Consider the following 62,392-nt stretch of genomic DNA (forward strand, 5'->3'; position numbering starts at 1 on the left):
AATAAAAGCAAAATAATTCAAAAACCACAAATAACAAAAAATGAAAACCAATAGCAAATTGTCTCAGAATATCACTCTCTACTTCAAACTAAAAGTTAATTTAAAGGTGAACAACCCCTTTAAGGGGCATCTCTCATAGGATTGCAGTGATAAATACCTATACAATCCCTGTTCTGCACATTTGCTTACAAATAGTTCAGAAGAATAATCCGGACAACACTCACTATGCAGCATGCTTCTGGATTCATTACTGATTAATTGAACAGTATGTGGATTTTATAGATTCTTGGCTTTCAAAGAATGATATGGGTATCATATACACCAACATTCACCATGTCTGCCATCTGTTCCTTCCACTTGTTTTGCTACAATATCCCTTTAAAATCAAATGCCTACATTAGCCATATGTTTCAGGATTCATGAATAAAGCCTATGTGTGTACATATATTTGTATGTATACAGTGTTACATATGCAGGAACACTTAGAAAACCACCGTAACAGAGACTTCAACTAACCGACTTATATTATTAAGGTGACAGTAACCCTGACCTGGATTTTTTAAAACCTAATACCTTCACACTTAATGGTAACATGAGATAAAGTCTTAAAAATGCCTTGGAGTGGATATCTATCACCCACGGGGTTAGTTGAGGTCTCTGTAAGATCTGCAGTGAAATATCTGCAGCCTTACATTTAGGTGTACTGATTCTTACATTGTGCACACAGGACCCTGCATTAGTTGCTGGCTATGCTATATACAGTCAGTAAAAAAATTCTTACAGCAGCCGCTACATTTTGGAGGCATTACATTTTGTTTAACACTAGTTATCTTCTGTACTGTCTCTTTAAGTGGGTTGTACCCCTGGCCAGGGGAGGCAGAGGCACAGGTGTGATGCTTTAGGTGCCATATTTAGTGAGGTAGGATGAGAGGTTTGTGTTTACTGTTTTGTTTGGGGGAACAGCCTGGACTGGTAGGTGTAACGCAGTTTATTTAAACCTTCCCGTTAAAACACATTCCACTTGAAACTTTCTGGTGATGTGGCCCACCATGATTTATCAACACCTGAATAGTGGGCTGCTTTAGTGTGAAACTGCTTGATTGTGTACTTTCTATATGGTTCAGTGCTGAGACTGGGAATCTGCATTACAGGTAGGGGTTTATCAGTGCTAAAGTAGTTTTATATTAATAGTTTACAATATTTTAGATTTTCCTTAATCCTTTGAAGAGTCAGTGTCTCCTTAATTGCTGGGGCAGGTGTGTGTGGTTGTTGCACATGCTAGTGTGTAGCATGGATTTTACTTGAATGTTTGATACTAGTTTTAATTTAGTTTAACCACGCAACTACAACAGTTCCTGGGAGCACAGAAGCAGTGGCTTACCTTCCCATTGTTCCCCAGAAAGCTTCCAAATAACAATCTTGCTATGATGCCCAGCATGTATTTGTTTATAAGGCAGCATTTTTCTTACTTTTACACATAAAGATGGTGGTGGTCATATTGACTGTATCAGTGTTCTATTGTGTTAAAGTAATGGAGAGCATAACGGCAATGCTGGTGCAGTGCTTTTCATGGACTTGTCATAATACTGCAGTTCAAAAGACCGTACAGTTAGAGAATTCTCGATTTTCTTACTGTTCTCCCTAATTCCAAACTGGTATATGATCAGTAGGCATGCACCAAATCCAGGATTTGGTTCGGGATTGAGGCTTTTGCAGCAGGATTCAGCTGAATCCTTCTTCCTGGCTGAACCGGATCCTATTTTGCATATGCAAATTAGGGGTGGGAGGGAAATAACGTGACTCACAAAACAAGGAAGTAAAAAAAAATTGCATATGCAAATAAGGATTTGGTTCGGTATTCGGCCGAATCTTTCACGAAGGATTCAGGGGTTCGGCCGAATCCAAAATAGTGGATTCGGTGCATCCCTAATGATCAGTTATAACTGCTGGGAGAACCACTGGATTATTTGTAGTGACTCGGGTGTATCACTTGTCACTGTGGGACCTTTTTTCTTAAATAAGTTAAAGCATTGACCTAGCGGCATTTACTGCAGTCTCTATTAAAGGAGTTGTTTATCTTTGAATTAACTTTTAGCATGATGTAGAGAGTGCTGTTCTGACACAATTAATACAATTATAGACTTGCATAGGAATAGTTTTGGCTGATGAGGTCAGTGACCCCCAGTTGAAAGCTGGAAAAAGTCCAGAAGAGGAAGGCAAAGGATTCCAAATTCTGATTTTACGTATATACACCACATAATTTATGCTGTGCCTGCTCTATGATAGTTTTAGTATGGCCAAAAACTTGCCTATAGGCTCTTACCTTCTGGAGTTTGCCATTACACTGATCTTGAAAACCACCAACGCAGGTGCTGGGTTGGTTAACTATAGGAAATCTACAGTACAACAGTAATGATATAATTGATCTGTACCAGGCTCTTCATTTTATGCATTCAGCATCTCTTTATTTTGTTCTATTTGCAGGTGACATTGCTCAAGCACTACTCGCAAACATGAATCTCGGCTCCGAACAAATTGTAGGTGTTACAAATTTATATTGTAGGTTTAAGGAAATATGCTAAGGAGACCAGAATAGAAGATGGAAAGGGCATAGCCATAGGTGGGAGGAATAAACAAAGGGCAAGAAACTAAGAGCCAAAGTGATGAAAGGAATAAAGAATACTGATGATGGCAATGAATATGTTGAGAAGGCAGAAGTTGCTAAATGTGAAGTATAGCGCAGATGTGTTGGTATTTAATAGGGGGGGGACTTTAAGGGAACTGTTAATACATAATCATTGCACTAATATGCAGGACCCCTAGTCAAAGATTACTTGTTGAGGAAGTGGCTCACCTAGTCCAGTGGTGTACAAAAGATAATTTACTTTAAACCTGTAGGGTAGCCGTCTGAATATACTAGGTTATTATCAACATAATCTTTTGCACAAAATGGGCTTTAATACTATATCCTTAACTGAATGTTCGTTTGCCTAACCTTTGATTTAATTCTTCCATACAAAGTTGCCAGAAGATTTTTACCTGGCAGAAGAGGGAGCCTTGCTAGAGGAAATGGCTGAAGAAGACGAAGAGATTGATCTGTACAATGAGGTGACTTTTGGCTTAGGTAGGAGATTTTGGGACCGCATTATTGCTATGTATAGATATTTATCATTTTTTAATTATGCTTGTTGTGTAGTGTGAGGACTTGATACTAAATTACTAAGAAAGTGATCAATTGCTTCAAATCTTATCATTTGAACATTTCCATGTTAAATCAAACACCATTTTTAAAAAAATCCACTACAAAGTGTTAAAGCATAGATTATTGATATCGCACAGAACATCCTGCAACAGGATGCATAAGGGTTTGGGAAAATGCGCTCTTTGTACTTTTACCTGCAGTAGAATTAAGAAAACAACATGAACATTTCTGCTTTGGGGGGTCCCAGTGTCTAGGGTAAGAATGTTGTGTAAAGGTGGCCATAGACGTAACAATTATGATCTTTCTTGGAAAAGATTTTTCCAAGAAAGGTCGTTTGTTTCCTTACATGAGTGTAGAACTGAATTGTCAGATATACAGCTAGAAACAATAGAATTCTACCTGTATCTGGCGATTCAGCACTAACAATCGCCGATGTTTGGGTGCCTTCAAAGGCACCCAATCAAAATTTCCCATCCAGCCCGATCGACAAGCCAACCGATAGCCAGGTCTTCTGCCAATATCGGTCGGCCCTTTTCCCACCATACACGCACCAAATATGGTACGAAAATTAGTTTTGTACGATATTATCTGTGCATCTATGGCCACCTTTAGGATAGAATATATATTGTGGTATATCTGTTCTTCCTCCTCTTAACTCTGTTATTACTCCACCCTAAATCTACAGAGTAGCAATCTGGAGTGAGATGTGGGAAGAATCAAACAAAGTTCCTTCATTAAATGGATTTACTTTGTCATGCATCTGGATTGTTTTTAAGATGTCAGGGTTGCAGAGCTCAAGTTCAGTTTTGTTCTCATGCTGATTACCTTGGCATTTTCCATAGGGGAAAGTTGGTGAGTTTGGGCCTGCATTCATCAATAATTAATTGTGCTTCATGCTTGCTTTACCAGCACTGTGGTTCAGCTTGCTGAATGAACATGATCTTGGTATTTACATACTATGTGTATCATGTATATCAGTGAAGGCTATACATTTTTATTTTATTTTTTTTTTTTTAAAGACCAAGAGTCTGATGAAGAACCTGTCAAACTTGAAGATGACCATACAAAGCCTATTCAAATGCCTGAAGCACCAAAGGAAGAAGAGCCTGAAGCACTACAACCTGTAAAGGAAGCAAAAGGCTCAGAAAAGGCACCACTGCATGAAGTAAAGATTGTGGTGGAACCTCATGAAGATCATGTGGATCTATCCATTGATTCTGGAGGTCATACGATGAATTCAACCATGGATGATTCAGAGCTTGGAGACCCTGCAGTAATGAAGGCGTTTCATGGAAAACCAACACTGGAGGTATTTAGATGGCATAATGCATTGGGGTTATTATCTTTTGTGGGGGTGGTAGGAATAATAAAATTGCCAGAAACATTTTTTAAGGCAATGGCAAGGTAGGTTTTTGCAATGTAATTATCCTACCGCACACCTGTACTTCACCAATCCTGCAAGCTGGTGGTGCATTCCTTCCGTTGACCCGGCCGGGTCCCTTAGCAACCAATGTGTAAAAGAAACGGATCCGCACACACACCGATTAGTGCAGTTGGGGATTATCCCCTTTTATTCAGCCACCAAACATGGATAATCCACAACTGCACTAATCGGTGTTTGTGCGGATCCGTTTCTTTTACACAAAGGTAGGTTTTTGGTCACAAACCAAGTTTTTTCTCTCTAAAATGTCATCTTCATCTGCCTTAAACCAAGTGAAATCTTAACTTTTTATATATGTAGAGTTTGGACAGTGCAGTTGTTGACAGTGGAATTGGATCAACATGGAGTGAACTGGACACAGACTATGATCAAGTAAGTGTACTATTTTAGTTGGCTGACTGGCTTTTACAAAATTGGGTTTATTAATAATTTTTCCTTTCTCTCCATAGAGTGGAATGGATTCTGGCCTTTGGGAGGCATCTCCAAAGGTTTCCACGTATGCAACTGGGCAAATATTGGAGGGGAGTACCTAGACTTAAGTAGACAAAATAATATATTAAAAATTTATTATTTGAGGTTTTATGGAATTGGGCAAATATAAACTCATGTCCCACAGGCAGAATAGGGCACATGCAGGTAGGCTGAGTATGACACACATAAGTAGCAATATGGAAAGCAGAATAGAGCAGGAATTAGGGAAACCTATTAAGACCACTCTTGAGATGGCACAATTCATACTGTGCTACATACAGTGACACAATGCTGGTGCCCCTTCAGCAGTTTGTATGAGGTGTGAACAATGTGGGCACTTTAATTCTGGGTCTGAGGTGTGAACAGCAGAGTGTTTTAGGGGTGAGAACAATAGTCATCACAAGTGTGAACAATGCAGTTTGAATTTGAGGTGTGATCAATGCTGGGGCCAGTTAATCTGGTACTGATACCTTTTAAATTTTACACAAGGTAAACAGTCACAGCAGGCAGACTTTTCTTGTGGGGGGCCATAAAACCACCAGTTGGACAGCATAGTCTTGGACAATAAGTTATGAGCAAACAAAGCATATTCTGTGCACTCAGGCTGTATCTGCAAGGAATTGAAAAAAAAAAAAACATTTTAAATCTGTTGATTTTGGTACAAAAGTGGACACTGCCAAAAGCAGCATAGGTCTAAAGAATGCATGCTTTAAAGGTGGCAATTTGTTTTGTTGTAGAATCATGGCCAGTAAAGGTACTTCTGGTTGCTAAAACACGTGAGGCAGTATTTTTTTTTTTTTTACATTGAGACTGTCTAAATAACATGAAGTTATAAATCAATTTTTCCACCTCAGGATAAAGCAATTCTGCGCATAATGGAAAGGGCACCTTACCTGCCACCTACAAATTTAGAGTTTCTGGGGTCTCCTCTGCAGAGAGGATTTATGCCTTCACAAAGGCTCCAAGGACCAGAAATGGGTGCTATGTCTCCCAAGCCTTACAGACCAAGGTTCATGAGGCAGGTAAGAATGTCTGAACATGATCTTATTGCATGTTAAAAAAAAATGTTTGTTTTGTAGTAAAATAGAAGTGAAAGTATGGTTTTTATTAATTTGTCAAATGCAATACATTAAATCTTGATATCTCTAATGCAGCAATCACCTCTTGTACCACGCTCAATGCGTCCATCATACCCCTTCACGCCACCAAGGAGAGGTCCATCAGTCTTCGCCCCAAATCAGGTATTGAGTGATGAGGCTTTATAGGATACTAACTGGGACCTGACTGGACAATTATTGTTTGCATTAAAAGAAAACTCTTTTCTAATCTTGTCTGTTCACCTAGGCTATAAGTAAAAATATTAAGCTGTAACGGTAAACTTGCCAAACGGGTGTACCACCATTCTTTAAAGGGTCTATAAAGCCAAACAATGGATAGAAGTTTGTTGAAGGGTGAAGATGCTTAACTTTGTTTTCCAAATTCATATATAGGGAATTTAGTCATTCTAAAAGCATTCCTGTCTTATTTGTTTTTATCTCATAGTTGTATAACTAGTGGTGACATGATTAGAATATGTATTGCCTCTTAGAATTGTTCAGTAGATGATGTCTCAAGTCGCTGTGAAACACCAAGTTGCGGTAGATTCAGTATAAAAGACCTATAACCACTGCTTCCATCCAATTAAGCCTAATATCCAGCATGAAAAGTTGTGGTTAATAATGGGTCCAATAGGCAGAACTTTGCTGCACAATTCAAGTGCCTTATTGTGTCACGACACGTTTCGAGCAGAGCTCCGCTCGAAACATGTCGGGACACAAAGCACTTGAATTTTCATGTTGAATGTCTCAAGTCTTCTCTTCTCCTCCCTTCAGTCTCCAGGTTTTGTGTCTCAGACTCCCTTTAGGCCAATGTCACCCAACGTCAGCACCCCAACCCGACCAATGACTCCTAAAATGGTGAGGATGCACTTTGGCCCAATGTCTCCCAGCCCAAGCTTCTCCCCATTCTTCAGCCCCATGGGTAATGCACTGCAAAGGTTTAAGTAAGTTCCTTTATCTTTTTTTATTTACCTTTTTGTTTTTTTATACTTTAAGATGGCCACATATGGCTGACAAGTGAAAAGATAATTCAGCTGTATTTGTGACCAAAATTACAAATTCACTGATATTTGATTAGAGCACTTGTAAAATCCCAAGTACCTTGTCCAGTCATAGATTTGCCAGGGCTGCGCAAATTCATGAAGATCCAAAGTTGTGCACAAGTTACCGATCATTTGCGATGTTACGATCATCGGTTCGAAGTTATGCTAGCGAAGGCAAATTTGCATACGGCGTGCAGTTAAAAGTACAATGGCCGTGTATGCAGTAGCAAACGCATTACACTACACAAGGCCAGGGAACCTTAAATGTATTCAAATGCCCTACACGTGTATAGTTTAGGTGCCATATGTTCTAAAATGTAGGGGGGAAGGAGGGTACCCTAAAAAAAAAATTTAGATTTGATTTTTTTTTCAGTCTATCACCATATAAAGTAAGACACCAGCGTTTTGTTGGGACTTAGAAAAAATTTCAACTTTTTTTGGACCATTCCTATCTACTCTATTGCACTTCGCCTGGTCTGAGGTGACGAAGTAAAGTCTGGTGCAAGAGGTTCACGAAAATCCGCAAGTTAGTGAATTAGCATAGTTACGTCCCTTCGCTATAGTGCAACATCGCCTGGCGTAAGGGTGCGAAGTAGCGCTAGAGTAGGTAAAATGACGCCACGCTGACGCTAGCGTTGGCCACTTTTCCCTTTGGTAAATTTGCCACATAGATGTGGTCCTCTCTGATAGGTCTGTGCAGGACATCTTACAAATCTACTGTGGGCTCTGGGCCAAACCATACAGATCAACTTGGTTTGCCTTGGAACTCAAAAAATTAGCCCATCTTTTTGCGTATGGCTAGCTTGACTGTTCTTAAAGGAGAACCAAACCCTTAAAATGAATATTGCTAAAAATACCGTATTTTATATAATGACCTTATTGCATCAGCCTAAAGTTTCAGCTTCTAAATAGCAGCAATGATTCAGGATTTCAAACTTGTTATAGGGGGTCACCATTTTGGAAAGTTTCTGCGATGCTCAGTGGGCTCTAAGCAGCTGTTGAGAAGCTAAGCTTAGGGGTCGTCGCAAATTATCAAGCAGAAAATGAGGTTTGCCTGTAATATAAGCTGATGCTGCAGGGCTGATCTTTGGAGACACAGATCTTTACTGCTAAAGGGCTGTGGTTGCCTTGGGCTGGTACAGAAGCCCAAAACATAGCCATGTACAACATTTCTAGCTACTTCTTTAGTTCTCTATTCTGGTCTTTAAAATAAAACAATTTTATGGGTTCTAATGAACCAAAGTCCTCTTAAAGCTCGTTTTCAACCGTAATTTTTCCTCCCTAAAATACTGTAGGGTTCCAGGTCATGTCACACAGCTGCACCCACAGCATAGAAGGATACTCAGTCAACGTCAGAGGCCGCAGAGGTAAAGAATAATTTACTGTTTAACTTACTTGTAATGTGTTAAAGCTCCATCGGCTTGTTTAAAATACTCTCATCTGTCTTCAGTTCGAGTCGGAGGCAGTGGGAGAGTAGACCAGACCCTTACGCGAGCTTAATGTCTCAAAAGGAAAAGGAGTGGGTAATAAAACTGCAAATGATACAGTTACAAAGTGAAAATCCACATTTGGATGACTACTATTATCAGGTAGGAAAGATGGTTCTCTGACCAAGTATTCGCCAAAGCCCAAATACAAGTGTGATTTTGTGTTTAAAGATTGTATCCTGATTTAACTTTATAATCGGTTTGGGCTATTTTCTTTTAGGCTTACTATGAAAACTTAGAACGTAAATTATCGGAGGAAGAATTTTTGGGAGAACGCAAAAAACGAGAGCCTACAAAACTGGTTACACCATACATTCAAAAGGCAGAGACCTATGAGTCAGGTAGAGTAACAAATATTAATTGTAACTGATTTTTATGTTCTTCTAGGATATTGGTACCGTATACTGGCACATGATGTTCTAGTAGGTAGCAGGAGCTGCAAATCTAAAATAAGGGCGACGTCTAATAGGTATGCGAAATGCCCAGCAGAATAACATTTCCAGGCGCCCCTCCAGCATCATGTCCAAGCTCCTGTGTTACTCTTGATGAGCAGATATAGCAAGTAATGATCCCAAGTCAACCAGCAAATCATTGTCAATAATGTTCCCTGGATCCCCAGGGTCTCGGTGTCATTAACGAAAGATGTATCAATACTAGATTTGCCTTTGAGATAACAAATATTGTCTATTCACAAGAACAGTCTTCACTCGTTATTTCCTAACTTACTGTTGGTCCCTTTCCTTACTACTGAAGTGTTTAAGGGGTGGTTTGCTTCTAAGTTTACTTTCAGCATTCTTAAAGAAAATAATGTAGGTCTCCTGTAATTAACATGACCCTGAATACCACTTTGAATTTCCCTGGGTTGAGACTGCTGTCCCCCCCCCCCCGATCTTATTTAATCTGTTACAGTGGACTGACCTTGTGACTCCAGCTGAAAATATTAGTAAGAATACAGTCTTCAGTATAAAACCTTACCCTTTATTTTTACATTAAAGAACCTCCCACCCTAAAATTAAAGTGGTATGGAGGAGGAAGGGCCCTTTCACCAATATAAGACAGGGTGGAGGAGAGCGAACTTCTACATTATGTCAGTGGTAACGTGCAGAAAAAGATAGAGATACAAATAACTTTTTTTATTTTAAAACCACTGCAAAAAAAATTGCGTTTTTTTTTTTTTCCCCTCCCAAGTTAACTTTTTCTTTTTGTTTTTATATTAGTGGTTCACATCGAGGGTTCCCTTGGACAAGTGGCTGTTTCTACCTGCTACAGCCCAAGGAGAGCAATAGATGCTGTTTCCTATGCCATGCCAGATGAGGTAAGTAATGTTGTGTTGAATTTTATGGGTAACAATGAATTATCTAGGTATAGAATTGTTTACCAAATTGGCTTTGTCTACCCTGTAGTTTTTTGGGGAGTTGTTGGAATAGTCTAAAGAAGATTTTATTCTATATGATACTTCTTGATGGGAAGGTTGACATATTAATATGCAGCTTATTATATACAAGTTATCCTAAGACTTGCGCTGCAATACAGTCTAGGGTCAAGAACTCATGGATGTAAAAACTCTGTCACAAAGGAGAAGGTTACCCAAGGATCTCTGTGTTCATAACAAGCCATCTCTCTGCACCCTTGGGGACTCTCCTTCTGTGGCTTGACATGACCAAATTACTCCTTTCCCTAACCCTCCTCTCTGTCAGACATTAGTTTGTGTACTTCCATACTGCATATGAGCAACACAGAGCAAACCGTCAACTGCAGTGGCTGGAGAGACAAAAGTTGTGTTGAGAAGAAACAAGGTGGGGCTTTAGTAGTTGGGAGAAGAGTTAGTACCATGGTTCATTTGGGACAATAATTGGGGTATTAAAGCGATTTTTGTGATATTCCTTCATAGAGTAAAACCTCTTGATTTGTGTGGTCCAAAACAACTGCTTTACAAAACTAAGAGCAGAAACTTTGTGCTTCTACCTTACAGGCTATTAAAGCACTTGGGTACCAAAGATTAAGAGTTCTTAAACATGCTGAGAAGGTGAGTATTTGCACATGGTAACCTCGCTTATCCTTTTGTCCAGTTATAGTACCCAGGGTCGGACTGGGGGGCCCGGGACTGCTGGTCCAGGGCCCCCCTACTGTGACGCGCCGAACTCGGTGCGACTGTGAATGCACCGCTCGAACGCTGCCATGCACGAGCTGCGCTTATCGGTGCGCGAGCGGCGATGCGCATCACCGAAAACGGTTTTTTTTTTTTTCAACATTTTTATATTGGTAGAGGGGGACACCGGGCCAGTCCGACACTGATAGTACCTTAATTTGCTCACCTGAGCTATATAAGAAACGGTGTACTACAAGAAGGCTTATCAGCAGGGTGGTACACCTTTTAGGGCAGAAATGCATGCTGCAATTTCGGGAGATTAGTCGCCCAGCAACTAATCTTCCTGAACTGCCTTCCCGCTGGCTAGAATGAAAATCGCCGGGGGATGGCACTTGGAATGCTTTGTTTTACGGTGTCGCCCAAACTTCGGGCGACTTCAGAAAGCCGAAACAATCCCAGTGCCACCCCCCCGTTGATTTAGATTCTAGCCAGCAGAAAGGCTTTTCGGGGAGATTTAGTCGCCCGTAGAAGAAGCGACTTGTCACTGGGTGACTAATCTCCCGAAATATCAGCTTGTGTCTCTGCTCTTAAGTGAACTTTTAGTATGTTATAGAAGGTTTCATAGTCTGATGTTTTCTGCATTAATGCTTTGCTTCTGGCTTATCCAGATCATTTGTACTGTCCCATCACAAGAATGGCTCCTCCTATTGTGCAGTCCACATCAATCACATCCATGTTTACTTATTTTCAGGTGTTCCTCATGTTCTTGGAAGTTGAAGAGCTGGCAAGGAAGATGTCCCATATTCCTGAAGAAGAGCATGTACACTTCCAGCACAAGCAGAACTATAAAGTGCAAAGGATATATGATGTCTTAAAGATTGCACCCTGCCATAATGAAGAGTATGTACCTGTTATAGTGATGTAATTAAAGGCAAGAATTTATATGTGGGGGTAGAGGGCAATTGGTAACAGCTGACTAATATATTGGCCCAGCATACCTTCTGTATGTATCATTGCTGCCTTGATGTATTGCTGTAAAATGATTGGGTGCAAAGGGGAAAATGATACAGCTTTTCTTGAATTATATTGCTTTATTTTTATGTACAGGTATGGGGTCCATTATCTAGAAAGTTTAGTATTCCTGAAAGGTAATTTCCCATAGACTCCATTTTATCCAAATTTTTTAAACATGATTTTCTTTTTCTCTGTAATAATAAGACCGTAGCTTGTACTTGATCCCAACTAAAACCTGCCTATTGGCTTTATCTGATGTTTAATTGATGGAAAGATCCGTTATCTGGAAAACACCAGTTCCCAAGCATTATGGATAACCTGTCCCGTACCCGTATAGCCTATTGCCATCTTATATGTACTTTTTTTCCCTCACAGAGAATCTGAGTTTTTGCAACTCTTGCAAGTGGGAAAAGGCAAGAAGTTGGTTGCGCGGCTCCTTCCATTCCTAAGGAGTGAGCAGGCTAGGGAGATTCTCTTACTCGTAGTTCAGCACTTAACATTTCTCATAAAGAACGACTCTGCAGAAGAGGTGGGTGCACAGTGGACACATTGCTGGGGGTGGAGATTCTGGAATTCTAAAAAAAAAAAACTGCTTGGGTAAGGGTTTGGTGTGGGACTGAGCCAAACACACCATCTTTTTTCTTTAGCCGAATTCTTAATATTTAGCATAACTGAGTTTAAACCCTCAGAAGTCTTCAGACATTGTGTTTAGCCCCCGTATCATTATTTGTTTTCTCCATTTAGCTTTTGACAGTCGTAGATATAAAAGGATGGTTGTCATGAGAATATCCAAGAAATGTTACCCTAAATGGACTTGGTATTTGGCCTTGGATAATGGATTTGATGGTGTCCTACACTATGTTCCCCACTAATGCCCTGTTTATTTTTCTGCAGTCCCTTTCTGTTCTTTATGGACCCCTTAAACCTATAATCAATGGGCTCTCCTTCACTGAACTCATCGGAGTCACTCAAGAGCTCACGCGGCCGTTGCCAGAGTCTAATGACCTGCCTCTTACACTTGCATTTCAGAACCAGGTTTGTGAAACTGGATTCTAAATATTTTTTATAATTCTGGTACAAGTTCCATTTCTAGAACCTCTGATATTGAGCCAGAAATGTATTTCACTCTCTCTCCCTTATCTACTGCTAAATGTGCATGTGTCCTTGTATTTGTTTTTCTCTGATGTGGGGGGAGTTCCAAAATATGGCAATGCAATTTTCCCATAATATCCTTGTGAAACAATTCTGAATTCCTCTCTAAAATTTCAGTTCCTTGTACTATAGACTCATGATGGTTACAGGTGTCAAAGCCAATACCACTTGTGGGAAATTCAAAATAAACCACTGGCACATGTATGACATATATATGTACCAATGAGGTCAAGCCCCTGTGTTTGCATCCCCTTAAAGGAGAATTGTGTAACAAATCCCCCCCCCCCAGCCTACCTGCCCCTCACCCCTCTGTGCATATTCTGGCCTAGGAGTTCACAGGCACCATCTTCTTTCTTCGGTCTGTTTCGCCGCATGCGCAGTTTGAGTAAATTTCCGGTCTCTAACAACTGTGCATGCGCCAAAACTTCCAGAGTAGAGTAAAAAATATGGGCCGTTTGCCCGGGGGGGGGGGCAGGTAGGCTGGAGGGGGTTTACCCAGGGTAGGAGGAGGGTTTTTTTTTTTTTTTTTTTTTTTTTTTTTTTATATTACAGGTTGAATTCTCCTTTAACATTGTATTTTCATTGCAACATTTGGTAAATATGGGATATATGGATCTATGGGTGCTATGGATTTAGGTGATCTTTTGAATGTAATTATTTCCATGGAGTGGCATTCTCCTAACATTAGTGAGCACCAAAATTACACCCAACATAGCCCCCCAGCTCTACATCAGACTCTTGCCTGTCTGCCGCTTCTTGCCTCAACAGACCCCTCCTCGTCATCCACTCACCTTCTAGCCCAAGAAATTTAAATAAATGAGGGCCAGATTTAGGGCAGAGTGAGTTGTACCAAAAGATGTGCTTTTTCTGCCTGCCCCCTAGTTAAAGGGCATGAATAAAATCCCATTTTTTACTTTCTTTAATGAGAGAAACCTATCTCCAATATACTTTAATTAAAAAATGTGTACCGTTTTTAGAAGTAACCTGACTCTATATGCAGTGAAATTATCCATTTACTGCTGGATATGAATTGTCAGACAGTCACTAACTGCTCTGCAGGGAAACAATCATACTTATGAACAGCAGGGGGAGCCCCCGCCTTACTTGCCAGCCATGCAGCTTTTTGTTTCCATGTACAGCAGTCGGCGACTGTGTAGAGATTTGTATTGGATTTTATACATCCCCTTTACGGTTTCCAACTCCAGCTGCAGGGACAAAGATCATGGGCCCAGATTTAAACAGATAAACTGGGATTATATTTGGAGGATTATTTTGCTGCAGCAACTGGTTCTGCAGAGTTGTATAAAGTTTGTAGTAAACAATACAAAAACTATAAAATCCACATTAGATTACATGACCACACAGGACCCAGTGCAGTCTATATATTCTGATTATTAATCAGTCTTGCTGTATCGGCTTCTGGCAGATATTATTTGACTTGTGCTGTTTTGATAATGACGATCCCTAAGCAGCCCAGACCACACTGAGCATGTGCACAGTCTTGGTCTTGCAAAGATGTATAACAAAGTTACAAGATGGTGACCCCCTGTGGCCAACTTTGAAAGCATAAATCATTTGTTTGATTAGGCTTGTGGTGCAGTAAGTTTGTTTAGTATAAAAAAATACAGCACTTCCTTCCATTTAAAGGCTTGTTTAAGGTAGTATTGGTGTAGTAGTTATGTTACAATGTGGTGTGTTTTTTTTCCTTTTGTTACTATATTTATTTACCAATGTTTATACATCTGTCCAGTTTGGAATCTCGCTATTGTATTGTTTGCTGAGCCACGGTGAGAGGTTGCTGTCATCTGACTTGCCTATGGAGCCTTGCATTGGAGACTTTGAAAAATGGTAATTGACACCACCTTCCATACCCAGGTTGCTTCTCTGGCCCTTTAACTTGTGGGCCATTTTTAATTGAAATGACATGTCTAGTAACCCATAGCAACCAATGAAATGTTTGCTTTTATACAAATTAAAAAAACACTACCTAACTGGATGGTACATGTCCTTACACCTGGTACATACCGTTTGGCTTACATTGCAATGTTTTAAGTAAATCACCCCATTGGTAGGGTTGTCTTTGCCCTATTTTAAAGAACATAATACTGTTCTGTATAGAATCAAGTTTATATAATGACCCTGAAGCCAAAATACCTTGGCCTCTACTAAACAATAACTTGTCTTTATCCATATTTTCACACTCACTGTATAGTTTGTACTAGACACAGCTATAAGGCTACTCTGAACCCTGTGTCTCAAGTCTGGCTGAGCCTGTGAAGAACTTTATTCCCAAATCTCTGACATGAAGACCTACCTTCCTTAAATTGTCTATGGAGAAGAAAAACCAAGCTGCTTAAATTGTGTATTCAACCTTCATATTAAATAAGACCATACATTTTTGGTAACTCCAAAAAACTAAACGAAAAATGGCCTATTAAAGAAATAATGTATCTAAACAGGCTTTAACCATAAAAAGTAATGAAGTTCCTTAATTCTCACAGGACCGATACAGTTTTCCTGGTTGCTAAGGAGCTGTCTCATGTCTCAAAGTCCTCCATGGTGGAGCCTCTCTTCTTGCCCAGCAACCTGCTCTCCTTGTTCTGCCGTTACCTGGACAAGCAGACTATTCATAAACTTGAGGACAAAATGGAGTAAGTCTTGTTCACTCTGAACTCATCTGTGACGCCTAGCAATTTTAAGTAAAATCATCTTTTCTACGGGAGGCCATGGGAAAAGATGATAGAAGCTGAACGTTGAAATCCCTCCTCTCTGCGATTTGGGTTTTAGATAGTTTGTTTTTAGTCTGTCCATGTGTTTGGTATTAAGTGACCCCCTGACCCTACTGCAAACCTCTTGCATGGAGGCCAGAGATGATGGAAAAACATTAGTGTCATTCTAGCCACTTTCATCAGTAAATGTGAAACTCAAACAAAGATTACAAGACATAGTGTAGATGGGATGTGTATCTATGTAAATATAGATGTTTTCTATAATTTATAAAGTCCCTAACTTTAGGATTTGACCCAGTGGTGTAACTAGATATTCAGGCCCTCAAAATGTAAGAGGTTGACCTGTTGTACCAATCTTTATTGAAATTGTATATAAATTAGGGTCTCCTGGGGCAGCCGCAGGGTCTGCTTCCTCTGTAGTTCCACCCCTGATCTGACCATATGCTGAATCCACCAAAAAAGATCTGGCAGAATTTCTAGGTCTGAATGTGCATATGACAAATAGCAAAGTCACAAACAGCATTCGGCAAAAATAAAAAATTGGCAGCTTCTAAAATCATGTGGTGATAAGGGTTGAAATTTGAATTCAGCAAGGCACACTGATTTGGATGGGTCCGAATCCAGCAAAAAAAGCTCTGAACCAAATGTGAGATTTCGTGCATCCTCAACCTTTAAGATTGTCTGTAAACAAATTCTAATTAGGGATGCACGAATCCACTATTTGGCATTCGGCCGAATCCCAAAATCCTTGGTGAAAGATTCGGCCGAATACTGAACTGAATCTGAATTTGCATATGCCAATTAGGGGCAGGAACGGAAAAAGTGGAAAAATGTATTTTTGTGAGCACATGATTTCCCTAATTTACATATGCAAATTAGGATTCGGTTTGGCCAGGCACAAGGATTCGGCCAAATCAGAATCCTGCTGAAAAAGGCCAAACCGAATCCTGGATTCCGTACATCATTAATTAAAATGGACGAGGCGATTAGTCCTTGAACTACCCAAAATTTTTAGGAAGTAGCCTGTATGGATTCTTGATCGGTCTGTGGGTTCTCCTGCTCACCCAGCCATTTGGCCTTTGTATGCCTACAGTATATGATGCCAAGTTCTGTTTAACAAAAACGAAAGGGGAAGTATAAACAAGTGTGTAAAGAGAAGACACTAGCAGTAAAATACGAGGCTGAAGAATAATTTGGAGAGCAGGCCTATGGTCTAAACGTTTTCTGAAGGTGCAGCTCATTTTTGTATCTTTTTTTTCCCCTTTGTCTCCCTGTAGATGTCCTGTTATCCCCCCATACACAGCTGTACCTTCATGAAATGCTACATCTGCCTTAAGAGGACAAGACTATCCTCTGCTTCACTCACCACAAGTTTATGGACAAGTGGAGCTTCTGCTGCGGATATTTAAATATTTATTCCTGTTTTAAAGGACCTTTTTTTGTTGCTTTGTTTGTTCAGACTCGGATAAGGCTTTCAAACTGGAGGAACACGGTTGTTTCCTTGAAGGTCTGAAGAGCGATGAAACATGTTCACTTTCTGTTTAAATGATTTGAAAAGCAAGAAATGTCGATGCTGTGTACAGATGTGTGGGAGGGGGGAAATTGCTGTAAATTTGCTTTTTGTTGGTGTGCTATTTGCACAGCATTCACCCGATATCATGTACAGCACTTGCAAAAAAAAAAAATAAACTGAAAGGAAATGTTCTTGTTTCTTGTTCTTGAGCCACTCCTGGCTGACCCCAGGCACCACCAGTACACTGGCACTAGATCTATGGCATGTTGGGTATGCACATCAGCCAACACTATAATGGCAGGGCAGTTTGACTGGAGATCAAAATCAGGGCAGGGACTACACACTGACCCATCATAGAAGGCACCACAACATGCTACCCCTCGTTATTCGACCGTCTAAGTAAAATCCTTCGACTTCGAATATCGTAGTCAAAGGATTTACCACATTCAGTAGGATCGAAGGAAAAATCGTTCGAACGATTAAATCCTTCGACTCGAAGGATTTTAATCCATCGATCAAACTATTTTCCTTCGATCACAAATTGGCTAGAAAGCCTATGTTCGGTAGGTTTTAGGTGGCGAAGTAGGTCGTCGAAGTTTTTTTTTTTAAAGAGACACAGTACTTCGACTATCGAATAGTCAAACGATTTTTAGTTCGAATAGTTTGGGTCGAAGTAGCCAAAAAAATAGTAGTAGAAGTATTTTTTATTCTAATCCTTCACTCAAGGTAAAATGTGCCCCTTAAAGGGCAAATCAACCCCAAAATAAAAATGTACTTAATAAAAGGAAACCTAATTTTAAGCAAATTTCCAATATACATTAATTAAGCCTTTTCAGTGCTTTTAAAGTTATTTGTAAAAGTAATTGCTATTGAAAGCAGCATTTGACTCCTGGTTGTTCATTTTTAAACAATGTTGCAAAAGTCTTGGTTCCCCAGCAAAGACCGGTCTGTTATTCAGCCGCCTTGTATTACATTGTATCAACAGTCTGAACCACCAGGGCAGAGAATAGACAGGGATTTAAAAACACTGCTTTCTATAGAAATATATTCATGTAACTTAAAAACCATAGGAAATCTGTAATGAATGTATATTGTAAAGTTGATTTAGAATTATGTTTTTGTTTATTAGGCAAAAATGTATTTTTTGTTTTGACATTCCCTTTAATGTAAATAGTTTGTAGTGGAACCCTGAGCCTTCAGTTACAAGTGTCCCCAACATATTTTTTTTACCTGCAAGAAACATTCAGATGTAAAAGGAGTTGGGGAGCAACACAAGCATGAAAAATGTTCCTAGGTGTACCAAGTAAGTGCTGTGACTGTCCATTTAGTAGCCCCTATATGGACTGGCAGACTACAGGAGACTCTATTTGGCAGAACACCTGGTTTTTATGCAACCAAAACTTGCCTCCAAGCCAGGAATTCACAAATGAGCACCAGCTTTGAGGCCACTGGGAGCAACATCCAAAGGGGTTGGTGAGCAACGTTGCCCATGAGCAGTGGTGTAACTAGATATTTACTGGCCCCCACAGCAAACTATTTTTCAGGCCCCCAAATTTTTAGCTTTTGATCGATTATGCCAATATTTATCTAAATAGTATATGAATTGGGGCCCCATACCTCCTGGGCCACCCCAGCAGTCGCAGGGTCTGCTTCCTCTGTAGTTATGCCCCTGCCCATGAGCCACTGGTTGGGGATCACTGCTCTACAGGAACCTGTATGTTGTTCATCAGCACTTGCCATAGGAATATGAACATGTGCAAGTAGCTTTAGGTTAGAGCTGTCGAAGCTGCACATTTTTATGTTTGTAAAAAGTCTTTAGATCTGGCGGGCAAGGCACCTCCATCCAGGCCCAGATTGACAATCTGTGGGTTCTTGCTAGACAAAGGTTTAAGATCACTTCCAACCTCCAATTTATTCTATTTATATTAATCTATTTATAAAAAAAATATTTTTAGGGAATATCTCAATCCCGCTATGAAAAATCCATATCTCTATATAAACTACCAATTGCCTCCGCAAAACCATAAATGTGTTCACCCTTTAAACCCGGTGACCTGGGTGTACATACCCCAGGACCCACGCTTCTGGGCACACAATACTTTACATTCAATGCAAAGAAGATTTGGGAAAAGTCGCACTCACGAGACGAGTGGCCCGGGTGCATCGTCCCGAACCCATAGCTGTGGGTGATGCGCATTCATAACCAAAAATTACTGGCAAGCACTCCCAAGTCCACTTGTAGGGTAAAATCAAGTGTATTTCAGCAGATTAAAAACATTGCAGTCCTGACACGTTTCATATCAAGGATATGTAGTCATATAAGTATCCTTGATACAAAACGCGTCAGGACTGCAATGTTTTTAATCTGCTGAAATACACAAATGATTGTACCCTACAAGTGGGCTTCGGAGTGCTTGCCAATAATTTTTGGTTTTGAATCTGTCGGTACTGGCAAATTTTATTTATTGTGTTGGTGGGGTATTGTTTCATACCTCCCAATTGTCCTGTTTTCAGAGGGACAGTCCCTTTGTAACAACTGTAACAATTTAGATAAGGAGGTCCCTTGGGATAAATTAGACTCACCTTCATTAGCAAAACTGTAATAACTGAAAAAAAAACACAGAAATATGTTCAAACTTCCATAACCTGCCAAATTTTGTAAAATTAACATGGTAATTAGGGGGTGTGGCCACAAAAATGGGCAAAGTCAAAAAAAATGTAGTCCCTCTTTTTTTATTTCCAAAATGTTGGGAGGGATGTTGTTTGGCCTCTGTGCTTAAAATGCAAATGCCTATTTGAATCCCACTCCAGACCTGCCTCCAACAGATATCTCAGAGAGGAAAATGGTGGACAGGGGAAGCCAGCTCTCAGCAGAGGCAATGAAGTTGATCAGCGAGCTTAAGGAATCCTTAGGGCAGTGATCCTCAACCAATGGCTTGCGAGCAACATCTTGCTCACCAACCCATTTAATGTTGCTTCCAATTGCCGCAAAGCAGGCGCTAAATTCTGAATTCCTGGCTTGGAGGCAAGATTTTGTTTCATAGAAACCATGTGTACTGCCAAACAACATTCTGTAGGCTGACAATCCACATAGGGGCTACCAATAGTCATTCATAGCCTTATTTGGTATGCCTAGGAACATTTTGCATACTTACTCCAACTTTTTTTTACATTTCAATGTAACTCACCGTAGAGATACGGAGGATGAACCAGAACCCCATGTGACTTACTGGCAGTTTAGGGTTGGGTGCAGTCAAACTGGGGAATGTACACTCCTCCACTGCTCCCAAATATTCCCTGTCTTGGAACAAGAGACAACCAGGGAAGTAGTGTACAGGCCTAGAAGACACCGTTATGGGTTGTGTGTGGGTCCTACAATGGCAACATGTTGCAGGTTAGTTTTGGGTGTGGGTTGAGTTTTTCTTGACGCATGCTAGCTCACAGGTAAAAAAGGTTGGGGCCCAGGGGTGTAACTACAGAGGAAGCAGAATAGGAACAGAGAAAGAAAGTATGGGAGCACTCTGACCTTGTGGATAGGCATCCTGCTGTGCTACCACATGTGAATGAACGCTCCCGACACGTACAGACTTTTCAGGTAAATATATTGAACACAGAGCACCAGCAGCAGTTAAAATCCATATTTTATTAGATCATCATTAAAAGGTTAAGCAGATCCAGTATCCCAATAGCACGCTTGACGCGTTTCGTGGACTAGGCCACTTTCTCAAAAGCTATGCTTAGCATGTCCAGGTGAACATTTAAAAGGTAACACCACACCCCCATTAAAAACAACCCTTACATTGCTGTTGATCATAACATTTAGAAGCTTAAGAGTGCTGGCTACGGAGCGAAAAAGGGGAATTTTATCATATTGACCAAATTAAACACAGTATCCTGTACAATATCACATATCTCTCAAGTTACCATACAATTAGCAATCTCATTTAGTAAAAAATCTGTTTGCTGATAAATCAGGTAGTTCATAAAGTATACATGGACATAATAATCAAAAGGGACCATTAACTAAATATCTGACACAAAGGGGCGAACCGGCTAAGACATATACACAGTTAATATAAATAATTAATTATAAATCACAATATAATTATGATCAACATTAATGAATCAATCAATAAAAAAATTCAATTCATTGCAAATAAACCTTTTTTGCTATTCCAAAATCATATATTTGTTATATTTTATTTTATTGTATTATGTTCTAAACGTACATATATTCTAGTGGCCACTTAATAAGAAGTTAGTAAAAACATGTCAATTCACATTCACAATTCAAACTGCCATTAATATCTAATGTTTTAAGATGGTACATCCAATACACCTCCATCCTAGATAAGATTTTATCACCATCTCCTTTTCTCACATTAAATTTAAGTTTATCAATTATTTGGAAAGTTATTCTGGAAACACCTTCATGTTGTTACAGAGGAAGCAGACCCTGAGACTGTAGGGGGGTCCAGGAGGTAAAGGGGCACCCGTGAGGCCCTAATTCATATACAATTTCAATAAATATTGGTAAAACAAGTCAACCTCTAGACATTTTGGGGGCTTGAAAAAATGATTTGCTGTGGGGCCCAGTAACATCTAGTTATGCCACTGTTTGGGACCCCTGATTTAGCGCAGCGGAGGTGTGTTTTTAAATGAGTGTTAGTGGAGAAGCAGGACTCCAACACAGGAGCTGAAGGAGACTGCCTGCTGGCCCTGGATAAGATTAACTCATTCTTGTCAGAGGAGGTTGAATTGGCTCTTTTTTCAGGCACAAGATCCCAAAGTTAGTCAAGGCAGTGAGCTCTGCAACTGAAGCTGCTGCGGGTATTGGTTAATCCAAGGATCCAGAAGGGGGGACCTCTATTTTTAAAGTGAAAAAGTCAAGCAAAATCACCTGTTTTTGAAAAGAGTTCGAAAATATTATCCACTCTGCAGCAGACGCCTTCAGCTTAGGACACTAGCACATGCTTATGCGGCTACGGATTTCCTTAAACGTTTTGGGTAGAGAATATGGTTTTCCATAAATTCAGGGGGCAAGGGTAGGAGAAAAAAAAAGTTTAAATATCTGGTAAACTATAGAATCAGGTGGGGAGCAGTTTGTAGAGTATTTAAAAAAACACCTCAACAGCACGATGCTATCGCCACTATACTTCTGTAGATATAGGTCAACCAAAATTCTAAATTTTAATGCTGTAGAGCAGTGATCCCCAGCCAGTGGCTCAGGAGCAACATGTTACTCACATGAGGTTCTTGGATGTTGCTCTCAGTGGCCTCAAAGCAGGTTCTCGTTTTTTGGATTTTAGACTTGGAAGCAAGCGTTGGAGGCATAAAGACCATGTGTCAATACACATGGGGGTGAAATAAACAATTAAAGCTCTTACTGGGCACCCCCTAGAAACTTTTTTAATGCTTGTGTTGTTCCTCAACTTTTTCAAGTGTGACTCAGGGGTAAAAAATTTTGGGGACCCCTGCTATAGATGATGCCAACCTCACAGTCCAGGTCCTCCTGTTTCCCAAAGCGCCCTATTTGCTTTTTAGATGGGTCAGTGACCCCCTTCTGAAAAGAATCAGAAGACGGCAAATAATTAAAAAAACTATACAAAAATAAATAATAAAAACCCAATTGAAAAGTTGCTTAGAATTGGCCAGTCTATACCATACTAAAAGTTAACTTATGGGTCAGGACGGATGCTCAGATTCGGGGAGATTAGTCGCCCGGCGACAAATCTCCTATTTTTCGGGGTGACTAATCTCCCCGAACTGCCTCCCGCCGGAGAGAATGTAAATCGCCATAAAGAAGGTCCTCGAAGCGATTTGTTTTCTGAAGTTGGCCAAAGTTTCCTCATGAGGCAACATCGGGCTACTTTGGAAAATGAAGTGCTCTGAGTGCCATCCTGCCGGTGATTTACATTCTAGCCGATGGGAGGCAGTTCTGGGAAATTAATCGACCCCGAAAAAGAGGAGATTTGTTGCCATGGGACTAATCTCCCTGAATCTGAGCGTATGCCTTGACCCTAAGGGGCAAATTTATTAAAAGGCGAATTGACGCTGGTGAAAATTCGCCAGAGTGACGTCATTTTGGAACTTCGGCGATTTACTAATGGGCGCTGCCGTAAATTCGCTAGCGAAGGAGATAGACTCTAGCGCTACTTCGCACTCTAACGGCAGGCAAATTTTCGCTCTGGCGTATGCACGTAACTGCACAAATTCACTAAGATGCATTTTTAATGAACGTTACCTCTTGCGCCAGACTTGCCTTTGCCACCTCAGACCAGGTGAAGTGCAATAGAGTAGATAGGAGTTCCTCAAAAAAAAAAATTTAAAAAAAAAACGCTGGCGACTTTTACTTTTTACAGGGTGATAGGTCGAAAAAGTCGTTAATTTTTTTTGAGGTACCCTCCTTCCCCCCCTACATTTCCTAACATATGGCACCTAAACTATACACTGGGCTCATGTGTAGGGCAATATTATACCCAGGGCCGCCATTAGAAATCACGTACAACAATATTTTCGGGGCCCACCCTGGTGACCAAGCCCCGTCCATTTTATTTTTATTAAGGTTCCCTGGCTGAAAGGTGGCTTCACTAGCTTTCGGAGCCCTGGACGCAACTTCGGATTTTTGTGAATTAGTGTTGTCCTGGCGAATCTACGTCTGGCGAAGTGTTGCGATGTCAGCGAAGCCCTCGCTGGTGCAATTTCCCTATAGGTGAAACACCCCTTTAAAGTACAAAATCCCCTGCCTATGCTGATGGTACAATCTCCTTTCCTCCCTTCCAGTCTTATCACCAGCTCTGAATCTGACACACAAGGAAACATGACTTTAGCAAGTAAATAAGCCAAACACTTGAGACTGGTAGTGTAAAATCCAGAAATAATACTGATGTAAGGAATATAGGCGAATTTCCAGAGCAGCAGCAGCAGCAGGAAGAATTGAGAAGTGACTGACACCTTTGGATATAGAATGTGCTGAGGTCAGCCGGCCGGCAGAGGGCGCTGTTTAGGAAGGAGGAGCTGCTGAGCTGAGCGTGGGATTGTGTATTATCAGTCAGAGCAGAACACACGTGGGTACCGCATTTGCACGGCTCAGATTGCAGGCAGCTCCCAGGTAAGGCTCATGGGGAAGAAGGAGCGCAGTGAAATGGTCACATTTATGTATTTTATGTAGCTCTGTGCTTATGAGCAGGGAAGTGCCTGAAGGCAGAGCTTGTTATGTTCCCAATGACTAGTTCCTGCTCCAAACGCTTTATAAGTGTATGTGATTGCAGGGGATGCTGGGAGTTGTAGTCTAGCAATAGAGCAGCATGTGGGGTATGCATAGACTAAATACCATTGTAATTGACATGAGTAGGTTTATATTACAGCTTCTAGTTGGTAAATAAGACAGAGCTAGAGCCAGGCCATTGGTGCAGATCTGCTGCAGGGTTGCCAGGGGTTTCCAGCCAAATTGGACTACTAATTTAAAGCCCAGGCGGGTTTCGAAAGTATAAACTAGCTAAGGTATGGCTTTGGGCTACTTTTTAGGCCTTTGGCTGTTTTTTTTTTTTTTTGCCCTAATGTGCCAAGCCTGTGTCTCCCAATGCATGTTGGGTAATGTAGTTTTTTTTGTTTAACAATTTTTGTTTAATGTAAGATTACAATACCCACCATGCAATGGGGCTGACTTGTGTAGAAGTCAGCAGTTACCAGAGTTTGGGCTCTGTGCCCCAGTCTTAAGTCATTCTTCTCACATTTTTTCGGTGAATTGACTCAATTTCAGACAATTTTGGGGCAAAAATCTACTGGCCACAAAAATGTCCAGAGGTTGACTTGTTTTGCCAATATTTACTGAAATTGTATATGAATTATGGGCTTATGGGGCCCCTATACCTCCTGGGTGACGGGCAAATCTCTCTCATTTTGCTTCATGGAAACATAAAAAAGTTGTATTTTTACATATATATATTCTTTATTTTTTTAGACTGTTTTTCACTGTACATATTGTGCTATTTTTGGGCTACTTTTCAAGTGCTACTTGTCTAGTTTTGGGCAGGTTTTGTAGCTGAATTTGGCTGGTTTTGAAAACTAGACCTGGCAACCCCGATCTGCTGAGAAGCAGAACAATGAGTGAAATTGCAGTTTCCCTCGGGGTGTCATTTGTATCAATACACAAGGTTCCTCCTCTCCGCAGAGGTAAATGTGGAATTGTAACGTGTCACTGCTCGGGGTTTGTACAGGTTTCCGGTGGTGGATTTATTTGCTGTTTAATGTGCAGGTGACGTTGCCAGATCACTAGAAAACTCAGGGACTTGTAATGTACTTTAGCAGGGCCTCACGCTGGCTGCATTTAAAGGAATTGTTCAGTATAAATAACAACTGGGTAAATAGGCTGTGTAAAATAAAAAAAAAATGTATCTAATATAGTTAGTTAGGCAAAAAACTGTTCCTTTAAGGGGGAACTAAACCTCAGTTCACTGGAGGGGGTTGCAATTTTTAGCCACCACCTCTCAGCGACTGTTATAACTAAACGCCCTGACATGGCCGAACTATTTAACATTTTTATTCTGAGGCAATTTGCAAATCATTTTTGATTATTTTTTTTACAGCAGCTCTCCATTTTAAAATTTCAGCTATCTGGTTGCTAAGGACCAATGAATCCTAGCAACCGCGTACTGGTTTGAATGAGAGACCAGAATCTGAATAGGAGAGGGGCTGAATTGAAAGTTAAATAATAGAAAGTGCAATAGCAATAACACTGCAGCCTCAAGGAGCATTATTCTTGCAGCGGGTCGGCAACCCCTGTATTTGAAAAATGAAACAGGCAGCATGTTCCACGCTAAAGTACTACTGACTGGTACATTTTTAGAATCGATAAGCACAAAGGGAGGTTAGACATTAGAGATACTGGGAGGTGGATAACCCATCTACAGTTGTGGCTTTAGTTATCCTTTAAAAGGGTGGTCCACCTTTAATGGGATACTGTCATGGAAAAACATGTTTTTTCCAAAACACAGTTAATAGTTATGCTCCAGCAGAATTCTGCACTGAAATCCATTTCTCAAAAGAGCAAACAGATATTTTAATATTAAATTTTGAAATCTAACATGGGGCTAGACATTTTGTCAGTTTCCCAGCTGCCTCCGTCATGTGACTTATGCCTGCACTTTAGGATGTTCAGCTTTGAAATCTGACATGGGGCTAGACATATTGTCAGTTTCCCAGCTGCCCCCAGTCATGTGACTTGTGCTCTGATAAACTTCAATCACTCTTTACTGCTGTACTGCAAGTTGGAGTGATATCACCCCCTCCCTTTTCCCCCCCCAGCAGCCAAACAAAAGAACAATGGGAAGGTAACCAGATAGCAGTTCCCTAACACAAGATAACAGCTGCCTGGTAGATCTAAGAACAGCACTCAATAGTAAAATCCAGGTCCCACTGAGACACATTCAGTTACATTGAGAAGGTAAAACAGCAGCCTGCCAGAAAGCATTTCCCTCCTGAAGTGCAGGCACAAGTCACATGACTGGGGGCAGCTGGGAAATTGACAAAATGTCTAGCCCCATGTCCGCTTTAAAAATTGAATATAAAAAAATCTGTTTGCTCTTGAGAAATGGATTTCAGTGCAGAATTCTGCTGGAGCAGCACTATTAACTGATGTGTTTTGAAGAAAAACATGTTTTCCCATGACAGTATCCCTTTAAGTTAACTTTTAGTATGTTATAGAAAGGCCATTTCTAAACAACTTTTCAATTGGTCTGCATTATTTATTTTTTATAGTTTTTTAAGCATTTGCCATATCTGCTTCTGACTCTTTCCAGCTTTTTAACGGGGTCACTGATTTGTCTAAAAACAAAAGCTCTGTAAGGCTACACATATACTATTATTGCTACTTTTTATTACTCATCTTTCTATTCAGGCCTCTCCTATTCATATTCCAGTCTCTTATTCAAATCAGTGCAGGGATGCTAGGGGAATTTTGATCCTAGCCACCAGACTGCTGAATTTGCAAACTGGAGAGTTGCTGCTATTCTCTGTAATAATAAAACAGTAGCTTGTACTTGATGCCAACTAAGATATAATTAATCCTTATTGGAAGCAAAACCAGCCTATTGGGTTTATTTCATGTTTACATGATTTCCTAGTAGACTTAAGGTATGAAGATCCAAATTCTGTTATCAGGAAAACCGCAGGTCGCGAGCATTCTGGATAACAGGTCGCATACCTGTACTGAACCCAGTGCCGCCAGCAGGATATGTGGCTGATGTTTTTTCTTTCTCTATAATGGGATACAAACTCCTCCAATATGTCCATGTTTATGACCTGTGTTCCTGTTCTCACAGAGATGGCAGAGACAGTTCTAGTGATTGGAAGCGGGGGCAGAGAACATGCTCTGGCTTGGAAACTGGCGCAGTCTCTACATGTGAAACAAGTGCTCGTTGCACCGGGGAACGCCGGCACCGCAGGAGATGGCAAGATCTCTAACACAGGTGAGTGGGGCTATAAAGCAGAGCTGCTACTTATTTGCACCCATGTGTAAATTGTATCAGCAGCTCCACCTAGTGGCCACATGACTACATACTAATAGCTGGGTGTTGAGAATTGTAGTTTATGAACATCTGCTCATATATACTTGTTCTACTGTATAGGTTATCAGAACATCTTATCTAATATGTTGTTTCTTGGCTCATTTATGAATAATGTTATACAACGGACTCTTCTATCATGAACAAGCAGAAATCTTACACATTCCTTTTGTACTGGGTCTGTTGCTATGCTCTGCTGGTTTGGAACGGATTTGTTTCCTTAAAGGGGTTGTTCACGTTTGAGTTAACTTTTAGGGGGGTATTTATCAAGGGTCAAATTTCGAGGGGTTAAAACCCTCAAATTCGACCATCGAATTGAAATCCTTCGAATTCAAATATCAAATTCGAAGGATTTAGCGATAAAATAAGCATTCGATTGATCGAATGAAAAATCGTTTGATCGAACGATTTTCAGTGATCGATCGAAGGATTTTTATTTGATGACAAAAACTTAGAAAATGCTTGTAGAAGGTCCCCATAGGCTTATAATGCAATTCGGTAGGTTTAACTTGGCGAAGTATTGAATTCAAAGGATTTTTAAAGAGACAGTACTTCGACCATCGAATAGGCTACTTCGACCATCGAATTGGACTTTGATTCGAACGATTCGAATAAAAAAATCGTTCGACTATTCGATAGTCAAAGTATCCAAAAATTTACTTCGAAATTCGAACTTTTTGAAATTCGAATATTAACCCGAGCAGTGAATCAGCAGAAAAGAAGATGGGGAGCTACTGGGGCATCTTTGGAGACACAGATCTTTACAGCTAAAGGGCTGTGGTTGCCTTGGGCTGGTACAGAAGCACAAAACATAATGTACAACATTTCTAGCTACTTCTTTAGTTAGGCTTTAGTTCTCCTTTAAAGGCCCAATAGCTCTCATGATTCTGAAGCGCTTACTAGGTCAAAATAAACTTCTTTTGGTTTCTGTGGGTTACTGGAAAAGTTGTCCTTGTTACGTCATAATACCCAAAATGTAAAATTTTTTGTGACTATGATAAAGGTTGTCTGGCACCAGCAGATTCAAGCCAACGTGTCTGTCTGTCTGTGTGTATTGGAAGTATAGCAGGAGAATGCCGTACATCAGACATACATAAAGATATTGATCATATGGAAATCAGATGAGAGTCTGTAATGTTACAATTATTTGCAGCCAGAGAACAAACACAGATCTGATTTATTTAGAAGTACGGGAGGATACATTACATAAGAATGATTTCCATCTGTAGCGAGTTGAAATCCGTTCCCTCTGTAACATCCTTAGTTCCCCTGTTGCTAATTCCTTATTAAAGTGCACTGATTTCTGTAAATCCTCATTAGGAACCTCTCAAGTGTCTGAAGGCTGATCACAAGTTCATTCGTTTGTTGCCTTGTGACACCCGGTTCCGGATGCAGAGACCTGATTTAATTGCTGTATAATCAGATCAGCAGAGCTGTGTATGGAGAGGTGGGAGGGGAAAAGTGAGGCTGGGTGCTGATTGAAAGGCATTTCTTACCTGTTTCACTAGTAAATAAGCTAAGTTCTATTCCTTTGTGCTTGCAGGAAAGATTTCTGATGCATATTCTCCCAAACTATTGTTTACATATAACTGTACCCCTGTTATCAACTGAGGGACCCAGCCCCTGTTTATTTGTACCCTGGGTACCCCTGGAACTATAGCAGGGTGACTGTTACCCCAATGTTTCTATATATCTGTAACCTTGTTATGAGCTAAGGGGGCCCAGCCTGAAGGCCAGTTAGGGGGAGATTTGGGGTGAGTGTTTATTTGTGCCCTGGGTACCCCTGGAACTATACCAGGGTGACTGTTACCCCAATGTTTCTATATATCTGTAACCTTGTTATGAGCTAAGGGGGCCCAGCCTGAAGGTCAGTTAGGGGGAGATTTGGGGTGAGTGTTTATTTGTGCCCTGGGTACCCCTGGAACTATAGCAGGGTGACTGTTACCCCAATGTTTCTATATATCTGTAACCTTGTTATGAGCTAAGGGGGCCCAGCCTGAAGGCCAGTTAGGGTGAGATTTGGGGTGAGTGCTTATTTGTACCCTGGGTACCCCTGGAACTATAGCAGGGTGACTGTTACCCCAATGTTTCTATATATCTGTAACTTTGTTATGAGCTAAGGGGGTCCAGCCTGAAGGCCAGTTAGGGGGAGATTTGGGGTGAGTGCTTATTTGTGCCCTGGGTACCCCTGGAACTATACCAGGGTGACTGTTACCCCAATGTTTCTATATATCTGTAACCTTGTTATGAGCTAAGGGGCCCATCCTGAAGGCCAGTTAGGGGGAGATTTGGGGTGAGTGTTTATTTGTGCAGAGTGACTGTTACCCCAGTGTTTACATCTATATCTTACATTGTTTTGAATATATTCCATTTTAAAATAAAACTGCAGGAGCTGATACTAGCGAATACTATTTACCTGCGTGTGACTAATTTCTGAGATGCACATAACTAATAATTATGACAGTACCCAAAACCGTTCTGCTCTCTAGTAGTAACTCATAGCAACAATTTTGCTTTTAGTAGTTCTGCTGCTGCTGTTGGATCAGAGCAATTAGCTTATTGGTTACTATGAGGGGCTGCACTTGTTGCAGTGCTGCATCAGGGATTTGAGTGACTTCACATTGCTGTACAGTGGGACAGACGTTGCTCATACTGACCATTATCAGTGGGACTCATCGGGGAGCTTTCTGATTCCCTTTCCTTTTCCGTTACAGCTGCCCCAGTTGGTGACCATGCCAAGCTTGTCCAGTTCTGCAAAGAAAACAACGTTGGACTGGTTGTTGTTGGGCCGGAAGCTCCTCTGGCAGCAGGTACATTTCATTCCCAAATGATCACCTTGACCCTACAGAGAAAAACCATTAGCCTTCATGCCCTTTGCTTCTCTTTTCCCAGGGATTATCGATGATTTGACTGCAGCCGGGGTGAGGTGTTTTGGTCCCACAGCCAAGGCGGCGCAGCTTGAGGCCAGTAAGAGTTTTTCCAAAGATTTTATGGACCGACATGGCATTCCAACTGCCCGCTGGAAATTGTTCACTGACCCCAAGGAAGCCTGTAGCTTTATTATGAGGTACCACGAATGTGCTTTAACTGTATAGGATATAGTATGTGTATACCTTGTTTCCAAAATACCACTGAAAATGCTATTCTTGATGCCACTGCAAAACTGTGTCTTTGTGCTTGGGTCCCTTATGTCTATAGGAAGCATTTCTGCATTCAAAAAGGCAATCACAACCATTTCCTGTTATGTGCCATGGCCTTACTGGGGCTTGATGCTTGGCTCACATGGAAGTTTATAAGGGGGGGGGGGTTTCTTTAAGGAAAACTGAATCCTAAAAATGAATATGGCTAAAAGTGCCATATTTTACAGCTAGGTCCATAAATATTTGTACAAAAAAGGGGGGTTGTGGGTGCACACCTAAGGCAAATTTCAAAATATTTAAAGCCCTGTCTAAGTAATTCAAGTAAAAATGCAAGTGCATGTAATTTTAAAAAACAGGGTTTTTTTTGTTACAAAGTTATGATCATAAAATTGATAAGCCACCATACCACATCAAGGTAAAACCCCACACGGTGGTCCCTAACTTGTTCACCTCTTATCATAGTATAAAAGGTATTTTACCTCTTTGCTTAATAGCATTACTTTGTATGAACATCTCCTGTGCTTTGGTTTCAAACTGTGAGCTAAATCCTCCCCCTCCGACTGCTAATGCGGCTTTTAAGAGGGAGAGACTGCCCAAACCAACCAATTTTTCAAAATTACATGCACTTGCATATTTATTTGAATTACTTAGGACTTTAAATATTTTCAAATATTTTGAAATTTGCCTTAGGTGTGCACCCACAGCCCCCTTTTTTGTATCCATAAATATTTGGACAGAAAACTTTTTTTCTTTTTTTTTTTCCTAATTTTGGTTCTGTACATTACCACAATTAATGTTAAATAAAACAACTCAGATGCAGTTGAACTGCAGACTTTCAGCTTTAATTCAGTGGGTTGCACAAAAAGATTGCATAAAAATGTGAGGAAGTAAAGCCTTTCTTTAACACAAACACTTCATTTCAGGGCCTCAAAAGTAATTGAACAAATTAAAAAACTGAAAATAAAATGTTCATTTCTAATACTTTGTTGAAAGCTGGCAATGACAGTCTGAAGCATTACTGTATATACTGAACTTATTGCACCAGCCTAAAGTTTCAGCTTGTCAATAGCAGCAATGATCCAGGACTTCAAACTTGTCACAGGGGGTCACCATCTTGGAAAGTGTCTGTGACACTCACATGCTCAGTGGGCTCTGATTGGCTGTTGAGAAGCTAAGCTTAGGGCTCGTCACTAATTATCCAGCAGAAAATGAGCTTCCCTGTAATATAAGCTGATGCTACAGGTTTGCTGATTATTAAATTCTGATGCTAATTGCACTGGTTTCTGTGCTGCCATGTAGTAATTATCTGCATTAATTACTAATCAGCCTTATATTGTGACATTTCTATTCTATGTGTACTGTATATTGTGAGTGGCTCCCTAAGCTCAGTAAGTGACAGCAGCACAGAGCATGTGCAGTGAATCAGCAGAAAAGAAGATGGGGAGGTACTGGGGCATCTTTGGAGACACAAATCTCTACTGCTAAGGGCAGAGACACTTGGTCAGATTCAGGGAGATTAGTCTGCCTTCCCGCCGGCTAGAATGTAAATCCGAAGTTGCCTTACGAGGAAACTTCCGGTGACTTCAGAAAACGAAGCGCTCAGAGTGCCATCCTGCCAGCAGGAAGGGAGGGGAAGGCAGCTTGGAGAGATTAGTAGCCCCGAAGAAGAGGAGATTTGTCGGCGGGCAACTAATCTCCTGGAATCTGACTGTGTGTCTCTGCCCTAAAGAGCTGTGGTTGCCTATGGCTGGTACAGAAGTCCAACACATATAATACAACATTTCTAGCTACTTATTTAGTTAAGCTTTAGTTCTCCTTTAATATCTTTAAAAAGAATCGGGCTTCTCACTGTTGAAGGTGTCTGGAGTGTTCTCTTCTCCTGAACTGACCTGACTTTTAGACTTCCTTTGAGATTCTCTGGTATTTTATGCATCTCGTGTCACTGTTTTTGTAGCGCTGATTTCCCAGCACTGGTAGTCAAAGCAAGTGGCCTGGCAGCGGGGAAGGGAGTGATTGTGGCCAGCAGTAAGGAGGAGGCTTGCAAAGCTGTGAATGAAATCATGCAGGTGAGTTGGGTTTTTGGCCTGTACAATTACATATGGTGCCTGAGGTTGGGTCACCTCACTCACATGTATATGAATAATAACCTGGGACGAATTAGTTCTTTAAAATAATTGCTCTACTGCAACTACCAACATTCCAGCAAATTGAGCTGCCATTGAAATGATGCTGGGAGCTGTGCTTCAGTAATATCTGAAGAGGCAGAAGTTTAAAATCACTTTCAAAGGCCATTCTTTGGTGAACTTGTTAAACGGATCTGTCCGCACATTATTGTCTCAGTTTAATTAAAGGAACAGTAAATTGTTAAAATAAATTGCTCATACTGCTTTTTCTTTTGCAATCTGCATTAATATTTTTTTTTTTGTAGTTTTCAAGATATTTGCAGTTTCTGCACTACTGATATTGAGAGCTAAAGCAACAGTGCCACCTGCTATTCAGTTTGGACGACTGGCTGCAGTTTGAGATAAAACGGAGTCTGTTGCTCTTCTCTGAATGGAGATGGTGAGCACATGTTGTACAGTAATTGTCTATAAACCCAATCCCTTTGTATCTTCTGTCACAGGACAAGGCATTTGGAGATGCGGGAGAGACGGTGGTTGTGGAAGAGCTGCTGGAAGGGGAAGAAGTCTCTGTACGTTGATGGTTTTTGTTTATTCTGCTTGGGTTGAACCTAATGCCTTTTCACTGCCAGATTTGCAGGCAATATCATTCTATGCCCATGCCAGGGCTTCAATTATATTTATGTTGTTAAAGGAACAGTAACACCAAAAAACCAAAGTGTTTTAAAGGAATGAATGTAGTGTTGCCCTGCAATGTTAAAACTGGCATGTTTGCTTTAGAAATACAACTATTTCCTGGGTAGCCATGGGGCAGCCACTCATAAAAAGGATACATAATAGATAACCAATTTGTTCTGAACAACCCCATTGTATTCTACAGATATTACTGAGCTTATCCGTTATCTGCTGTGTGTTTTGGAGTCAGGAAGGAATTTTTTCCCCCTCTGAGGCAAATTGGAGAGACTTCAAATGGTTTTTTTTTGCCTTCCTTTGGATCAACTGGCAGGCAGGTTAAAATAGAGTTAAGAGGTTGAAATTGATGGTTGGTGTCTATTTTCAACCTAACTTACTTTCTTACTATATGTAACCTGTGCGTTTTCTCCTTTTTCCAGTTGGAATGGCTGCCCCCTTGGCTACATAGCACCATGTTTATATAAACTGCATTAGTGTTTCTTAAGAGAACGCACCATTTTTACCAGTGCAGTGCAACAATACATTATATATCCATTGATAGAATTTTTAGTGTTACTGATCCTGTTAGGAAAAGTCTGGGCAGGGAACAGGAATGAGATCTGGGAGGGGACTGGTAAAGTTCAGCTCTGCAGGATGTGTCTGTGCCTTATAATTATATGAATTATTTATGTGGAACACCACCACCATAAGCTGCTTATAATTACATGTTTTTTCATAATGCAAACCGTTTCCCTTTAACCGCTTTATACTATATACTGGCTACAATGGGATATTTTTCCTTTGCAGTGTTTGTGTTTCACTGATGGCGTCACAGTTGCTCCAATGCCCCCAGCTCAAGACCATAAAAGACTGTTGGATGGGGACCTTGGTCCTAACACAGGCGGAATGGGAGCCTATTGTCCAGCTCCACAGGTATATAGTGAATGACATTATAATTACTGGCCGGTTTGCTCTGCTCTCCAGCCCTCAAAGGGCAAATAAGTATTTGTCCCAATTGACCTTCATTCTGTACTTCTAGGAATATATATTACAGCAAATAAGCATTGACCGTTATATTTCATCTTGCTTTACTCTCTCTGAGCTCCACAGTGCCAACTCTTTCTGTGCTTAAACCAATCGCATACAACAATATTTATTTTTAGATTACAAAAGATTTACTGGAGAAAATCCGAGACACTGTCCTGTTGAAAACCGTGAATGGAATCCGTCAGGATGGTGCGCCGTATGTTGGTAAGTGTTTTGTGCCACTGAAATACTGCTGTTCGTTAAGCCAGAAGGCAAGCAATTAGTTGTTGTGGGGTCTATATAGAAATTCTGATTGGTTGTTAAAGGAACAGTAACACCAACATTTTGTAATGCTTCATTCCCCACAAAACAGCTATAATAATAGATACGGCTTACTTTCCCTTGGATTTTTTCAAATCTTCAGCTTGAATTTAAGGTCCATAGTTCTCCATAGGAGAAAGGCGAAAAGGTGATGGCAGCTAGAATTCCTCAGCATTAACCTAAAGCACCTGACCTTTAAGTATCTGCAACTTAAATATTTGCTCACATAATTACTCCCAAAGCTGTCAGAAGGAATAGAAACATAAATCTAAGCTGCAGACACTGAATAAAAGCTTAGGTGCTTTAGGTTAATGGTGTTAACCTGACTTCTGTGTTCATTGCACAGAGAAATTCAAGCTGCCGGTGCCTTTTTGCCTTTCTCTTGTGGGGAACTTTGCATGCTTAAAGGTGGCCATACACGGGCAGATTAAAGCTGGCGATATCGGTCCCTTAGACCCATTCGGGATCTTATCTGCCCATGTGTGGGGTCCTGCGACCCGTCAGCCCATTCGTAGTATTGTAATCCGATCATTCGGCCCCAGGGCCAAAAGTTTGTATTCATCAGATATCGTCCTGCCGTTAGTGGGCATATCGGGTCAAGATCCGCTCGTTTGTCGACCTTGCCAAACGAGTGGATTTAATAGTGTATGGCCACCTTTATTCAAGCTGAACATGTGAAAAAAGTCAAGGGGAAGTAAGCCTTACCTATAATTATAGCTATTTTGGGGGGGGGAATGAGTATTTTAAAACATTTGGTGTTACTGGTCCTTTAAGTAGGCACTCTATATATTTTCTGCAGAAATAACTCTGCATTGTTAAATAAATTGGTCAACAGTAATTAAATACCTACAGGTTTTATCCCATTAATTGTATTGCTTCCCTTGATGACTAGGTATTAGTGGACACTTATCCATTGAGAAGCTGAAAGTGATATGAGTAAAAGGGTGGTAGGAAGCAAGTAGTTATACACAGATGATCTATTTTATTGTTCTTAGGGTAAGGGCACATGCTAAGATTCGGGGAGATTTAGTCACCCCAGCGACAAAACGCTTCTTCAGGCGACTAATCTCCCCGAAAAGCCTTCCTGCCGGCTAAAATCTAAACCGCCAACAGGATGGCACTCATGAGACGACTTCGGAAAACGAAGCCTTCCGGGTGCCATCCCGCGTTACCAGAGGAAAAAGCGATTTGTCGCTGGGCGACTAATCTCCCCCAGTAGCTTCATCTGCCCTTGCACTTATTGTGTAATAAAATGACACAATTTTCAAGCAGTATTACAGTGCTCAGATTTTATTATTATTATTATTATTATTATTCTATCCAGGTGTACTTTATGCTGGCCTTATGCTGACCAAGGATGGCCCCAAGGTGCTCGAGTTTAACTGCAGGTTTGGAGACCCTGAATGCCAGGTAATTTATAAAATAATTCTATTTCCTTTAACAATATTTGATGAGAACTGCCCAGTTTCTGCTTGCAGGTTTCTCCGCATATTTACGGAAGCCAAGTTCTTTCGCTCCATCCATTCCCCACTGTGCTCTCTGATACGGAGCCCGTCGTTATTCGTTTTAATCGCCAACAGAAATTGCTCTTTATTTTCCACCCAGGCTGCAGAGTGCTCATTATCATGGTGGTTTCCACAATCCCCATGTGACTCTGCAGTGCGGTTATTACCAGAGCTCAATGGCTGCAAGTTTTAATAACCCTTAATGGCTGTAATGGGGTCGTGCTCCATTTTCGGCTCAAATGCTTTTCCAGTATTCAAGTGTTCCTGTTTCATGCCAGTATTGTTTGATTTATTTTCTTTCTTTAAATCAGGTGATTCTCCCTCTCCTACAAAGTGACCTCTATGATGTTATCCTGGCCACTATTAATGGCAAACTGGCCAGCTGTATGCCCGTGTGGCTAGAGAGCCATGCAGCTGTTACAGTAGTCATGGCCAGTGGAGGCTATCCCTCTAATTATGCCAAGGGATTGGAGATTACTGGTAAGTCTTTATTAAGTGACATTTATATTGGTGTAACTACAAAACTGTTTTCTATTCTGAATTGACCAGTAAATACTAAATCCTTATGCACAGAACACATGGTAACCAGCAATGAGTTTGGGCTACTGTAATTGGCAATGCTGGGAATCTACATCTGCCCATTGCTCCATAAGAAAGGACTGTTCATAAAGAAGAGGTCATAAATAAAATGGGTTGTTCACCTTAAAATGAACTGTTAATATGCTGTAGAGAGTAATATTCTGATACATTTAGCAGCTGCTTTTCATTTTTTTTATAATTTGTAGTTTTTAAATTATTTAGCAGCTCTCCAGTAATTTCAGCAATCTGGTTGCTAGGGTCCAAATTACCAGGCAACCAGTCATTGCTTTGAGTAAGAGAAATATGAATAGGAGGGGACTGAATAGAAAGATGAGTAATAAAAAGTAGCAATAGCTAAACATTTGTAGCCTTACATAACATTTGATTTTTAGATGGAGTCAGTGATCCCCATTTGAAAGCTGGAAAAAGTCAGAAGAAGAAGTAGGCAAATAATTCATAAAGTATATAAAAAAAATAAAATAGTGAAGACCAACTAAAACGTTGCTTAGAATTGTCTGTTCTGTAACATACTAAAAGCTAACTTAAAGGTGAACCACCCTTTAAAATATTTTGCTTTTCATTCAGCAGCTCTCTATTTTGGAATGTTAAGTTATAGGGTCCAAATTACCTTAGCAACCAGGCGTGGTCTGAATAAAAGATTGGAATATGAATTGGAGGGGGATGGAATAGAAAAGTTATAAAAGGTAACAATAGCAATAAAATTGTAAACTCACAGGGCAATAGTTTTATTTTGAGACCTGAGGTCAGTGACCCCTATATGAAAGCTTGAAGTTGCCAACAATAGGGCATTCTATAACATAGCAAAAGTTAACTAAAATGGGTTGTTCACTTTTGAATTAACTTTTAGTATTCTATAGGGAGTGATATTCTTAGACAATTTGCAATTAGTTTTGTTTTTTTATTATTTGTGGTTTTTGTTATTTAGGTTTTTAATCAGTAGCTCTCCAGTTTGCAGTATCAGCAATCTGGTTACTAGGATCCCAATTGCCCTAGCAACCATGCATTGATTTGAATAAGGGACTGCAATATGAATAGGAGAAGCCTGAACAGAAAGATAATAAAAAGTAGCAATAACCATATATTTGTAGCCTTACAGAGCATTTGTTTTTAGATGGGGGTTCTGCAAATCCTCACTTGAAAACTGGAATGATTCAGAAGAAAAAGGTGAATTAAGAAACTATAACTAATAAAGACCAATTGAAAAGTTGCTAGAATAGGACATTCGATAACATACTAAAAGTTAACTTAAAGGACAATGAAAGCTAAAACATAAATAAAGCTGAATGAGAAGTCTGTTAGTCTAATCACTTACAGAGTGTAGTAAATTCTGTGTCCCGGGTGTCTAGCAGTAGTAACCTGTCTGAGAATGCAGTGTAGGACTACAGTGACGTCACTGATTTTTCAGGCCGCTGCTGCCCGAGGCAGCCTTGAGTCACGTTCGGCCAAATTACTTACATCATTTGCGCATGATTGAGCGGCGATTCATGCGTCAGAGGATAAGGAGGACTGTGCATACGAAGAGAAAAAGGAAGCGTGTAATCCTTTACCAAGATGGCGCCCGCATTTTACCGAAGGGGAGCTAAACTCGATGCATGATTTTCTTGTTTTCTATACACATGGGTGAGCCAAAAAAAAAGCGATTAGGGGCATCTGTATGAGATGTTTAGGGGGAGGTCGTGCATACATTTTGCCTTTCCTTCTCCTTTAAAGGTGAACCACCCCATTAAGTTTCAGCGGTGGACATGATAAATGATTGTGCACCGTAACACTGTCATGATACATTTTAATATTTTTCCAATTTCCTTAGATTAATTTAGATGAATAAATTGTGTATTTCCCTCAGGCTTCCAAAAGGCCAAAGAGCTGGGACTGGAAGTGTTTCATGCTGGCACTGCCCTCAAGGGTGGAAAAGTGGTGAGCAGCGGAGGGAGAGTTCTAACTGTCACATCCATCAAGAAGGACCTTGTTGTGGCCCTGGAAGAAGCTAACAAGGGGGTGGCAGCCTTACAGTTTGAAGGAGCCGTGTATAGAAAGGACATTGGTTTCCGGGCTATTGCTTTCCTTAACAAAGCCAGGTGTGTATTGGAAGACATAATGTGAGGACACAATACTGTCTGTAGCATTGCCAGGGAATTGTGTAGCCTTCTGATGTCAAATCCAACTGGGAAAGTGAATTCATAAAAGCACTTCATAACCCACCGTACACTCAGACTAACATTTCCGCTGTCTTCTATTTCTTAATGTTACAAAATGACCTACACTGTGCAGTTGTATTTTAGGTCGTTTCCCTTAAAATAAGACTGATGTAGATCATGCTGATGTGAGACGTAATTTCTTAGAAACCTTTTTTCATTCAGAAATAACATCAGATGGAGGCTTAAATATCCTACTTCTATGGGTTACTTAAAGGAACAGTAACATGAAAAAAAGTGTTTTAAAGGAATGACAATATAACACAGTGTTGCCCTGCACTGGTAAAACTGCTTCAGAAACACTACTATTGTTTATATAAATAAGCTGCTGTTTAGCAATGGGGGCAGCCATTCAAAGGAGAAAAGGCTCCATTTACACAGCAGATAAGCTCTGTAGAACATAATGGTGTTATCTGTTATCCACTATTTAGGGCAGGGGCACACGGGCAGATTCGGTGATATTTAGTCGCCTGGCGACTAATCACCTCTTCTGCGGGGCGACAATCTCCCCAAACTGCCTTCCGCCTGCTGTAATGAGAAAACGCCAGCGATTTCCGAAGTTGCCTCACAACTTCGGGCGACTTTGTGAAATCGAAGTGCCGCGAGTGCATTGGTACAGGCGATTTTTGATTTTAGCAGGTGGAAGGCAGTTCGGGGAGATTGTCGCCCAGCAGAAGAGGCGATTAGTCGTCTGGCGACTTAATCTGCCCGTGTGCCCCTGCCCTTAACCTCGTGGCATATAGATTTTTTTCAATTTCCACTATTGCTACGCAGCAGCTTTATATGAACTTTAGTAGTGTTTCTGAAGGGCAGCACTGTATTTGTTTTCAGATAGTTCACCAGAAATAAAGGCTTTTTCCAATTACTTTAATTACTCTATTTTTGACTGTTTTTCTAATATTGAAGTGTAAAGTGTCATTTTTCACCTTCTAAAGCAGCTCTGGGGGGTCGCCGACCCTGTAAACTGTTCTAAATTGATACATTTAGTTGATACATTTCTTATCTTTGTCCCTGCGGAGCAGAATCTCTGAGTTTCATTACAGGCAGCTGTTAGAATTGATACAATAGTTACTAATACTCCAGAGATGCTGCTGAGAAATGGATCAACTAAATGTTGCAAAATTGTAACAGTTCAGAATTTGCACCTGAATTTACTGAACTGTCAGACTCAAACACCAGAGACAGGGACTACAAACTTTACACTTAGATTTTGGAAAAACAAGTAATTGAAAAAAGTCTTTATTTCTGGGGAAAAATCTGAAAACAGTTGAACTGAAAAAAGTGTTCGGAAGGTGAACAACCCCTTTAAAACACTTTCATGTTTTTGTGTTCATGTTACTGTTCCTTTAATGCAGACCCTGGGATCTGTGTGTTTGAATGGTGACTATCCATATTCACATTAAATGGAATTTCCTAATTGTTTTGACTGGTTCCTATCTTGGCTGTACTGATAAATGTTTTGTTATTCTGTATTTTGTCTCCTGCTACTGGACTGGGTGTGATTTTCTGTAACCTTGACAAGGATAACTTTAAGGCTCCTCTACAGTCTCATGGTTTTGTTACATATTCGCACCTGCTGTGTATATGATGATTTCTTTGTAACCCAAAAAATGGATTTCTTAAAAAAATAAAAAAAAAATTGTAATGTGTATTAATTTCAATCAGAGATGAGTAGGGGTCGTTTTCGTCTGCAAGTGCAGTGACCAAAGTGCAATTTTATGTGCAATTGCCTTTTTTCCCCCCACAATGCAGCATTTTTCCCAGAATTCCAGCACCAGATGTTTAGATATTTATTCATACTTTATTTAGCGTATATTCACAAACATTAAGGGGATTATTTACTAAAATCCAAATTTATCTCATAATTAAATTGTAAAAAAAAAAGCCCGACCAAACACCCACGCCCGATTTTTGCCTTATCTATTAATAAAATACCTCAAATCGGATCGGGAAAAAACCCGATCAAATTGAGCGAAAAACCCAAATCGTATAGTTTTTTGTTTTTTTTTTTTTTTGTTTTTTTTTAGACTTTTTAGACTTTTTCCCTGAATGGCTTGTTTTATTGGGTTTTAGCCAGAAAACCCTGACAATCTGATTATCAGGCTAAGCCCACAGCAAACCACAATATCTTCAAATTGCGATAGGGAGATCTCCCACCCTAACATAAAGGGCAACTAGAGTCTAAAATAGAATAAGGCTAGAAATGGTGTATTTTGTATACTAAACATGAACTTACTGCACCACAAGCCTAATCAAACTTTTTATTCAAACTTTTTTTCAAACTGATTTATGCTTTCATAGTTTGCCACAGGGGGTCACCATTTTGTAACTTTGTTAAACATCTTTGCAAGACCAAGACTGTGCACATGCTCAGTGTGATCTGGGCTGCTTAGGGATCGTCATAAATGATCAAAACAGCACAAGTCAAATAATATCTGCCAGAAGCCGATACAACAAGACTGATTAATAATCAGAATATACACACTGCACTGGGTCCTGTGTTGTCATGTAATCTAATGTGGATTTTATAGTTTTTGTATTGTTTAATACAAACTTTCTCCAACTCTGCAGAACCAGTGGCTGCAGCAAAATAATCCTCCAAATAGAATCCCAGTTTATCTGTTTAAATCTGGCTCCATGATCTTTGTCCCTGCAGCTGGAGTTGGAAACAGTAAAGGGGATGTAAAGGCAAAAATAAAATCCAATACAAATCTCTACAGAGTCGCCGACTGCTCTACAGGGAAACGAACAAAGCTGCTTGAGTTCTGCATGGCTGGGAAGTAAGGCGGGGGCTCCCCCTGCTGTTCATAAGTATGATTGTTTCCCTGCAGAGCAGTTAGGGACCGTCTGACAATTCCTATCCACAGCAGTAAATGAAGGGAGAATTTCACTGCATACAGTCAGGTTTCTTATAAAAACAGTACACATTTTTTGAATCTAAGTATATTGGAGATAGGTTTCTTTTTCATTAAAGAAAGTAAAAATGCTCTTTAAAGGTGAACAACCTGTTCAAATATTTTGCTTTTCATTCTGCAGCTCTCCAGATGACTTCTAAGTTATGTGATGTCTAGGGTCCAAATTACCTTAGCAACCAGGCATGGGCTGAATGAGACTGGAATATGAATGAGAGGGATTGAATAGAAAAGTTATAAAAACAACCCAGAATGTATAGGATTATTGGGCTAAAGCCAGCACAGACCATATATCTTCAAATAGGGACATGTCCTATTGGCTTATACGGACCTCAACAGGTCTGATATGACGGATTTCGGATTTGGGCTTTTTGTAGCATTGGGGTATAATAAATTTTGAAAAATTCTATTTCCTTTTTCTCTGTGAAAAATGTGAGTTTTGGCCCGAAAAAGCCAGACCAAAAAAATTGGTTTTAGTAAATAACCCCCTAACTGTATTTGCACCATAACAAACATGCTTTTCTTAACCATTAAAATAGGAGTAGGCATTTATGTCAGAGAATTGCTTGGTCGCTGCTGTAGGGATGGATTTCTGCAGGAAGCATATTTAGTCCCCAGTAGTGGCCCGATAGGGTTCAGCATGCTGCCGAATGCCTCCCCTTGCTAATCAGGGCAGTGATCTACCTTTCTAGTTCATGTTTTATCCATATACATTATGATCTAAGCATTTCTCCAGTGTGGGAGTCCTATTGCTTTACTCCAATCCATGTTTTACAGATCTATACATTGTCCGTTTTCATTTCCAAATTCATAGGGCTCGTTCATTTCACCCTCATTCTTAGAATCCTACCCTCTTTATCCTGCCAGGTCCCTGACATACAAGGATAGTGGAGTGGATATTGAAGCTGGTAACTCTTTAGTGAAAGCAATTAAACCATTGGCTGCAGCCACTGCCAGACCAGGTAAGAGTCCCAATTTAATGGCGCCTTGCTAATAGAAAGAGGGTAAAGTGTAACTGCTAGAGAACATTTTATGGTTGTAGCCATGGCATCCAAATAAAAATATTCAATTATCCCCCCCACCCACTTTTATTACATTGTCCAGAAGACCAACTAAGGGCAGGTCATGTATTATTCAACAGTCTTTTACGAGTGAACAAACCTTGTTAGCTGGAAAAGGTCCTGCTTTAGTAGCTACTGATATCCAGCACTCTGTAAGTTGAATACTGCCCAAGGTTCAGTCAATAGAAAGATCTTGGTTGGGGGATAAACCATGTTTTGTATTGTCTATTTTGTTTTTTTTCCGCTAAGTTTGCATATTTAGTCTGGAACTAGCGCAAGGTACAGTTTGTGATGTCCCAATAGAGGGTCCTTCAAGCCAGAAGCCAATCTCTGCCCAGCTGGACTGACCTTTTTGTAATTTGTCTCTAATATTTAAGGCTTTGTATGTAATGCTGTATGTATGGAATGCCCTGCACAAGTCTGGATTTAACAAAAATGAACAGATGAAAATCTGACCAATGTTAGAGAATATCCAAAGCTTTCATATCGGGTAACTGTTACAATATGTCCACCTGGTAGGATGCAACGCAGAACTCGGAGGATTTGCTGGCCTGTTTGATCTGAAGGCTGCTGGGTACGTCGATCCCATCTTGGTTTCTGGGACTGATGGCGTTGGCACAAAACTGAAGGTAATGCCCAATTTCCATGCCGGTCAGATGCTGGTCAGTTTTTTTTCCTGAGAAGCTTTTACACAGTGCCCTTGATGTTTAGAAGACTAGATGCTGGTCAGTTCTTTTTCCTGAGAAGCTGTAACATAGAACCCTCGATGTTTAGAAGACTAGATGCTGGTCAGTTCTTTGGGTGGGTCCTAATAAGTGTATAATGCATAAGTTGGGTAAGATGCATAACGGCCCTGCAGACTGATGCTAAAGGAGGTGCAATAGGTTGGTTCCCACACATATCTTATAAAACCTGATTACGAGACATTCAAAACTGCCACCTGACTGGCACCCACACAGAAATAACCAGCATTACCTGATCATCACATTCAATGTTTAATACTTTTAATTGTTTTACTACTCCTGAATGTATCTATTTTCCTCTTGATTTGATTCCATAAAAGATTTTATGGTGTTACATACTCTGCTTGCAGTTTCAGACAGTACAAACTGCTATTCATTGTTACTTATTGTCCACCATAAACCTCCCATTGTGTTATAATCCTCCGACATTCATGGCATTCTACAGGTGTCGCATAGAAACCAATCTAGTTTACCATCATTCTCTTCAGATATCCTTAAAGGCATTCTGTCATGATTTATATATTAGGCATCCTCCGAATCCAGGATTTGGTTCGGGATTCGGATTCGGCCGAATCTTTGTGCCTGGCCGAACCGAATCCTAATGTGCATATGTAAATTAGGGGCGGGTAGGGAAATCACGTGACTTTTCATCACAAAATTAGAATTTTTTCCACTTTTCCTTTCCTGCAAATTCGGATTTGGTTCGGTATTCGGACAAATCTTTCACCAAGGGTTGGGGGATTCAGCCGAATCCCAAATAGTGGCTTCAGTACAGCCCTAGTTTTTATTTCTAAATTACTCTGTTTACACTGCAAATAATTCTCTACAATATAAAAATTCATTCCTGAACCAGCAAGTGTATTTTGTTAGTTGTAATATTGGTGTGTAGGTGCATCTCAGGTCATTTTGCCTGGTCATGTGCTTTCAGAAAGAGCCAGCACTTTAGGATGGAACTGCTTTCTGGCAGGCTGTTGTTTCTCCTACTCAATATAACTGAATGTGTTGCAGTGGGACCTGGATTTTACTATTGAGTGTTGTTCTTAGATCTGCCAGGCAGCTGTTATCTTGTGTTAGGGAGCTGCTATCTGGTTACCTTCCCATTGTTCTGTTGTTAGGCTGCTGGGGGAGGGGCGTGATATCACTCCAACTTGCAGTAAACAGTGACGTAATTTATCAGAGCACAAGTCACATGACTGGGGGTAGCTGGGAAACTGACGATATATCTAGCCCCATGTCAAATTTCAAAATTAAATCTAGAAAAATCATTTGCTCTTTTGAGAAATGGATTTCAGTGCAGAATTCTGCTGGAGCAGGACTATTAACTGATTCATTTTGAAAAAAAAAATGTTTTTCCATGACACTATCCTTTACGCTATCATACCATATGTATTCCACGTACTAAGCAATGTTTTAGGATCATTTTACAGTTTCTATGTATGGCTCTAGCTGACAAAGCAGGCAACTGTCAAGCTTCTGGCAATCTGGATCTTTCTATGGTTGTTCGTACCATTAATTCTATGACTCACACACCCATTGGAAAGCTCTGCAGACTGGTTCTGTGCTGATGTAAGGGCACGCTCATCTCGGGGTCTCCAATTTAATGTATGGGTGATTTTGTGCATTAATTACCTAGATTTTTCTCATCATTCCAATACTGATCTCTTCCATATCCTGCGATGCTCATCTGACCTCCAATTTCTGTTTCTTTGCAGATTGCACAGGCCTGCAATAAGCACGACACCATTGGGCAGGACCTGGTCGCTATGTGTGTCAATGATATTTTGGCGCAGGGGGCAGAGCCGTTATTTTTCCTGGATTATTTTGCATGTGGGTCCCTAGATGTGGCGGTGGCTGAATCTGTGGTTTCTGGAATAGCTGCAGCGTGCAAAATGGCTGGTTGCGCCCTCCTAGGTAACACTTGGGGGGAGTTTTTGCGGGGTATCCTAAAGGCAATAATCCTCTTTTGTGGTCATCCGATCCCAAATCTGTTTACTCATCATTCGCGTTGATTGTGTAACATGGTATTAATAAGCCACTGATGGGAAAGGCAATATATACTGTTTCTATTGTTTAAAGGGTTGGCACCTTTAATGGAAAACAATACCGGCCTTCCTATATATTTATCTTTTTTCCGTATTAATAACATTGGGATCAATCATCATTTTTACTGGCCAGGCCGGTAAAATACTGGCCAGGTGGCAACCCTAATAGTTTACTGTATGTATCTTTCTGCTTTTGTACATGGCAGGGGGTGAAACGGCTGAGATGCCGGGAATGTATTCTCCAGGAGAGTATGACCTAGCGGGCTTTGCTGTGGGGGCCGTGGAAAGAGGCCGAATGCTGCCACAGTTGGACACAATACAAGCCGGAGACTTGGTTATAGGAGTTGCCTCCTCTGGAGTTCACAGCAATGGCTTCAGCCTTGTGAGGAAGGTTCTAGAGAAGTCTTCTCTAGATTTCTCCCATTCGGCACCAGGAGGCTGCGGTGATCAGACACTTGGTAAGCAATTCACATGGGGACTTTTGCTTATCTGTCATTTATTTGAACATTAAGGCTGAACCATGATTGCTGTCCTAGTGAGCCAAAGCAGGGGTAGGTATCTTTATTTTTTTCATTATTTGGTCGTGCCACTAATTGGCTCTTTGCACCCTCCTTTTCATAGGGGTAGGTATTGGCCTTGCTCTAGTATCTCTTCCAAAGCAAGTAAGCCCATGCTTTAGTCTCAGTTGGTTTCTTTGTGCATTGAATAGGAGTCAATTCTTCTGAGCTGTAAGTAAATCATTGGTGTGCCACAATCTGACCACTCTAAAAGGCAGCTACATGGTCTTCACTGTACACTTTTGCCATGTTTTATTTCAGCAAGCAGATCAGATAAAGTTGGCTCCGGAGTTTGGGGTGAGCTGGGTCTTTGGCTTTCACTTGTAGCGGGCCCAGGGGGCATGGCTACCAGCTCCATTTTGGATTGGTTGGAACTCTCATGCATATTTTTAGCCAACCGTGATGCGGCTTCAGAGGCTCTCTTTTGGGCTTTATTTTGCCCCATAAGTATTCTCTGGGGTAAGGCCATGCTGGATACGCCCAACTAATCTGTTTTGTGCCATTCTACAGGATATTTTAGGACCGGTTGTCTGAGCTCTTCTTAAAGGGGTTGTTCACCTTTTATTCTGAGCAACTTTTCAATTGGTCTTCATTATTTATTTTTTATAGTTCTAATTATTTGCCTTCTGACTCTTTCCAGCTTTCAAGTGGGGTTCACTGACCCCTTCTAAAAACAAATGCTCTGTAAGGCTACAAATGTTTTGTTATTGGTTCTTTTTATTACTCTTTCTATTCAGGCCTCTCCTATTCATATTCCAGTCTTTTGTTCATATCAATGCATGGTTGCTAGGGCAATGTAGACGCTAGCAACCAGATTGCTGAAATTGCAAACTGGAGAGCTGCTGAATAAAAAGCTAAATAACTCAAAAACCACACATAATAAAAAATGAGGACCAACTGCAAATTGTCTCATAATATCACTCTCTATGTCATACTAAAAGTTATAAGTTGTGTCTGTTCACACGTAGCACTAAGCCACGTTCACTGTCTATGGCCCCCTTTGAGTTCGTGATCTGACCTCTCTCCACCATTTCAGGAGAACTTCTGCTGACTCCAACAAAAATTTACAGTAAGACCCTATTACCTGTTCTGAAATCTGGGAGTGTGAAGGCCTATGCACATATTACTGGAGGAGGCCTACTGGAAAATATCCCTCGAGTCCTTCCTTCATCTGTTGGCATCTCACTGGGTAAGAAACACCAGTACTTTAACTTAATGACACTGACCAGTGTTGAATGGCAAGTATTATACGAGGCACCATATTGACATTGTAGATTATTTTGCCAAGGATGTTGGCTCAAAATCCAGGCGCTAAATTTTCATATAGCTCATTCTGGAAACTGGTAAGAAAGATAATAGCATTAAATTGATGATTTTGCTTGTTGGCTCTCAGATGCAAGTTGCTGGAAGATTCCGGGAATCTTCTCCTGGCTGCAGAAAGTGGGAAACCTGTCGGAGGAAGAAATGGCCCGAACGTTCAATTGTGGGATTGGTGCAGTCCTAATAGTGGGGAAAGAATTGGCCGGACAGGTTCTGAGAGATGTGCGGAGAGAAGAGGAAGCCTGGATCATCGGAGCAGTCACCCCAGGTCCCAAAGGTCTGTTACCAAATTTAAGTTAACACCCAAAATGTGCCAAAGATCAATGGAGAAGCTGAAATAGGTGAATAAAGCTTAGCCAATGGTACAGGTATAAGACCTGTTATCCAGAATGCTCCGGATAATTGATCTTTGTTATTTGGATCTTCATACCTTAAGTCTACTAGAAAATCATGTAAACATTAAATAAATCCAATAGGCTGGTTTTGCTTCCAATAAGGATTAATGGCAGACGGCCTTTCCATAATTTCGTGCTTTCTGGATAATAGATTTTCGGATAACTGATCCCAAACCTTTATTACCTTTATTTGCTTTCCTGCCAATATAAAATACAGTTTTCTCTCTCCATCTTGCTTCTTTGTTATTTTTATAGCACTATGTGACACTTTATGTACCCAAACAAGTAACTGAATTTCTCTCACCACATGGAAGACTCTTGCAGTGTTGAAATAAAAAAACTGATGGAAGCTTTTGCCAGAAGCAGCTCTGAGTTGAAGCAGTTTGTGCCTGAACAAACCTCCAGCCTGCAGGGGGCAGCACACAAAGTGCGAGTGGCTGTCCTCATCTCTGGCACAGGTAGGGATTCTTGCTTCTATAAAAGTCTGGTGGATTTCTGCTTGGTCTTTAGCAGAGCGTTTTTGCCATACCTTCTTGATCTAATATTTATGTGTGTTTTCAACTGATCTCACTAAGTCTAGTTAACTCTTGTTTTAAAGGAACAAATATGGAGGCCTTAATAACAAGCACTAAGTCATCACACAGCGCAGCTTCCATAGCCCTTGTCATCTCTAACAAAGCTGCAGCTGGAGGACTGAAGAAAGCGGAAAGTGCTGGTATCCCTACAGTGGTAAGTCGGGTTATGCTTTTTGCATTAGGGGCTTTTAAAGGGGAAGTTATCCCGTTTTCTTCGCTATCAGGTTGGTGGGCTTTACTTACAAATAAAAACTTGATGTCTTTTTGTTTAGGTTTTGGACCATAAGCAGTACAGCAGCCGCCTTGAGTTTGACAATGCCATTGATAAAGTCCTTCAGGACTACTCCATTCAGTTTGTCTGCCTGGCGGGATTCATGAGAATTTTATCTGGACCCTTTGTTAAAAAATGGGAGGGTAAGTTCTGTAAAGAATTGTATTCATTCTGTGAGTATCGGGGAATGTTATAATGTGCACAGTTTACTCCGTTACCCAGAGTCAGATGTTGCTTTTGTTACCTAGTTTGGTTATTACTAAATACCAGTCGCTTCTGTTAGTCTAAGGCTTAATTTTCTCTTACCTGCAGGGAAGATTCTCAATGTCCACCCATCTCTGCTGCCTTCATTTAAAGGAGCCAACGCACATAAGCTGGTACTGGAAGCTGGCGTGAGGGTCACGGGATGCACTGTTCACTTTGTTGCTGTAAGTCTCTGTCTTTTGGTCAAGTGGGTCTCAGATATAGATCCTTGTGCTCCATGTTGTGCTTCTGTGCTTCAATACAATCTTGTATTCTTTGCAGGAGGAAGTGGATGCTGGGGCTATAGTGTTTCAGGAGGCTGTTCCTGTGGAGCTGGGTGACACAGAGGAGACCTTGTCAGAAAGGGTTAAGAAGGCGGAGCACAGAGCTTTCCCAGCAGCCCTGCAGCTTGTGGCCAGTGGTGCTGTCAAACTGGGAGCAGATGGCAAGCTGAGCAGGAGTTTGCCAAATAGATGCTAGTAAGAAATCCTACAGACCTACCATATTGACTTGTACGATTTGACGCTACCAACCAGAAATGCCCTTTGGATACGTTGCTTTACTTCATATGATAGGTTATCACCAGGCTTTTCACATGGTGCCTTAGTATCTACTTTCTACTTAGGAAGTATCAAATAGGGTCAGCTGTCCTGCACTTTAGAAGAACTGTAGGGAGGCATCCATGCTTATTGCAACATCACCTGCTTATTGATTACTTCAATATGGGGGGGCCTTTACTAGATACTGTGCCCCGAGACCCTCGTCCTCATAGCACTGCCCTCTCTGCTCTGTATTGCTCTTCTGTACTTTGGTGGTGTCAAGGGGGGCCCGGCTAATTTGGAAAGTGCAGCACAGCTGCCCTCCCCCCTTTAGGCCCAGGCCCCATACAAATGTACTCCTTCAGGTCCGGACTGAGAATTAAAATAGGCCCTGGCATTTCAGGTGCACAGAGGCCCAAACAGCCCTCACCAGCCCACTAAATACTGACTTTCGATGGGACCTTATAGCAGCCCCTCTGGCATTTGGCAGAACCCACAGATTGCCAGTCCAGGCCTGCCCCCTGTGCTCCCCTGATGGCAGCCCTGATTACATATATAGACATGTTCCCTATTAGCCACTTATCTTCTCTCCTCTTTCCCCATAGAGCTTTATCCTTGCCGGGGGTTTATATGTGAATCAACAATCTTCAACTGCTTCAAAAATCTTTTTGCATTCAAGATCCGGACTTCCACAATGGCTGCCTGCTAAGAAGATGCTAAAGAGACTGTAATATTTCTCCGCGTACCTTACACACTTATCCGCTATTTGCTGCTTCTGTCACACTGGGCATCTGCCATTATTGTTATTGCAAAGGAGGCACCATGTATGCATACATTAGAGAAAAACATTTAGGTGGCCCTCATAGACAATCCACTGTCTTTTGCCAGGTACCCAGTGGGGGGTAGTTTTTCCAATCTTGTTCAATACCCGTTCTAATACTTTGAAATATTTTACTTGTTTTGACTACATGCACATCGACCTTGTGTCTGTTAAAACCTTGATCCATTTATTTGTCCTTCTACAGTTATTAGTCTTTGAGGTTTTGCTTATTGCCTGAATATTTTCCTGTCTCCAGATATTTGTACATAATATATACACATGAATGGTGTCAGCCATGTTCCTTGCCTAAGCAGAGATAAGCTTTTTGGTCCAAGGCAAGTGATGCAGCACTTTCCACTTATATATATATATATATATATATATACACAAATATACAGATTGCCAAGAACAAATTGGAACCCTTGGAAAAATAAAATATAGTCAAGGGCCACATGCATTTTAGGCCTCCAGGACGAAAGGCCTGGTCTAAGAGAAAACAAATTACCAACTACCATCACAGGCCTGATCCAAAACATATAGACTTTGGGATGGCAATTACACTTAACAAATGCAAACACAAGGGAATTCAAAAGGGTCAATAAAGTTGACACCCTCCTTCCTTACTGGGTCTTTTAGTTGCTCCAAGTGTAACTAAAGTTGGGCTAAACAACTAGATAATTCCGATATGGCCCAATGCATTGGTGGACAAATTGGGGAAAGTTCTGCTCATCTAATGAGCTGGGCCAGATTGGGATGGTCCAGTTATTTGGCTTCTGGGCCAATTATCAGACCTCAATGGGGGCCTATTAATACTATCAGGAGAGGACTACATTAAAGTGCCATGTGCTCCTTGTCCATTGATAGAATATAGAAGCAGAATGTGTATAACAAATATTATTGTTGTATGACCCGGCTGCCCCTTTTTTATGCTAATGGAACTTAAACATTCCAGCCATTTCACTTTAGTGCTTCTCTAATGGGAAACTGTTTTTTCTTTAAATTGCCTAGTTTAAAAGACAATTGCATAGTAGGCGCATATAGCTTTGTACAAATCCATTGGCACTGTATCACTAATACACATTTTATATTTGCTTGAAAACAAATAGGGATGCACCAAATCCCCTATTTGGGATTTGTCTGAATCCTTCATGAAAGATTCGTCCGAATCCTAATTTGAATATACAATTTAGGGAAGGGAAAAAGTGGGGTACATTTTTTTTACTTCCTTGTTTTGTGACAAAAATGTATGTGATTCCCCTTCCCGACACTAATTTGCATATGCAAAATTGGATTCAGTTCAGCCAGGCACGAGGATTCTGCCGAATCCTGTTTAAAAAGGCTGAATCCCAAACTGAATCTTGGATTCGGGGGATCCCTAAAAACAATCCAACCCTAAGCCCTGCTTTTTTGAGGACCCAGAGGATGGAGCTGAGATCTTGTGACAGAAAGGTCGACTTAAATTTCCAATTAATCAACAGTAATTTGCACTCCCGTTGTTACCAATCCCATAACTCTCCATAAATCGAAATCCCAGCCTGCTCCCCTTTAGTATCTAAAGTATTTATTGGCTTTCATAAAGCTTAGGATATTTCCAGAGTGCTCTTGCATTTCTGTTCTAGAAGGTCTTAATACTTTGTTTCAGAATTTCTTGATCCTAATGTTGCATTCAGTATGTTACCCGTTCTGACCATGGCAGTTTTTCACAATAAACAACTCTGTTAACAGGCCAATGGCGGTTGTTCTTTTGCCAAACTTTGTTGGCATAGGATTAGTGGACCAAACTTTGCGCAATAATACAGTTAAGCAGCATAGTCCTATCCACATTGTACACATTAAAGAAGCTTGTGTTGTTGACAAGATAATATAATTCTGAATATTTCATATTTCCCAACATTCACAGAACAAACAATAATTGGAATTTTATTAGATGGTACAGCTCTCTCTAATATATATAACAGACTTACTCAACCCAATAGTTAGGGTGGTGCAGGAGATAAAGCAATTGGAGATTAAATAGTATTAACAGGTATCTCAAAGTCTGCACTCGGTATTTAGTCTTTAATTTATTGTATTACAATTTATTTATTCTCTCAGCCACCTGATTCAAATAGTTAGTGACCCATATGTTAATACGAATTAATCACCTTTTATTTACACATATGCAAAAAAACCACATATATTAAAAATTACCACACATAAATATATATCACAATTGATCAATATAAATAGAATCAATTAATTGATATTAAATTTGAGGCTGTTATAATAATAATTTACAGCATCAAATTTAATATCAATTAATTGATTCCATTTATATTGATCAATTGTGATATATATTTATGTGTGGTAATTTTTGATATACCATATATACCCGAGTATAAGCCGAGTTTTTCAACATCCAAAATGTGCTGTAACGTCTACCTCGGCTTATACTCGGGTCAGCGGTACCCAACCCGCTGAGATTGCAGTCACTTTTAATCATTCCTATACCAACAGTACACTTGGGGAGAGACTGCAATATCCCACAATGCCCTCTGTTGGTTATATGAAAGAATAACAGTGCGCCCTCTGTTGGTTATATGAAAGAATAACAGTGACTGCAATATCACACAGCGCCATCTGTTGGTTATATGAAAGAATAACAGTGACTGCAATATCACACAGCGCCATCTGTTGGTTATATGGAAGAATAACAGTGACTGCAATATCACACAGCGCCCTCTGTTGGTTGTATGAAAGAATAACAGTGACTGCAATATCACACAGCGCCATCTGTTGGTTATATGGAAGATTAACAGTGACTGCAATATCACACAGCGCCCTCTGTTAGTTATATGAAAGATTAACAGTGACTGCAATATCACACAGCACCCTCTGTTGGTTATATGAAAGATTAACAGTGATGGCAATATCACACAGCGCCCTCTGTTGGTTATATGAAAGATTAACAGTGACTGCAATATCACACAGCACCCTCTGTTGGTTATATGAAAGATTAACAGTGATGGCAATATCACACAGCGCCCTCTGTTGGTTATATGAAAGATTAACAGTGACTGCAATATCACACAGCACCCTCTGTTGGTTATACGAAAGAATAACAGTGATGGCAATATCAAACAGCACCCTCTGCACATGGTAGTGGGACAGTGGGACAATGCACACAGTAATCCGTTTGGCAATTCTCTGTCACCATCAACTTTGCAAAGAAGTCCGGTTGATCGCTGGGGGGGTCGCTTTGGCAGAATGTGCGCTGCTGGGAGACAGGGCTGTAGTTGTGTCTAGGCTTATACTAGAGTCAATAAGTTTTCCCAGTTTTCGTGGGTAAAATTAGGTACCTCGGCTTATACTCGGGTCGGCTTATACTCGAGTATATACGGTATGTGGTTTTTTGCATATGTGTAAATAAAAGGTGATAAATTCGTATTAACATATGGGTCACTAACTATTTGAATCAGGTGGCTGAGAGAAAAAATAAATTGTAATACAATAAATTAAAGACTAAATACCGAGTGCAGACTTTGAGATACCTTTTAATACTATTTAATTCATAGAACAAAATTTGGTAGATGTTTGATAGAGGGAAAACACACTGTAACTGCTCCCTTTTACACAAAGCCCAAGATACAAGGGGGAGTAAAACTGGTTGGTCTTTCATTCCTGGCCCATCCAGAATACTGTACTGTCCTCTGCTAACTGCACCGTTCCACTGGCCACTAGAATGATGGCCTTGGCCACTGCTCTGGATTTGGCTTCTTCCATTTGTTCACTTAGAGGCACTTCGGTATTGTCCGGTGCTGGAAAGGTCTCTTGCACAATCACTGGTCCAGGACTGATTCCAGCCTGCACAAAACAATATGTAAAGCACTTCAGGGCCATGATAAATACAATTCAATTACTAAAACAGATACTTGCAATCTGTTTTGGGGTTGGAGAACTGTATTCAGATTTTCTCTCACATTTTCCCTCTATTTTCTAGTCCCTGAAGCTTGTACTTTGCCAGAACTTGAAACATGTATCGTCTTTCCTAAAATTATAATGTTCTATACAAAGAGTGCTACATATGTGCAAACCACTTTATTATTAGATAAAAAGAGATTTAGCCATTACCTTTACAGATAATTTTATGTTCTAATTAAGCACCCTTATCATTAGTTAACTGATATTTTATTTCTGCTATACTATCATGGCTGCCTCCTGCTTAATTAATTGCTTCTTTGCTGAGCACTACAGGGATTAACGGCAATGGAAATGCACGTGGCTGCTGCCGTTGAAGTAAAGGCAACCATCTGTCCACAGTGGGGAGATACAGCTTTTTGCACAATAATGCACATTTGAGGATTTTTTTCTGATGACATGCAGTTGTCATTTAAAGGAAACGTATGAAAAACAAGAAAGTGCCATTGCATTATACTATACTAGTGTTTCGGGCTGTTTTCAGGAAATTGTTTGCAAAAACCTTATTAGTCCCACCCATCCGTTCCTATTCCTGCTGCCTCCTTTCCCAGGCTGTGCAGGGGAGCAGGTGACACTCAGCACACTGTAGGATAGGAACCAATCAGCAGCTAGGCTGACCTGACAAGGAACTGAAGCCTCTCTTTGCTATTGTTCCTTCCTATTGTGCTTCTGGCAGGGACTGGTGTGACACACACACCCCTCATATGAAACTCGAATAGGGACCATAGCAGATCTATAGAGTGCGCCAATAAAGGGGCCATTTTTTTTTTAGATAATTTTTAGCCCAGAGTAAAACCATCACCATAGATTTGAGGGTTTTTGCTTGCAGTGTTTCCTTTTAAGTCTCGCACATTGGCAGGCGTCTCACCAATAGCTGGTGTAACTGAGCCTAATACTGTTCCTGATATCACCATTTGCTTAATTGAGGCAGAGCAGACATCACATTGGAACCAACCCTGTAGGACGTTGCTTGAAAGTGTTGGGGTTTGCATGGAACTTACAAGCAAGAAACAGACAGTGCAGCCATAGACTCTCAATCCCTCTTGGAGAGGTTCTTTCATCTTCAATGAAGGGGAAAGATATGGGCACAGATTCATTAATTTGCCTAAAGGACAAAAAAAAGTTGCTAATGTTAGGAAAATCTGCAATTATTTATAATGAATGTTTAAACACAATTATTGCTCATGTATTCCTTGTAAGGGCAACTGTATATGGTATTAAACATATAAACTTGACCATGTAGGCAGACAACTTGCGGGGAAATTCTCAAGGAATCTGACCATTCAGCCTGGTGCTCGAACAATGTAATGGCGTGGAACTTGGCTGAATGTGTGATATGATTGTCCTGTAAAATAACCTTTACATTGGAGTGGGAAACTGGCTCATGATGTTGCAATTATTTGTGAACCTGGAAGAAAGCAGTCAGTCAGTCTTCTGTTTAACCAATGAGACTGCGAGGATGGAGTTATGCACAAGCAATTGGCAGGGAAACCATTTGTCTCAGTTTACACATTTCGCCAAAGATTTACTTTGTATTTTCAGTCATTTTTGACATATACAGTAGAACCCCCATTTTACGCTTTTTAGAGGACCAGAAACAAAAGGTGTAAAATCCAGGAAAATGGAAAATTAAGGAAATGTGTTATGCATAATATATAGGTGGGACCACAAAACAACAATGTAAAATGAGGGGAAAACTTAAAATCAGGATGTAAAATGGGGGTTCTACTGTATAGATAAACAAATACCAGGATTCAAAGTCCTGAGCAATAATCTCAGATCCCAGACATACACAGCGGTGTTTGATCATTTCAGTAGAGTATGGCCTCCTATAGTGGACTGTGTTGTCTGCTTTATATCACTGAATCTGTGCTATGGGACATCACCTGATATAATAAATATTTGGGAAAAGATGTGCTTAGGTTTGATATAATACTTTTTGTTTCTTACCTTTCCACTTACTGATAAAGTCATCGGACAGATTTCTGACAAACCCAGCAAAGCAGATGAGCTCAATGGAAAATTCCTCCAGCACTTTGCAGATGGTGCTCTCGAATTCAGACTGGCACCTGCACAGCGTAGGGTCAATCACCTGAGGCAACAGGAAGAGCATGAAAGCCCTAGGGCCCAACGATTGGATCACAACGAGGAGAAAATGGGTGGTCGGATGGAAGACCGCATCAACGAATCAATGCAGTCTTTGATCCGACCGGATTTTTAAGCCTGCCTGATCAACATCTGGCCTACTTTTGGCCAGATATCGATCGGGGAAGCCCGTTTTAGGGCACCATACACTGCCCAATAATCTGCAGATTTAAGGTGCATCATGGGAATGAGTATCTAAAGTTGCCCAGGCAGAGGAAATACAGTGTCATCAATAGAAAAATTGTGTACAATTTCTGAGATGTGTTTAACCCTCATACCATGGATATTGGTTGTAAAGATTAGGTGATAATAGGGGGCCGATTCACTAAGCTCGAGTGAAGGATTCGAATGAAAAAAATGCGAATTTCGAAGTATTTTTTTGGTACTTCGACCATCGAATTGGTTAAATTCGTTCGAATTCGAACGAAATCGAACGAATCGAACGAAAAATTGTTTGACTATTCGACCATTCGATAGTCGAAGTACTTTCCCTTTAAAAAAAACTTCGACCCCCTACTTCGGCAGGTAAAACCTACCGAAGTCAATGTTAGCCTATGGGGAAGGTCCCCATAGGTTTGCTAACCTTTTTTTGATCGAAGGATTTTCCTTCGATCGTTGGATTAAAATCCTTCGAATCGTTCGATTCGAAGGATTTAATCGTTCGATCGAACGAAAAATCCTTCGATCGATCGATCGAAGGATTAGCGCTAAATCCTTCGACTTCGATATTCGAAGTCGAAGGATTTCAATTCGAGGGTCGAATTTCGAAGTATTTTTAACTTCGAAATTCGACCCTTAATGAATCTGCCCCTAGGTGTTGTTTTACAGTAAAAGAATGACTGGTAGTTTCCCTCCTTTTTGGCCGGTCTGTCAAACGATCTTTGCTAAGAAGATCAGATCTCCGAGATAGCAGTCTTTGGGGTTATATACTAAACTCCAAATACCCAAAATCTGAAAAATTTGTGATTTCATTTGTTATAATAGGCTTTTAAAAAAATCACAAATTTTTCGGAATTTATTAAACCCCGAGGGCTAAAAAGCCCGAATATAAAAACACGGCATCTCAAACCTGTCGAGGTTGCATAAAAGTCAATGGGAACAGTCCCATTGATTTTTGGTTGTATCGGGGGTTTCGGGCAATTCCACAATGTTTTCTGAGCTTTTGGGTGAAAATGTAATAATAAATAAGCTGCTTAGATCGGAGTTTGTAGCAGCCGATATTGAGATAAATTCGGACCTTGATAAATAACCCCCTTTATGTTAATCATTTCATGGACCAAACAACTGATGTTCGGACCATTCATCACTTAACTGATATTATCTCTGAAATTATGGGGTGTCTTAAAAAGTCCATTTTAAAGCAGAAGGAAAGTTGCACTTGGGGGTGCCAAATGTTAGGCACCCCCAAGTGATTGTATTTACTTACCTGAAACCCTGGGCCGGTGCTCCTATCAGCAAAATACTGCACCTGCCCGAGGTTATTCCCGATGCCTAGGACAGCATCGGACCTAAATACAGTCCGGCCCATCAGCAGAACAATGGGAATATATATATTTATATATTATAAAATTATTATTATATATATTTTTGTTGGCTCAGGAATAAAATGTTATATGGTAGAGTGAGTTATTTGCAGTGTAAGTGTAATTTAGAAATAAATTACATTATTAATTATGGTGTAATAAAAACTACACCATAAAAATCATGGCAGAATCCCTTTTAAAACCAAGGCAGCTGCAGTGATGGTGATGGTTCTTATATCCCAAGTTTCATTGAATATCTGGCATTTGTGTTGCAGTTTTACTGTCATAAAGTAACTTTAAGGCCCTAAAATTTTCTTATGAACATTATTTTTTAAGACGATTTACTTATTAGCACTATAGTAACACCTGGTTCTTTATAGTTTTATATTATTAATTCCATTAAACGGGTGGTTCACCTTTAAGTTAACTTTTAGTATGTCATAGAATGACCAATTCTAAGCAACTTTTCAATTGGTCCTCGTTATTTGTTATAGTTTTTTAATTATTTGCCATCTTCTTCTAGCTCTTTTCAAACGGGAGTCACTAACCCCATCAAAAGAGCAAATGTTTTATAATATATATTGTCCATACTTTGGGGCAGATTTTCAAAATGTGAGGTCAGATTTTAATAAATTAAAACTCACGTTCTATTCATTTCTATGAGCTTTTTAGAAGGATATTTATCAATGGGTGAAATTTAGAACTCAATATTTGATAAATATCCATCTGAAAATTCCATAGAAATGAATAGAACGTGGGTGAGTTTTTATTTATTAAAATCTGACCTCACATTTTGATGAATCTGCCTCTTTGGGTTTACTGCACAGTAGGTCAAATAGCATACGTACTCGTGTTGGAATCCCAGCTCCTGCAGCTCTTCTTAATTCCCCCATGGCGGCCTTGTTAGATATGGCAAGAGACAATTTTGCACAACTTTCAGGCTGCCTTGTGCCATCTATAAGTAGATTTAGTTTGGTACCTTCAAGTAAGGAAAACAAAAGTGAATGTGTATTGCTCTGTATTCTGAGGGGAACCAAATGGTACCAAATCACTGGTAAAAGCCACATAAACCTGGGTTCCTTAAAGGTATACTGTCATGGGAAAAAAAAAAATTTTCAAAATGAACCAGTCAATAGTGCTGCTCCAGCAGAATTCTGCACTGAAATCCATTTCTCAAAAGAGCAAACAGATTTTTTTATATTCAATTTTGAAATCTGACATGGGGCTAGACATATTATCAATTTCCCAGCTGCACCAAGTCATGTGACTTGTGCTCTGATAAACTTCAAGTTAGAGTGATATCACCCCCTCCCTTCCCCCCCAGCAGCCAAACAAAAGAACAATGGGAAGGTAACCAGATAGCAGCTCCCTAACACAAGATAACAGCTGCCTGGTAGATCTAAGAACAACACTCAATAGTAAAAACCCATGTCCCACTGAGACACATTCAGTTACATTGAGAAGGAAAAACAGCAGCTTGCCAGAAAGCATTTCTCTCCTAAAGTGCAGGCACAAGTCACATGACCAGGGGCAGCTGGGAAATTGACAAAATGTCTAGCCCCATGTCAGATTTTAAAATGGAATATAAAAAAATCTGTTTGCTCTTTTAAGAAATGGATTACAGTGCAGAATTCTGCTGAAGCAGCACTATTAACTGATTCATTTTGAAAAAAAAAAAATATACCCATTACAGTATCCCTTTAAAGAGAAACAATTAAATCAGCGTTACCTTTTATTCTGTCTTAACCATACATAAATATAATCTGGTTGGTTCCACTGCACTGTATGAATGTGAGTAAAGATGGAAACTACAGGTTAGCTGAGCAGTATAAACCTCACGCTGTTCTTATATAGTTAATATACTGAGTACTGAAAGTGTCAGTTCACTGGGTATTGCCAGAGCTTGCCTGGGCTAGAGATAAAGACTGCAACCTTCTGGGTATTGCCTGATGCTTGGTGGATCTTTATGCTCTTCAGTAATGGGAAGGAGTTCACTCTCAGGGCTTCCAGCAAATGGGTAACTTGTACACGAGAACGTTCTGCAATAAAGAGATATAATAGAACAAACTGCTAAAAAAAAGTAATTCCCTAAGGTACTTTGCCATTGCAATTTAGTCTGAGGATTGCCACGCATTTAGACCGTAGACCTCTGATTTAGTTATTGGACAGCGAAACGCGCCAGGCGATTCCATCACTTCCATGTACAGCGGAGAGAGATAGAGGGAGCGCCGTCTGCCTGAACTCTTGCGGATTAAATATCTTAACCACCTAACATTGGGACTGAGAATTGTGTGGTGTAAGAAAGATTTTGTAAAAATAAAAAGGTTATATACTATGGGCGATGCACCTCTGTTTTAACTCATTGATACATCTTCTAAGCATTCATTTGGGAATCAAGTTAAATACTCAAACACATCTGGAAAAGCTGTAATTTTGTGAGTAGGAAATTTGGCTGCATTAACTGGTTGCTGTCTGGGTGGGCAAATAGAAAACTGCACAATTGAAACCCTCACTTTATAGTTGCCCTCAGCCTCTATGGAAGGGGATTTAACCAAACAAAGATTTTGAGACACACTAGTGATAAGTCACAAAGGATGATTTAATTGTTATACAAAATACTACACTATACACATTTTATATTTTGTTGTTTACTCCTCCGCTAGCCATGTGACGACGGCCATTTCGTTGGATATTTTTTATTGATACGTGGAGAGACTGTATCGGGATCGGCAGGGGGAGAAAGACTGAAGGGTAGAGATGCAGGAAAATCAAAAGCAGTAATTTTCGACTACAATTTTTTTTTATCGAGGAAGTGTGTGCCACAAATCCGAAGCAGTAATCTTTGACTGCAAATTGTTTTTTATTGAGGAAGTGAGTGCCACACACACTTCCTCAATAAAACGATTTGCAGTCAAAGATTACTGCTTTGGATTTGTCCTGCATCTCTACCTTCTCAGACTGATTCATTTGGGGTATTGACACAGGATACCCCGCGAGATAAGCCACACTCTATGGGGCGGATTTACATAGGGTCAAATATTGAGGGTTAATTAACCCTCGATATTCGACTGCCGAATGTAAATACTTCGAATATCGAAATCGAAGGATTTACAGCAAATAGTTTGATCGAATGAAAAATCGTTCGATCAAACGATTTAATCCTTCGAATCTTTTGATTTGAAGGATTTTAATCCATTGATCGAGCGATTTTTTTTCGACCTAAAAATTGTTAGAAAGCCTATGGGGACCTTCCCCATAGGCTAACATGGTACCTCGGTAGGTTTTAGGTGGCGAAGTATGTAGTCGCAGTATTTTTTAAAGAGACAGTACTTTGACTTCGAATGGTCGAATAGTCGAACGATTTTCGTTCGATTCTATGTCGTGGTCGAAGTAGCCAATTCGATGGTCGAAGTAGCCAAAAAAAACATTTGAAATTTGAAGTTTTTTTTATTCTATTCCTTCACTCGAGTTAAGTAAATAGGCCCCTATCTGTTTGTGAGCTTCAGTATACTTATATACTTATTTTGAGAAAGACTGAAGGTTTAGCAGACTTAATCATATATTTATTTGTGACCAAGGCGAACCAAGCCAGCAGAGAAATGTTATTATAATTATAATATTATTCCATCATCATCATCATCATTTATTTATATAGCGCTGTCAAGATACGCAGTGCTTATCTATTCCATAGATAAGTAGTCATTTACATAGTTTGGGGTTGCTAGTGGCTGTAAGGTATGTGGCAATATAAAATCAACAGTATGTGCCTATAGTGACTTCCACAAGACTAAGGGGCCGATTCATCAAGAGTCGAATATCGAGGGTTAATTAACCCTCGATATTCGACTGGGAACTAAAATCGTTCGACTTCGAATATCGAAGTCGAACGATTTTGCGCAAATCCTGCGAT

General features: G+C 40.3%; 2 protein-coding genes across 4 annotated transcripts; both read left to right on the forward strand.

Moving 5' to 3' along the window:
- Positions 1-942: 942 nt before the first annotated feature.
- Positions 943-17,429, forward strand: patl2.L (protein associated with topoisomerase II homolog 2 L homeolog). 3 transcript variants are annotated; one of them, XM_018245014.2, is made up of 20 exons: positions 943-972; positions 2,485-2,537; positions 3,022-3,124; positions 4,222-4,511; positions 4,944-5,015; positions 5,093-5,164; positions 5,969-6,136; positions 6,269-6,355; positions 7,007-7,155; positions 8,550-8,621; positions 8,705-8,843; positions 8,962-9,082; positions 9,959-10,056; positions 10,714-10,767; positions 11,582-11,730; positions 12,220-12,373; positions 12,739-12,879; positions 14,747-14,844; positions 15,498-15,647; positions 17,003-17,429. In XM_018245014.2, the coding sequence occupies exons 2-20, from the start codon at positions 2,514-2,516 to the stop codon at positions 17,040-17,042; spliced, it is 2,181 nt and encodes a 726-aa protein (XP_018100503.1). In that variant the 5' UTR covers positions 943-972; positions 2,485-2,513; the 3' UTR covers positions 17,043-17,429.
- A 6,764-nt stretch (positions 17,430-24,193) lies between these two features.
- gart.L (phosphoribosylglycinamide formyltransferase, phosphoribosylglycinamide synthetase, phosphoribosylaminoimidazole synthetase L homeolog) lies at positions 24,194-52,584 on the forward strand. The gene is made up of 23 exons (XM_018244661.2): positions 24,194-24,349; positions 27,561-27,707; positions 30,518-30,613; positions 30,696-30,870; positions 32,898-33,009; positions 33,567-33,635; positions 34,543-34,668; positions 34,899-34,986; positions 36,407-36,492; positions 36,899-37,067; positions 39,031-39,262; positions 43,159-43,253; positions 43,872-43,981; positions 45,808-46,006; positions 46,344-46,595; positions 47,731-47,883; positions 48,088-48,291; positions 48,724-48,867; positions 49,008-49,138; positions 49,257-49,398; positions 49,568-49,683; positions 49,781-49,977; positions 50,643-52,584. Coding segments are annotated over exons 2-23 (3,042 nt in total). The 5' UTR covers positions 24,194-24,349; positions 27,561-27,562; the 3' UTR covers positions 50,644-52,584.
- The last annotated feature ends 9,808 nt before the right edge of the window (positions 52,585-62,392 follow it).

The sequence above is a fragment of the Xenopus laevis genome, chromosome 2L (genome assembly GCF_017654675.1).
Source record: "Xenopus laevis strain J_2021 chromosome 2L, Xenopus_laevis_v10.1, whole genome shotgun sequence".
Lineage (NCBI taxonomy): Eukaryota > Metazoa > Chordata > Amphibia > Anura > Pipidae > Xenopus > Xenopus laevis.

Coding starts and splice junctions, on each gene's coding strand:
- gart.L (XM_018244661.2), top strand. CDS start 27,563: ATGGCAGAGACAGTTCTAGTGATTGGAAGCGGGGGCAGAGAACATGCT. Junction 33,636..34,542: donor TGGAAGGGGAAGAAGTCTCT/GTACGTTGATGG, acceptor TTTCCTTTGCAG/TGTTTGTGTTTCACTGATGG. Junction 43,254..43,871: donor TGCAGCCACTGCCAGACCAG/GTAAGAGTCCCA, acceptor TCCACCTGGTAG/GATGCAACGCAGAACTCGGA.
- patl2.L (XM_018245012.2), top strand. CDS start 2,514: ATGAATCTCGGCTCCGAACAAATT. Junction 6,356..6,985: donor CAGTCTTCGCCCCAAATCAG/GTATTGAGTGAT, acceptor TCCTCCCTTCAG/TCTCCAGGTTTTGTGTCTCA. Junction 8,844..8,961: donor TGGATGACTACTATTATCAG/GTAGGAAAGATG, acceptor ATTTTCTTTTAG/GCTTACTATGAAAACTTAGA.